At 50.6% G+C, this 71,159-nt stretch overlaps 1 long non-coding RNA gene across 1 annotated transcript; it reads left to right on the top strand.

The window, feature by feature from the left end:
* The first annotated feature begins 22,766 nt into the window (after positions 1-22,766).
* On the top strand, positions 22,767-35,730 carry LOC140691421 (uncharacterized). The gene is made up of 3 exons (XR_012067034.1): positions 22,767-22,957; positions 35,202-35,332; positions 35,560-35,730. It is a non-coding gene; the product is annotated as an uncharacterized lncRNA (long non-coding RNA).
* Positions 35,731-71,159: the final 35,429 nt, after the last annotated feature.

Raw genomic sequence — 71,159 nt, 5'->3', positions numbered from 1 at the left:
TGAAGGCATCCCAATGGAGAGTAAAACTCTGTTTCCTCTTCCTTAAAATGAAGGGGTTGTACCAGAAGGACCTATAAGTGTCCTCCGATCCTAAAATTCCTTGACTCCAAGGTGCTGTTCTTTGAGGTGCTCTGAAAACTCTCCTCCTCGGGTCGACTCAAGTCACACGAGCCGCTCTTTGTCGTGGGCAGCGGACTGTGTGTCTGTCCAGCGCTGTTCGTGATTTGTGTGTTGTAAGGTAGGTGGGACAGCTCTTATTTGTAACCAAAGAAGCCGAGACTCAGGCAGATTAATCCAGTGTCGGAATCACATGGCCAGCGAGGGGAAGACAGGAGATGGGACCTTCGCCTGTGTCGGTGCCCGTCTTCCTGCAGAGTTTTGTGTCGCAGAGATGAGCGTCCAGAGCATCCAGTGAATGATGCGGGGCGGCCATCCTCTGTCTGACGGTGAAGCCACTGCCTTAGCTTGGAAGTCCTGATCACTGAATCTGGATCTGAGCACTGAAGGTGGTGACTCTGGTCCCTGCCCAGTTAAGAGGTTTTTTTTTTTTTTTTTTTTTCCTGGCAGGGGTGTGAAAAGGAGACAGCAAAAAGGACAAAAGATATATTTGAAAATGCGTGGAAGTATGTGGAGTTTTCTTCCATTTAATTCTGTTTTTCCTCTGTAAGTTTGGTACCATTTTTTGTTTGTTTGTTTGCTCCAATCCTACTTAAGACAAGAAGGAAACTCACTTCCACATCTGAAATTCTCTTTTGATGTGCATGGACCAGCACCTGCCTCGCTTTTAACATTCATATGAGCTCAGGACGCCTTTCAAATTGGGTATTTTGTGGCTGTGAAAGTTGTTCGGGAATCCTGGACACACAGGATTCAGTTAGGGCATTTGAACTCCTATCCAACACGAGGAAATGGGCTGCTTCCCTTTGCAGGGCTTCTGGCACTCAGAGAAATGGTAGGAAATTAGCTTTTCTTCTCAGACATGGGTTGCTGTCTCCTCACTCATGTTGATGAGTCGTGTGGTCCCCGAAACTGAAAATGAGTCACTTAGTGGGTGGTTGCCATGAAACCCCCAGCTCTACTTATTTTATGGTGAACATGCCGTCTCTGCCGGACATGGCTCTTTGTAGTGCACCCCGGGGAGGGATAGGTAGCTCTGCCAATGCTCTGAATTGGTGACGTTCAGGCACAAACATCTCTTGAACTGTCTGGACATTAGATTCTAATGGATGGGGCTACAATGTGTGCAGCCACGTGCTCAGAATTAGGACACAGAGGGGACAGTTGGATTAATCATTCTGGATCCTGGGCAAACCAGCGGGTAGGTCTGCTTTTACTGTGCCTGCCTTTCTTTTCAAACACGCTAGTGAAAGGTTTTCATGTCAGATTTCCACTGTATACCTGTGAAAATGAACTCTGGGGTGTGTGCGTGTGTGTGTGCCTGAGACAGTTCTGGGGGAGCAGAGTGGGGCTGGTGAAGCAGTTAGCGGTGTGGTTAGGCAGACAGGTGACAGGTTTTAGAGTCAGATAACTTCTGGGCAGGAACACTTCAATTTATTAACTATAAAGTGGAGTAAGAAACTTGCCTGTTTCATAAGGCCTTATAAGAATTACGTAGGGTACTTAGTGCGTAGGAAGTGCTTAGTATCGTGCTCGGCACAGAGCACACACCCAAGTTTACATAATTTGTTCTTGGATTTCAAAATACAAAAGAGCGTTGAAGGGGCAGGGTGCAGCTCAGTGGTAGAGCACATGCTCAGCACGCACAAGGTCCTGGGTTCCGTCCCCAGTGCCTCCATTTAAAGTAAGTAAGTAAACAAGCCTAATTACCTACCCCCCCAAAACCCCAAAACCAAAACAAAAGAGCTTTGAAACCCTCCAGGAACAGCCTTCTTCTTTAAATCTACCTTCTGAAAAAGGCATTCACTACCTCAGTCACCAATTAAGGCGCGTGTGTGAGTGTGAGCGTGGGTGTGAGTATGTGTGTTTCAGCAGATCCAAGTTTTAAAACCTGTTTGGTCTCATTAGACTTCACTTAAATTAATGGCTTCATTCATTGAACTGATGCGTGGTATTAACAGAATAATTTCTTTTCAAACTTTTATATGTACGAATACACTATTGAATGTGTTGTTACAGTGCATGCTAAAATAATGACTAATCCACAAGGGGCCAATTTAGCAGAAACCCTTAATCATGCAGCTGGGCCCCCGCTGGAAACATGTAATTATAAGTCCGTGATTGCAGATCACGGAGCGCCGGAGAACACAGGCCAAAGCCAGCAGCCCCCAGGCTCTTCTCAGGGCGGGCTTTAAGGAACCGAAGTTGTCCGGGACGTGATCTTGCTTATTTTGTCCTTGCTCCTCCGCTTGACTCACATCCCGGCCAGCAATTCATCACGGCCCGAGTGCTCAGCAAATGAATATCCACTTTCTCCCTGATGCCTGGAACGGACGTTCAACGCAGGTGTCTCAGGAGGACATCTGTTGGGGGGCAGGTTACCACAAAAATCGCACAGCCTGTCTTTTTCACAAGGTCATGACTGTAGGACTCATTTCTCTATATTTGTGTGACAACTAAAAGACAGGAAGTGTGAAGTCGGTTGAATAGCAGAATACTAAGCACCCGTAGTCAAACGGAAGTGTTTTGCTTCTGGTATATACAGAACCTCTAATAAACATCGAGCACACTTAGGACAAACACAGGGGCAAAACTTGCTCCAAGATTAAAGTGCTAATTGGTGCCTTTGTAGGTGGTCAGAGGAGACCATCACGTGGGGGCTCTGGACTCGAGGTCTGGCCCTGCCGGCAGCTGGGTGATTAGAAGGTCAACTTCTTGGGAGCCTCGGTCCCCTCATTTTAGCAAGAGTTTGGCCACTGGAGAATCCCCACAGCTCTTCAATGATGGCTTGCCTGTGGCACCTGCAGGTGGTTCTGACTGCATGTGGATGTGACACTTCACTTGTGGTGCCTCCTTCCTTCCCTCCCTTTCCTCTGTTCACGTTCTTCCAACACATCGGCTGAGCAAACACTGCGTCCCAGCAGTCCTCGTGCTGGATCTAAATGGTGAACAGAACAGGTGTTTTCTTTGCTCTCGTAGGATTTACAGAACAGACATTTGAAGCAGTCATAGAAATAAAATGACTTCATGTTTATCAGGGCAACGACAGAGAAGTTCGCGGTGTGTGGGAGTTGTGACACCGGCTACAACTTCACCGGTTCCGTGATGGTTCCTGCGGGACGGTGTGGAGCTCCACTGTGGGAGGGGAGCCAGTTACCTGAGGGAGGGGCTGAGACGCAGGTGTTCTTAGAGGGAACAGCACATTTTGCGGGACCACCTGAGGCAGGGAAAGTAGGGGCAGGGGGAAACTCAAAGGGTCCGGAAAGGAGAGAATGGGGAGGAGAGTAGGAGACGCAGGTGGAGCTGAGCTCTGAAGTCTTTATTCTAAGAGTGGGGACAGCAGTTGATTGACCTGTGAGATGTCTGTGGTAAAATGCAGTATTTCAAATACACAGAAAGTTATAGAAAGATATAAACAATGAGCCATGCCCTGACCACTCAGCTTTGTTAAATCTGGACGTTTTGCCACAGTTTCGTCTTTTTAGGGCAATGCATGCTGTGGGGCACATGACGCCTCTGTGTCTGTCTTTCTGATTTCCCTGTGTCTTTCCAGAGACCACACCACCCTGGGGCATTTGTATCCACCGTTCACATTCAGGCTTCGATACTCCCATTATAACTTTGTGTGTCCATCAAGAGAACATAATGTAGTTTTGTAAGGTTTAAAACTTTATATAACGAACATTGTACTCTATGATTTTGCAACTTGCTTTTTTTTCACAAAAATTTAAGTTTTTGAGACTTATACATTTTGGCATATCAGCTTATTTATCTTTAACTTCCATATAGTATTTTGGTGTGTGATTATACCTTTAATAATTTACCACCATTTATTTATACATCTTCCCATTCATGGACATTTAGGAATTTTTCCAGTGTTTTGCTGATAGAGGCAATGCTGCTAAGAACATTCCTGTCCGTGGCTCATTGTGTAAAGCAGGCAGAGTTTTCCAGAAAACTGAGTTGGACAATGTGTATTGATCTCCAGCAAGTTAGTCTCCATTGTCTCCTTGTCGATCTCATTGCCATATATATGCAGTGTAGTTTAACAAGTCTTGGTGCTTACGTGGCAGGTCCTTGTTCTAGCTCTTTCAGTGCGTTTCCCATATGAATTACAAGAGCAGCTTGTCAGCGGTTTGCCTTTCCCTCCTCGGCCCACGCATCTCGCGTGCTGCGTGCCCTTATCTCACTGGTTTTCTGTGACACTGACTCGGATGCTTTGTAGGTTGTACGCATAGTAAATAACTTCCCCGGGTAGTGATTTGTCTCCTTTGTTGACTTGGACTCTTGTTTGTGACATTTCTTGGTATACAGTAAGTTTTAACTTCTAATTAAGTTAGAATATTCCATATTTTCATTTATGGTTTGTACTTTTTATTGTCTGGTTTAAGAAATAACTCCTCAAGATGATGTAAATTATTTTCCTATATTAATTTCTAAATTTTAAAAAATCTGACTGTTCACAGTTAGAGCTTTCATCAAGCTGAAATTAATTTTTTTGTCTGGATGTAGTTTCACTCTATTTCCCTTGTGAATATTCAGTTGTTCTGAGTGTTGCAGCCTTTCCTCCCCCGGTTTATAGCATCACTTTTGTGTATCCATGTATCTAGTTTCCATACACGTGGCTTTCTTTCTGCACTCTCTGCCCTTTCTCGTTTGTCTGCTTGTGGTTCTAACTGCCACAACTTTGTAAGATGCATGGTTTCTCACATGATAAGTCCTTGTTCTAGTTCTTTAAATGTTTTCCATATGAATTGAAAAATCAGGTTGTCAACGAAACACCCTCTTGGACTTTTAATCAGAATTGCTTTGACTTTACAGATTGATTTTTGAAGAACTGGCATTTTTACTCTATTGAGTTCTTCCATCGATAAATAGGGCTGCTCTCTCAGCAAACTCCTTGTATGTTCATTATTCTCATAAAGTTCTTATACCTTCTCTTAAATTAATACCACGTGCTTATACTTTTGTAAGAAACTTAAAGTGTGGCTTGTCTTTATTTGTTTACAAGGCGATGAACCCTGATTGCACTGAGATGAAAGCTCTGTCTTGGATGGAGACTCAGATCTCAGTTCCCGCCTCTTACCTTTACTGAGGTGTCAGCCTCAAGTCCTTGTGACTCAAGAGTCAGCCAAGGTTTGGGGAGAGTCTATGCAGAGAGTTTGGAGGTTGCCTCTTGGGCACTCTCCTTTCTGGGAGTCCTCCTTAATTTTCCAAGGACTGCAGTTTCCTGAATTGTCCTCTGGTTCTTCACTCCAGAAATGCTGCTGGTTTTCTCAGAATTTTAGTAGCCTCATGTGGGAGAGAATTCCCTTGGGATGCCTGAAAAGGGGACACTTTTCCGGGGCTATGGCCCTTCCTCCAAGTGTCAGCTCTCCCCCACGGTGGGCCTGCTTTGCTACACCTGCCAGTGCCCTCAGGTGCTGCTTTTCTTTCCTTTACCCTTCCTTACTCATTTCTTTGTCTGGTTTTTGTTTGTTAAATGCATATAGTTGTTATATGTGGGAGGCTCATTCTGACAGGTGCTTACTTGGCTATTACCAGAAATGGAGCCAATTTAAAAATTACAAACTGTTTGAACTTAAAAGAAGGGCAGCAACTTGCTAATACAAAGTCAATATAGCTTTCTTATATGACAGCAATGACTCCTTAAATATAACAGAAAATATAATTTTTAAATTCTCATTTCTTAACCAGTCTTACAAGTGATTTGCCTATTCCATTGTCTTTTTTTTATTGTTAGGAATGTATATTTATTTTTAATTAAGAAAACTCTACCATTGCTATACTGCTGGGTGGATTTATCAGCATATACTTATTCAACCAATTCCCTGCTGATGGATATTAAGGTTGTTTCCCTGTTCACTGTTTATTTCTTGAAAATTTTTTATTGAAGCATAATCAATATACAATATGATACGTTAAAGGTTAGTCACTACAGTGATTCACAGCTTTTAAAGGTTAGACTCCATTTACAGTTATTATAAAATATTGGCTGTATTCCCTAAGTCGTACATCCTTGTAGCTTAGTTTATACCTGTTATTTTGTACCTCTTAGCCCCTCCCCTGTACTCACCCTCCCCTCTCTCCACTGGTAACCACTAGTTTGTTTTCTATATCTGTTAGTCTGCTTCCTTTTTGTTGTATTCATTCGTTTGTTGTATGTTTTTAGATCCCACACATAAGTGATGTCATACAGCGCTTGTCTTTCCCTGTCTGACCCATTTCACCTAGCACAATGCCTTACAGGTCCATCCTTGTTACTGCAAAGGGCAGGATTTCACTCAAGAATATGTGTTCTCAGTTCTTCGGGTGCAGAATTATATAGAATTCTACTCCTTTCTATCCCTCTTTATTTTTTCTTAATTTATTTTTTCTTGGTATTAAAGTTGCTACAATAGACTTGTTTTTAAAAAAAATACATTTGCATGGCATATTATTTATCCCTTTATTTTTAACCTTCCAGAGTCTTTTGTTTTAGATGAACTCTTGCAGGTAGCGTATGGCAGGAGTTACCTTTTAAGTAAATCAGATGATCTCTGTCTTTTAACAGATGAGTGAATCCTTTTACATTTATTGTAATTATGAATTTTATAAACCTATTTTGAATTTTCTTTATACCACGCTCTTTATCAGCTTTTTCTTCCTTTTCCACTCTCTATTGGATTGATAGAGTTTTCTAGATTCCCCCTTTTAACCTTAACTGATTTGGAAGCTACACATTTGCATTTCCATTTTTAAGTCAGTTATTCTTAACTTTTAAATCAACATCCTTAGCTGTAAATTTTTCAAACAGAGTATTTCTGTCCCACCCTTGAATATGACATGGACCTTAGCTCACATCAACCATCCATCTTATCTTTGTTTCTAGTGTTTTGGTTTTTTTTTTGAAGTTGCCATTTTTCAGTTAATGGTTAAAATAAATCTACCAAAACATTTTATCTTTTCTTTGATCATCTTTACTTTTAAAATCCTATATATATTCTCTGGGTTCACTTTTCTTTTGCCTGAGTTAATTGTTTAGTATTTTGTGTGTGTGTGTGAGAGGGTCTGTGAATTTTCCTATAGCTGAACACATATTTTCCCCTTGGATCTTGAATTATAGTTTATCTGTACATGAAATTTGAGGTTGAGAGTTACTAACTTTTCTCATCAAGTGGAAGATAAAACTCCATTGTCTCCTGTCATCTATTGTTGCTGATAAGAAGTTCCACCGTCTTTCTCACTGTGGTTCCTTTGTAGACAATCTGCTTCTCTCTGGTAGCTATAAACCTTTTCTTGTTACTTGTCCCGTCCTGCAGTTTCACTATGATACGTCTTGGAATGACTTCAGCATTATTATTCTGATTGTTAACTGGCATATACTTTCCATCTGAAGATTCATCAGATGTGTCTGAAATATACAGTTTTAATTTTGAATTGTGCATCTCCTTCCTTGTCTGAGGACTCCTCTTGCGATGAGGCCCCCATCCCTTCTCTTTACTGCACTCGGGCACGTTCCTTGCGATGCAAGGCTTCTCTCCATGTGTCAGGTCTGGGCGTCTGTCATCTACTGAGTTCTTAAATGCAATACTTTTATCATTATTTTTAAAAAATTTATTTAAAATTAGTTAAAATTTATTTATTTAAATTATAAAAATATTTATTTAAAATGTATTTGGGGGAGGGTATAGCTTAGTGGCAGAGTGTTTGCTTAGCATGCATGAGGTCCTGAATTCAATTCTCAGTACCTCCAGTAAACAAACAAACAAATAAATAAAACCTAATTATCTCCTCCCCCTAAACAAGCAAAAATAAATAAATAAACAAAAAATGAGAAAACCAAAAGTACTCAGAAAAAAAATTTAAGGTTATTAAAAACAAATCTTTTTATTTTAAATTTTCTCAGTCTTTTAAAATGGAAGCTATTCATTTATCTCGCTGGGCAACCAAACATACCTATTTTAAAATTTTGTCAGACGGTTCCACAAGCTTAATTTCCTTGGGGGCACATGCATGTTTTGCATGTTGATTTTCTTGGCTGTCTTTCTCGGTGTTAGATTTCTCCCTCTGTTTTGGAATTTTGCTTTGCTGGCTTATTTTGAGCGGGAGGCTTTTGCTTTTGTTTTTCTTTTTCTGTTTCCTTTTGTGCTCACTTCTCTTCGGCCGCTGGCTTTGTGGCCGCCTCTGCCCAGCTGCTCGGGGCTCCCTGAGCCTCTGTCCCGCCGTGGACTGGGGGTGCTGGGACCTGCCTCCAGACTTGATGGGAGACTGCGCTTCTGTCTCCTTCCTGGGCTGGAAGCCTGTTGAAAACCTGCCCCCCAGGGAGGGTTAGCTAAAGCTTTTGGTTTCCTGTATGAGTGGGTGCTGGGAGTGGGAGCAGGTGACGGACACTAGCCGGGATCCCCACTCCTGAGTCGGGTAATTTTATCCTCTTGGCTCCACGGGAATCAAAATGCAGACCGCCTCTTTCCAGAATGGGCTCAGAGCCCAGTGCCTTCTGTCTGTCTTCTGTTTCTGGTTCACGGAGAGATTTGTCTTGATTTTTGAGCCTCATTAACACCTTTAGTTTCTGCTTTTCTATTTTATCTATTTTTGCTCCGCATTTGGTTGGAGGGGGGAGTGCTTATCAATGGGTCTTAATTAGGGAACGACACAGATAGAATTATGTTATAAACAGCTGTCTTCTTCTTGTGAAACCCAGTTTGAGGGCATGGCTGGCAGGCAGGCAGGTCGTAAGTCTCTTTCATAGTCCAGGTGAGGTGACCTTGAGTTGGACCAGGCAGACAGCAGGGGAAAGAAAAAGAAGCTTGCTGACTGACTTGCGTGAGCTGCTAGGACCTTAAGGAGTTTTTCATCAAATAAGGTGGAAGAGGGTCTCTGTCCAGATGTGCAGGAAAAGAGACCCCCTGGGGGCCCTTCTCCCATCTCACTCTTTCTAGAGCCAGAAGGCCTCCTGTTTGGAAAATCTGTACTGGACAATTTCTCATTCTTTCAGCATGATACACGATTCCCTATTCAGACGTTCTCCTAAGGAAACTTACGGGGTGTAGCCTCCGTCTGCACCCAGGGCTTCGCAGCAGCTAGGGCTGCCCACACGGCGAGGAGGGAAACGCGGAGGCAGGCGGGTCCAGGTAAGTTCAACTGTGGCAGCGAAGGACCCTGGATGCTTTGTATCCACCTGTAGACCCCGAGACAGGGTGAGCTAAGACACAGAAAAATCAGCACAAAAACCTGGCATTACCATGGCCCCTCTCCTTTACTACAAAATCCCAAATCTTTACCGGTTGTAAATGGACCAAGAAACAACCCTTTCCCCGGGGAGTAACTTATACTTACAAAGCCCCGCCACATGCTCCCGTCTCCTGGGACCCTCGGAGGGGCCCCAGGGGACACCAGGGCACCTGCTCTCACCTCAGCTTTGAAAGAAAACTTAGTTTAGGGAGCTGACCAAAGTCACGGGACCAGTGTGTGTCTCGGGAGCAGTGCCCCGCAAAGTGTCCCTCCCCCCAGGTCTTCCAGGTCGCTCCCTGGCTTTGAACTGGCTTTGCTGAGTTAAACTGGGGAGCATCTTAGAGTAAAAAAGATCTAATTACTTTTCTCATGAAATCTGGGTAACTGGCTTAATAGCAAATACAGTACAATACAATACAATACAATAAAAGCAAATAACCACACCGTTTAGGCGTGGGTCAGCGCATCTGCCCCGACGCTGCCCTGGAACGTGTGTCTCTCCTGACCGCGGGGAGGGGTCTGGGAGAAGCTGTCGAGGGACAACCCTGACTGCACCTGTACCCTCTCTGGGCATCGTGAGAGGGGCTGTGAGCCCCTGAGAATCTGTGTCTCAGTCCGATCACTCTGGTGTGAGGATTTATTAGGCCGCATCCGTTGTTTGAAACCTTCCAACCCCAGTGAATCTGGACACTCTGCTAAGCACGATTACTGTCACAGCGGGTTAGGAGTTCAGGGAGAAAATGAAATAACAGGAACGTTGTCTGTCTGCAAACATGCCTGCGATGAGAGTGTATTTTATAAGGTGAGGAGAGAGCACTGGGCTGGGGGAAGGGTTTCTGCCCCAGGTGCCGTGGACCAGGGGCCCACATCCTCCCGTGCAGCCTGGACCGTCGGACCTGTCTGATTGCTGGGTGCACCCCGAGGGGGACCGTCTTCAGCTGCGTACCCTGCGCAGTCATTACCCAGGAGAGGAGAGAATGCCTCCTCCCAAAGATAGGGAAACACCATCCGACGGGAAGGGTTAACGAGCAGGAACAGGTGTGCGAGCAGATGCCGCCGAGGCTAACGAGGCAGCCTGCCTGCTGCTTGGCGCTTGTTACAGCCCATCCCTAAAGCCACTAGAACAAAGCAAGAAATTCTACCGCTCAGGTGGTTTTTCTACAAAAACAAGTTTTCTTCTTCACTAAGCATTTTCTTTTCGTCCCCACGTAGGTGGGACCCATTTATTAGTGGTGTTCCCCGGGAATCAGACCCACCAGCAGCAGCTCCACGGAGGGTGGAGCTGCTCACTCGGAGCCTCGGCCTTGTCAGCCCAGGGTCTGTGGCAGCTGGCGTCACTGGAAATGATTTACAATCTCACGCCTCCAGCCAGTGATTTACAAGGAAAATCTTGAATAAGTGGTGGAAACATTTTATGAGTCTTGTCCCTTTCAGCAAGACACCACACGGCAGTTCCCACCTCTCCTGCCTGTGTTCTGGCTGTTGTTAGCGCTGGGATTCCCTCCCGTCAGCACGGGGTGGCACTGCCCAGTTTCCTGCCATCACGTGTAGGACACAAAGCTAAACTGAAGCTAAACACCTTGAAACGGCACCCCCCACCTTGGGGGCCCACCCACGAACACCGTCAGACGGGATGTGGAGTGTGGAGAACTCTGCTGTTGCATCCTTCTGATTAATCCGCCGGAGGAAGCCCGAGCTGTGTACGAGGCGCTCAGGTCTGACGGAATCACGGGCCGTCAGAAGCAGTCTTCCCTCAAGGAACTTGTACTCAGAGGGGCTAGGAGGCCCGGTCCCGTGAGGAGTCACAGGTATTTCTGCATCCTCCTACTGTCGTAAGAACGTGGGGTCAGGGCCGGACGGGCTGCTCTTTGCTGGAGCCCCTGGCGCTCCCTCTGGGCTCTGGCTCTAACTTGGCAGACTCAGAGATGCATTTGGCAGTTATCTGCCCTGGGAATTACCAGCTCCTGAATCCTGGGTTCAAGCTACCCAAATTCACACCAAAAACGGGGTTGACATTTGATGCTGGATATTCATTTATGGTGAGAAGCTTACATGCAGAGGAGACTGGGATGCCGTTTACAGAGCCTCCCACGAGGCGCTCTTGTGGTCATCTGTGGTGTCCTCGGGGGGGGGCCTGTCTCCTTGGTCCCCAGAACCCCCTGGCTAGCTGCGGGGGTGCGGCCGCACACAGTGGACTCCTGACAGGACGGGGCAGGGAGGGCTCTCAGGGGCTGGATGTGAGATTCGGAGAACGTCCTTGACCACAAAGGCAGCTGTCCACGGCAGCAGCTGGGCGAGCTCCTCGCTGTCCACCATGGGGAAGCAGGAGGGAGAACTTCGCTCTGAAACTCCTTTACCTGCCCACCTTTCTCCCAACCTACCTGTGAGCCTGGGAGCTTTCCCACACTTAGAAGCTGTGAGATGCAAATGCTGGCTGAGGTGACACATGGACATGAGCCTCGAGATACCAGGCAGGTCTGAATGAGTCACAGTGGGCTTGCTTTTTAAACTGATGCCCGGAGGGAGGTGGGAGGCAGGTAGCTCTGGGAATCTGAACCGGGGTGGCGGGGGGAGGGGGAGGGTCATCAGGAGGGGAGGCAGAAGAGAAGCCTCACCTCTCAAGTGATGGTGGCTGTGAACACCAACTGGCTTGCTGTGTTCCAAGCACATGCCGAGGACTTAGCTCTGCTCAGTCCTCCCAGCAGTGCCACGAAGCAGGGATTGTTCACTCCCATTGCTGGAATGAGGAGGCTGGGGCTTCAGAAGCAACGCGGTGAAACCCCTCAGATTTCCAAGAGCATTTTGGCAGGCCGGTTGTGGGTCTTTGCAGCACAGCATCAACACTCACTATACTTTTTTCTTATCACTCATGTTCTGTGATATAGAGAAAGTGTCATCCCCAAAGCGTAATCATTGCGATTTCCCTTTGTACTCAAACAGCCAAGAGTTGGCCACAGTCAGGGCTAAGGGCTTTAAGAGCATTGCTGATAGTAAACGAGATGGGGCGCAGAAGCCAGGTAGGCATCCTGGAAGGCTGCCTGGAAGGGGAGAGGTGTGAGCTGGGTCTTGGTGGGAGGAGAGAGGACGGGGACATACATATGTGGGGGATGGGGAGGAGAAATGGGTTACAAGACAGGGGATGAACGAACTTACAAAGAAGTTGGTGGTGGCTTGGATGGGGCAAGGATGAAGGAAGGGGGGCTCCCGTGACAGAGGGTCTGGTGTTGGTTGACTGGAGAAGGGTGACGTGGCCTTCTTTCCTGACCGCAGTCCACCGCAGCTCCAGATCTGTCCTTCATCATCGCCGCCCATCTCTCTCCCACCGTTCACCCGCCTCGTCCGTTACTGGCTCTCCTTTCTCCGCAGCACCATGGTACCATGTGGTACATATTTTGCTAGTTGCCTCATCTTCCCCCACTAAACTGTAAGGTCCCAGGGCGGGGATAATTGTCATTTTGGTTTTTTCCTGTATCCTTAGAACTTAGAGCAAAAAAGGACTAAATGTTCTCTTTCACTCTTATTTATATGTGTATATATATGTGTGCATATATATATATTCAGAGCATTTAGTTCTGCTTTATCAATATAAAGCAAAAATATAAATAAATATTTTTTAATTGTCAGAAACAGGTGTCAGTTTCACTCAGGGGGTCATTCGATGGCTTACTGGGCTGGTTCTCAGTATTTCCCAATCAGTATTTGGAAAAGAATGAGGGGACCGGCTTTGGGCCCAGAGAAGAGAAAGGCCTGACGAGTCCGTGTAGGTCTTGCTCGTGTGGGGCTCCCTGGGAAGAAGGCAGCTTCACAAAGGTTCCTGGCACGGATGCTTGGGGGCCAGGAATCCTCCGGAGCCTTGCACGTGGCAGCTGAGGGGCTGGTCCTGAATCTTACAGCTGGTGCCTTGTTGCGGACGGCAGTGCGGTGCCAGCGAAGTGAGTCATCCCTCCGAGTCTTGATAGAACATGGAGAATAAATACTCCCAGGAACATGAACCTGCCAGTCCCTAGGAGAACATAAAACTGAGATCTTCGATAAGAAGAAGTTAAGAAGGTAGTGTGTCTTCTTAAGTCTCCCTGCATTGAATTAAAGCCACAGGGAAAAGCTTTCTGTACAAACACGCCTGACAATTACATGGACCCTTAGAGACTTTCGTGATTTATTTTTTCTCTCTCTTCTTTTCTGACAAATATATTTGTAATTATAAACTTCCTCTTGAGCACTGCATTTGTTCTACTACGTACAGATTGAGAAGCACTTTTTCTTGTTTGCTTCTTAGTATTTTAAAATTTTGTATAATTTCTTCTTCAGATCAGATGTATTTAATGATGTTTTTGTCTCCAGACATACGGACTATTTTTAGCTAACATTTTTGTCACTTATTTTCACTTTTGTTTCATTGTGATAAGCAAGCAGACCTCAAGATACTGGTTTTTCCAATGATTTATTGAAGACTATTATGTGGTCTGTACCTGTTCAGCTTCTGTAAATATTACATGTATGCCTGAACAAAACTATATTTTTATATTAGATGGTGTAAGTCTCTACATATACCTAATGTTTCTCTTCATGCTGTTATAGCTTCTGTGGTTGCTAATTTTCGACAGTTTGATTTATCGCTTTCTGAGAGGAGGGTGTTAAATCCCTGATAAGCTATATGGTCAGATGCATATACGTTCATGATTACTAAAATATCTTGATCTGCTTTTTTCCCTTCACAGAGTACACATCACCCTCCCCACCTGTGTGTGTCCCCACACACTCGGCACGGTTTATCTGGGTGTTTAGACAAGTGATGATTTCTACTCATCCTTTTGGTCTTCGCCTGGCTGGCTGGTGGGGTAATCCATACTTACTGCTCGTGCAAACATGTGGAGACCAAGCACCAAGCATTTGCCCCCTGGCCCCACCCCTGCTGTCACCGCCAGTTGTGTGAGTTAAGGCGTTGGCTCTCTCAGTCTCTTTTTCCTTTTCTTTCTTTCTTGCTTTCTTGTTTTCTTTTTTAGAACAGTTTTATTTATTTATTTAACTTTTTTTTATTGAGTTATAGTTATTTTACAATGTTGTGTCAATTTCCAGTGTAGAGCACATTTTTTAGTTATACATGAACATACATACGTTCATTGTCACATTTTTTTCTCTGTGAGCTACCACAAGATCTTGTATATATTTCCCTGTGCTACGCAGTACAATCTTGTTTATCTATTCTACATTTTGAAATCCCAGTCTGTCCCTTCCCACCCCCTACCCCCTTGGCAACCACCAGTTTGAATTCTATGTCTATGAGTCTGTTTCTGTTTTGTATTTATGTTTTTTTTTTTTTTTTAGATTCCACATATGAGCGATCTCATATGGTATTTTTCTTTCTCTTTCTGGCTTACTTCACTTAGAATGACATTCTCCAGGAATATCCATGTTGCTGCAAATGGCGTTATGTTGTCAGTTTTTATGGCTGAGTAGTATTCCATTGTATAAATATACCACATCTTCTTTATCCAGTCATCTGTTGATGGACATTTAGGTTGTTTCCATGCCTTGGCTGTTGTAAATAGTGCGGCTATGAACATTGGGGTGCAAGTGTCATTTTGAAGTAGGGTTCCTTCTGGATACATGCCCAGGAGTGGGATTCCTGGGTCATATGGTCAGTGTATTCCTAGTCTTTTGAGGAATTGCCATACTGTTTTCCACAGTGGCTGCACCAAACTGCATTCCCACCAGCAGTGTTTTTCTATTTAAGGCTCAGACAAAGGTGCTTGTCTGTTATGCTCTTTGGTTCCGTTCTTTCCCTCATTATGTCCAGGGATGCTTTTGCCCCAAACTGACTTAAACAAAGGAAACGAATGGTGTCAGATAACTGGGAGTCTAAGGCAGTGCTGGCTGCAGGCGCGGCATCGCTGGTGACTGAGCCAGACGTGATGGATACTTTTCACCAGAGGTGAGCCCTTACTTGACCATCAAAGCCAGTTCTGACGCTTCTGGAAGACAAAACAAAAGGAGTCTCAAGCCAAGGCACTTTCAAATACTAGTCACTGTTATGTCAAAGTGAATACAAAGATCATTACTAGTCTATACATTAATTTCAATTGGACATTTTACCACAATCACTTGAGAAATGAGAGTAATTGATCTGTATTTCATCTGCACAGCGGCCAAGAGCTGGTGTGGTTCCCACGGGTCCGGCACCAGCTCCCCCTCCCCCAGCACCCGCACCGCGGGTGTGCAGTCTGCCCCCTCCCCATTATTGTCGAATCACCCACTCGCCTTCTTTGATCTTGCTTGTCACATAGAAATAACTCTATTTAGAGACTGTCAGTCCCTATAAAATTTATTGTAAAACTGGATGGTAGCACACAGCTAAAGTCTCATTCTGATTCAGTCTAAGATTTAGAAAATGAAGCAGAAATAAAAGATTCCAAAAGTATGAAATATTTGAATTGAATAAGGCCCTCTCCTCTGACCCCATCCCCCAGCCCCCGGGCCCCCAGCCTTCCACTAAATACCAGCCAGCGTCCAAGCCGGCCTTGTCAGGCAGCCACACGGTTCCAGGAGGGCTGCATCATGCATTTACATAATTGCACAAATTAGAGATACCTCCAATGAGAGGGTTCCTGGTGATCTCTCTCTGCCCTTCCATCTGCTGGTTGCAGAATTACCAGCGCTCCCACGGCGCCACAGCGTCTCCTCTCCCGGGCGGGGGCGGCCCTGCCCGGCTGGGTCTGCAAAGGGTCGTCGGGGACCCTCCCGCGCTGCCGCGCAGGTGGCCCGGGGCCAGTGCGCACCCTCCCTGCGCCTCCGCCGTCGCCTCCACCTCCAGTGTCTGCAAAGCGGAGCCGAGACCAGGTGGCGTCTCCAGACTGCGTTTATTAGGCAGCTTGTCCTCCCCACCTTTGCTCACAAAGGGCCCCTTAAGAAATTCCGGGAGGGACTTGCTGGAATTGCCTTCTGTAGACTGAAAATAGTTAATTTTTGAAGGTCTTTAGGGCAGGGATAACTAACTGAAACACCAGATTCTGTGCTGGTTCAAGAAGGACTTTGTTTCTCGGGGCAGAGCTGCGGGCTGGTTCCCTGGGCGGGTAACTGGGTGAGAGGCCGCCCACTGGGTCCCTGCCGCTCTACTGCCTTCATTTGTCAACTTGCAAAGCAACGTCTAGCCCACCTGCTTCATGTGGTCGGTGCTAGAACCAAGTAGAATCCTTTTATGTGAGTCATAAAAGAGGTTTCTATCAACACAACAGTCTGACACACTATGAGAGTGAGCGTGCATCTCGGAGGCCCCGGGACCCTGGGGTTCAGTGCCGGCTCCGCCACCTGCTTCGTGAGCAGGTGCAGATCAGCTCATCCGTCTGATCCAATTTCACTGTTTTGTGAAATGGGGGTGACAGTCAAGCTCCCTCACCTGCCTCATCTCGATGCTGCCAGGGTAGCCGGGCTAACTCGTAAAACTGTAAAGCTGGGAAGCTACCTATAAACACAAGCGAGATGCCAGGAAGCGCACTGTGTGCAAGGTGCATTCTTCATCCTTGCAGTGACTCTGTGAGGGAAATACTGCTGTTTCCCCATTTTCCGGGTGAGGAAACAGGCTGATAGAAGAGGTGCAGAGATTCAGACCCACCTCTCCCAGACTCCTGACTCCTGTTTGTTTGCTGTCCACACAGCCATGCCCTATTTTGCCGTGTTGATGGTTTCTGTAAATGCCAGTTGTGTAATGACAACATGCCATTTTCTCAGAGGTGAGGGTCCTTGTGGTTGACCTGGTGACACCCCCTTAATGGAGCAACTGTAGGAAGCGATGCCAAGTAACAGCTCCTCCGGAGACCACGAGGAGGAGAGAGCAGACTTCGATAAGCGACCCATTCATTGCCGCGTTGCCTGAGTGCAGTCAGGGCCCTTCACCGCCAGACAGGGTCGAAGTAAGACCCTTGGGAAATGGAGTGACCGTGTAACAGAGCCCTACGTCAGGGCAGTAAATGGTCTCCTTCCTGGGGCCCGTGGAGGAAGAGGAAACCAAGGCAAATGGGTGAGGCACGCGGCTGAATTTACAGGTGGAACGCGGACACTCATGACTCATTTAGGTGCTGATTCATTTTGGCCTCAGCGCCTTCCCCTTCTTGGTAGTAGGTGAGAAATCTGTCACTTCCTCTCCTGTCTGACAGCTTTTGCGGGGAAGCAGGGGGTGACTTTCCATGTAGAACAGACGTAATGATTCTGGATAGAGAACAGTAAGGACCAGAAAGCAGAGGGTTGAAGATAAGAATGAAGTGACTGAAGAAAGGAGCCCAGGGGAAAGGGTCTGAAGAAGAGCACGGTGTGCACACTGATGTGTGGAACCCTGTGCTGTACACCTGAAACTAACACCACGTTGTAGATCAACCACACCTCAACAACAACCGGAAAGGAAGACGTCGCGGGCTGGGCAATGAAGCGGCTCGCCCGGTTTACTCAGTCAAGTAGCAAAACTAGTTCTCTCAGCTTCAGTTACTTCACAGCAACTTCACGTCCATTCCACGCTTCTTATGCTGCCAGCATCCACATCAAGTTTCCTGTCGTAGTTTACTTCCTGCGAAAATACCTTTAGCCAGAGGGTGTAGACAAAAATAGGCGAATTAATTGGATGTAAAATTCAGGGCAGGTTTAGGTGAAATGAGAATTAATCTACAGCTAACGGTTGTTACTAACTGAAATTCATGACCATTTTAAACCATCTTTTCCTCCTTAATATTTTTTAGAGTAGAAACGGGCGGGGAAAGGTCTGGCCAGTGCTTACTTCTACAGAGTTAAAATCGATACAACTATAAATGCTACTGTAATTAAAAACTAAAATGACCTCAGTGTTTTTCATGGAAATGAAAAGACCTCATGAATAAAGAATTACTATTATGGGAAAAAAAAGGCAGATGGGGGAAAGGATTTTCATTTAGTAAAAGTGTTGTGTGCTCCAGGGACAAAATGACCCCCTCAACCATTTAGCGGTGCCATCTCTCAGCAGTATGGGTTCTGGAAGCTTCCGGCTAGAATTCCCATTCTCTTGGGAATATGATGCGGGGAAGGGGACAGTGAAGGGACGTAAATTGCTCACTGGGGCCAGATGGAGAGAAACGACTTTTGGACAAGAGAAGAACAGAAATCTCTTCCACCAGGAAGAGTTGTCGGGTCAGATCGAGGCCGGGAAGTGGCGGTGAGCAGCTGGGAGGCACTCGATAAGACACCCGCCCCCCCCCAGGACAGACAGCAACCTGTGTGCATTACAGAGGCATGCAATTAACTGACTCCAGGTACTTCATACCTGCCTCAGCCACCAGAGGAAAGTTTGATCAGAGTGGCCTGGGGAAGGTGGGACGGTGGTGACCGGTCGTGGCCCTAAGACGTTGCCACAGATACGCTGTTGAATGCAGGCAACTCTGTCGTCTGAAGCTTTAGGTCACGCCTGTCACTCTCGCTGCAGACCGCCAAGCAGTGCCTTTGGTGGTTCCTCGAATGGGGTACACCCACTCTGGGTAGAAAATGGAAGAAATGGCCAGCTAAACTCACTTGGAGACCTACCTCTATGTTCTGCAGCGGCCTCTTTGCTTCCTTACACTTTCTAGAATTTGGTAGCCGTGTCCAGCAGAGGAAACACACCATCAGCCTGAACAACGATCTCCCTTAGCCTCTGCTGGGGTTTGTCGTTGATTCATGAGCTCAAGCCTCGGGAAATCCTTTCTCAGGCTATCAGGTCACTGCAGGTTTGTCTTGCCACAAAGTGAGGGTGGCAGAGCTATCCAATTATCTGGTTTTCACAGGGATTCCCAGCTGGTAGCTCTCGTTTCCTCACCTGGGCTCATTTTGCACCTGGTGTGCTTGTGGCCGCCCTGTTTTCTGAAGCCGGAATCGATTGTTCCGATGAGCCCACGAGCAGGTGTTGCTGTGACGGCCCCATGAACAGACGTCTGCTGCCTCCTGTTTTGCAGCTGCGCGGTCCCACCTTGTCCCCCATACCTGGTACTCTCAGAACCCTTCCTCAATGCCCCGATCAGCAGCTCCCCTCAAGCAGCAGAGCGAGGGGAACCCGAAGCACCTCTTCATCGGGAAGAAGGGTCCTTAAACGGCAGGGACATGGATGAGGGAGAAGAGGACGCACGCCCGGGACGTCAGGAACTTAAGACTGTGGGGTGGCCACTCGGAGGAGGCACGCTCAGAGCCACGGTCTAATGGACCAATGCAGGAAACAGCTACTTCCAGTCCTGCCTTTCCCGTTTCCTCTGCGTGACTGTTTCCTCTCTCTCTCCCTTCACTTCCCGCTTGTTAAATGCATGTGAGGTTCGCAAGCTCTCCGAGGAGAGTGCGTGCTGTTTTCTCATCTGCGTCCTGCAAACAAGGGTCTGGTTTTGCACTCGTGTGAGCACTTTCCTTTCGGCACGAGCTGAGCATCTGTAATCCGCTCAGTCGTTTGTGGGTTTGTCCACGTGTCTCCGGTACTGGGCACATACTTTGTTCCAGTCCCAGTGCTTTCAAAAGAATGAAAACAATGACAGCTAAGATTTAATATTTTTTACTGTGGGGCTTCTACTAAGTGTTTAATAGGCCGAACCCCTTCACTGAGCAGTCCCGACGGCTTATCCCTGCCTGTTTTCCGGATGGATGTTGGAGTTAAGGAATGTAAGTGACTGCTCCATGGTCAGCAGAGCCCGGGTTGGCATACAGCACCTCGATGTCAGATGAGCTGTTCTCAGACCCATAAATCTGAGGATCTGCATTTCTGATGCGTTCCCAGAAGGCATTAATGGGCCCCAGCTTTGAGAACCGCAGCTCTAGGCTCCACCCCCCAGGGGCCCTCTCTGCACCGCCCCCTCCGTGGTCCTGTTGCTTTAGGAAAGGTGAAATGTGTGTTTGCAATTAATCTGCAAGTCTCGCACACTGTACCCATCAGTGGAAGGGCCCGCTGTCTCAGCCAGGAGATCCCAGCCTTGCCGCTCTCCTCTGCTGGATCTGCGTCTGTGATGGTGTCTCGGGTTCTGCTCTTCCCTGAGGGTGGTGGAAGGGGGCTATTTTGGGTTGAGATGCTGGTTGTTCTTGGTGGCTGGCTAAGGAAGAGATTTACTGTGTCTCAGTACATCCCTGTGTGCTGCTCGTGGAGGGATTACAGACATTCTAGGCAATGGAATCACCTCCAAGCTGCTTCTGCTCAATATACTGGGTCAGAGTCTCGCTCTTCTGGAACATCATTCTGAGTCTGAAAAGCGGGCAGTAAAACCAGCAGCTGCCCAGAGACTATTTATTTAATCCCTCGTGTAAACACGGTGATGCTGACAGCACGTCACACGGCTGGTCAACAGGACCGAGCTCCAGCAGGGGCCTTGTCCTCATGTGAGCCTTCTGGCCCTTTCCTGTGTCTGCAAACAGTGGTGAAGAGGAAACAGAAGGCAAGTCTGAGTGAGGACACGCTGCCGACTTGCGAAACATGGAGAAAAGAACTGGCACTGCAGTTCTCAGGCCAAACGCGGCCGCTGGGGCGAGGAGGGACACGCCCTCGAGCGGTGCTGGCTCTGTTCTCTGGCACCGAGGGCGCCCACTTTTTGTGGCCTTGGATGCGTCCTGCCTCTAAGGGAGCTGTTGACAGTTCTGCACAGTGGGACAGTTTTATGAGTCAGCCCACTCATTTTTATGAGGGTCTCCGGGGTAAAGCAGTTACACAATCTTACAGCAGCGCACTGACTCTCAGTGAATTGCAAACGATATGAGCTGGCCATCCAGGCCTGTGGGGCAGGCGGTGCCCAGCAGTCGTGATGGAAGTTCAGTTTTGGGGCGACCTGGCTGGTTATGATAAGACAGGGGACTTGAACAGTGGATATGCAGGGAGAGAGAGAAGGTGACTGGGAAATGCATAACCCATGGGGCTCCTCTCAGAAGCCGTAGTTGGAGGGACAGAAATCTCGTTATGTAGAAAAAAGACCAAAACTCACTTGCTCAGACGTCTCTCAAGTGACTTCAGATTTGCTGGTGGAAGGAAATGACACCACCGTCCACTAAATACCTGGTCAGCACTCTGCCACCGACACAAGAAGGCTTCAGGCCTTATCGTGGCTTTCTGTGATAACCCAGCTTTTCTCCAGCAAGGCGTGGAGAGTGAGGCCTCCTGTGCTTCTGTTTATAAGCGAGTGTGCTAAGTGGTGGCTTCCTGAGGAGGCAGGGTTAATTACGAACGAGACTGGGTCTTAGAGTGACCAGCAGGCTACGGAGCTGGTGACCGCCCCAGTCAGAGGCGGGCTCGAGGAAGTGAAATGGGACTTATTTACATTTAGAGTGTTGCCCGGTTCTTAATCACCTCAAAGCGTTTAAAAATTAACTTTCCTAACAGCTGCTCAGGACGAGTAATGAACCCTGGCCGGGTGTTGGCTGCCGGCTCCTTCGTCCTCTGGTGCTGCCCGTTCATGATTTCAGCCTGCGGTCTTTGCCTGTGTCCTTTTGCTAAACCCTGGAAATTTTCTCTCTGTTTATTTGTTAAGTCTCCTGAAAAAGCGATTTTCTACAATTTCACCAGCGTTGCCAGCACTTGCCGGTAGAGCCGGCTGGATGTGCACCGTCAGAGTCAGCGATCACTCTGCTGAACTTTCCTCTGCGTGCACTGTTCCAGTTAGACCGGTCGGTTATCAAAGGGTTACTATGGGTTACACATGCTGGACAAGAGGGGCGACCCCAGACCCCAAGCACTTCTCCCACGGCCACGTGGTCACTTAAATGGGCCAGGTCACAACTGAACACCTTGCTAATCAGCCAGTAGGAATGACCAGAGCAGCTGGGATGACAGATGCAGGTATCGCTGGCGTTTTTTTTTAAATCACATTTTATTTTAACACAATCTACAATTCGACTTAAAATTCTTACAATTTAGAACCGCAGTCTCCAACAGAGGAAAGAAAATATCATTTGCGGGTGGGGTGTGAGTGATAATTATGTCCCCTGCCTTCCACAAAGAGCTGTTGTAAAAATTCCTACGGTTTTTGTCAGCTGTAAGGTTAACAAGCTGTTTTGACATGCCATAACTTAATTCCATTATTTAATATTTTAATGATGCGTTTACCCACCATTTGTTTTAATTTCAAAAACGGAAACTCTATAGAACATCATTCCTTTAAAATCACTACATTTTTCTTTGTGGGCAATAATCGGAAATGCAAAAACCTTATTTTAAAGAAAACTACTGTTTTCTAGAAGAAATTAGCGAGAAAAAAGGACGTAACTGAGGCACGATCAGAGTGACTTTTTGGCTACAGGTCAAGGAATGAAATGTTTGCATGTGAAGGATCTGTGGGCTTTGTATTTAGGAAGCTGACGTGGTTTGCATTTGGGCAGAAGCAGGTCCCTCCTTCTTGCTAATTACAGCGGCTGAGGGGCTGGGGGAGGCTCTCCGAGTGTCAGCTTCACCTCAGGAGCAGGTTTGCCTGACAGGGTGGAAGGAGGGACGCCGGGGCTCTCGGGGGCCACTCCTGAAAATGAGCAGAAGCCAGGGGCTCCGGGTCCGCGTCTGTCTGGAAGCAGGATGCGGACGCCCTCACCTGCTGTCCGCCCTGTGCCGAGTCTGCGGGAGGAAGATTGGCGGCTACAGCTCTTGGGCTTTCCCGTGACAAGACATTCATCTCTCGAGGCTATCCTGGTGAGCCAAGCCATACATAAATCCATGCTAATTAAACGTGCTTCTCTTGGGGGGAGCTGCCTTCATTACAGGACTTACTTCAGGGGAGCAGAGATACGTGTGTCTCTGTATTTCAGCACGCGGCACCAGAGTCTGCTGGGAGGAGGCGGATGCACGCCCCCGCCTTCTCCCTCTCATCTTATGTCTTGCTATCTGGAGATTCACACAAAACAGATCCCTTGGGATGGAACACACTTTCAAACCAGGGAAGTTAAATCCTTCTCAGAGGCACGCATCCTGCCATGTTGAGAACTGTGACGTTCTGCAAGTCTAAATGGAATGGTGCCATCGCTAATTGAAGCACCTGGCCCCATTAGGGCTTAACGAGGGCTTCTGATGATGGACGTAAGGAGCCACTGCAGCCACAACCAAGAAGCGTAATTATTATTGTTAATTATAGTCCAAGGAAGGAAAGCAAACCTCCAAGTTTGTGGTCAAAATATTATCCTCCTTTTGCTTGTTTTTATTTCTTTCTTTATTTTTAAACTGAAGTGCAGTTACCATGTGTCAGTTTCTGGTGTACAGCACAGTGTCCCAGTCATGCATTTAAAATCGTACATTTGTTTTCATGTTCTTTTTCATTAAAGGTTATTACAAGATATTGAACACAGTTCCCTGTGCTATACAGAAGAAAAATTTTTTAATCTGTTTTTATATATAGTGGTTTAACATTTGCAAATCTCAAACTCCTAAGTTTATTCCTTCCCACCCCCTTTCCCCTAGTAACCATAAGATTATTTACTATGTCTGTAAGTCTGTTTCTGTTTTGTAGATGAGTTCATTAGTGTCTTCTTTTTTCTTTTCTTTAGATTCCACACAGGAGTGACACCACATGGTATTTTTCTTTCTCTGTCTAACTTACTTCACTTAGAATGACAATCTCCAGGTCCACCCATGCTGCTGCAAATGGTGTTTTTTTTTCCTTCTTACGGCTGAGTAGTATTCCACTGTATAAATATACCACAGCTTCTTTATCCCCGTCATCTGTCGATGGACACCTAGGTTATTTCCATGTCTTGGCTATTGTGAACAGTGCTGCTGTGAGCATTGGGGTGCATGCATCTTTTTGAATTAAGGTTCCCTCTGGATATATGCCCTGGAGTGGGATTGCTGGGTCAGAAGGTAAGTCTACTTTTAGTTTTTCTGAGGAAGCTCCACATGCCTTCCATAACGGCTGCACCGAACTGCACCCCCACCAGCAGTGCAGGAGGCTCCCTCTTCCCCACACCCCCGCCCCGTTTGTCATTTGTGGGCTTGCAAATGGTGGCCGTTCTGATTGGTTTGCTTGTTTTTAGAAATGAAAATTACTGTCAGATCTTATACCAAAAGTTCAAACCCCGATCTGACTTGTTAACCGGACTCTGCTTCAGAAACAGAGGAGGTAAGAGGAAACCCTGGAGGCACAGAACATTCTGGGGAAGAGTTTTCCTCCCGACCCCCCACCCCGCTGCCCAGAGCCACACTGAGGCTGGAGAGGGGCTCTGAGGAGGACATAGCAGGGATGTGCAGGAGGTCAGGGAACTTTTCTTCCCATTTTCAGTACATGACGAGCTGTCGGCCCTTTGAGAAACACTGTCACCCCCTAATCTGAGGATTTCATCATTGTAGGATCCTAGGTACCTGACAAGGCAGAGAAATGGACCAAGGGCAGCACATTCAGACAATTCCTACACGTAATCACATTCATAAGGCTTTTGAGTTACCCACAAGCAGAATTTGACTTTGTTGTGGGGAAGATTTTACTCCTTAAATATGTGTCATTGTTAACGTCTCTGTTTCAAAGGGAATGTGAATTATACCCGGTGACTTTACACTTAGGTGAAGAAAAAAATTATTGCATTGTCCATTTAAAGCGTGTAGGTCTTCGTACGTTGAGGTGCGTTCCCTATGAGCCACTTTGTTGAGAGTTACTTACCATAAAGGGGTGTTGACTTTTGTCACATGTTTTTTCTGTGTCCGTGGGGTGCTCACGCGGTTTCACCCTTCAGTCTGGTGACTGGTGCGTCAGCTCGCTTAATCTGCAGACGGTGAGCCATCCTTGCACCCCGGGGGTAATCCCACTCGATCATGGTGTGGGAGTCTTTCAGTGTCGTGCTGAATTCGGCTTGCTAATACTTTGCTGAGGATTTTTGCTTCTATGTTCATCAGGGATCTTGGCCTGTAATTTTCTTTCTTGAAGTGCCCTTCTCTGATTTTGGTGATGTTGGCCTTGTAAAAGGAGTTTGTGAGTGTCCCCTCCTATTTGTTGGCAGCGTTTGAGAAAGATTGGTATTAATTGTTTAAATGTTTGGCAGTGAAGCCATCTGGTCCTAAACTTTCGTTTCTTGGGAGGATTTTGATGACTGATTTGGTCTCCTTCTGGTAATGGGTCTGTTCGGATTTTCTCTGTCTCTGTGACTCGGCATTTATAGGTTGCATGTTCCTAGGATTTATCCATTTCTCCTAGGTTGTACAATTTGAACAAAGACATGGGACCTCTGGGAGGGGGTCACGAGGGCAGAACATGGGGAAAGGCATTAGTGTCGTGATACAAGAGTCTCCGGCAAGCTCTGTAGCCCCTTCTGCCGTGAGAGGATATAGTGAAATGTCTGCAACCCCAAAGAGGGCTTTACCCTACTCTGCTGGTGCCCTGGCCGTGGGCTTCCAGGCTCCAGAACCATGAGAAGTGAGTTTCTATTGCTTGTAAGCTGCTCAGACTGCAGCACGCTGCTACAGCCGCCCAGATGGACAGAGATAGCCATCTTGGTGGTAAGTGAATACCATCCTTGGGACCAGACTTTGGGGAGCTTCAAAATTTGAAGCTTCAGCTGGTGCAACAGGAATATTATGAGGTGGAGGGAAACAGAGAGCAGAATTCCAGGGAGTGGATTCCAAGCTATATCCTGCCAGGTTAGGCAGACGGGGAATATTTTTTCATCAGGTTAGAGATTATCGCAGTGGAGCAGAGTGAGGAAGAGCATCATTTAAAAGGAAACATGGTGCTTACCCTGGAGAATCTTAGAGTCTAATGAAGAGATGAGGCAGGCAGACCTGAAATGACTTAAGAACAGACCAAACAATGTGTCAGTAAATACAAAATATATGTGACAAGAATCTATGAATTATTCTGATTTTTCCTGTGAAAAGGACTGATTTCCACTCTGGCACAGGGCTCCGGATCCTGCACCCCTGTGGCTCTAAAAGGACTTTGAGTTTGTGTCTTTTTACATTTGATCTTAGCCAAAAGGCCAAGAAGTGATGAGTTTGTGTCTTTTTAAAACTTTTATTTATTTTCTTTGTTGGGGGGAAATTAGGTTTATTTATTTATTTATTTATTTATTTATTTAAGTGGCGGTACTGGGGATTGAAACTAGGACCTCGTGGCTGCTAAGCACGTGCTCCACCGCTGAGATACGCCCTCCCCCAAAGGGAGGTTGAGCTGGATATGAGAACCAGGCAGCCTTGGGTTCAGTCTTGTCCCTACCACTTGCTAACTGGATGAATTGGGGAGAAATTTCTTAGACTTTCCAAGCCTCATTTTTTTTTTTGAAGCCTCATTTTTTTTTTAAACTCTGAAGTGGAGCTAAGGACAACAGTTTGTCCCTCGTAGGTTGCTGTAAGCAGTTACAAACTCCACGACTGCACGCAAACCTGCCCCTTCTCAACGGCTAACTGTGGAGTGCCGATTCTGGACGGAGTAGATCAGAGCGTCCAAGCAGACTCAGGCTTGAACATCCAGCAGTTGGCACAAAAGGGGGCTCCGGGGTCAGCTGGGGCAGCTTTGCTCTCAGGAAGCAGCTGCCGCTTCCTGCAGGGACTGGCATGAGCCATTTGCAGCCTCAGTGGGAGAGGTGCTCAGCGGAGAGGCTGTCAAGGGAAGGGGACTCTGTCAGGGCCTGGAAGCAGCAGCACAAGCGGGCCGGAACTGGTTAGTTGAGATCACTGACCTTAGGCTGGGAAACCAAGCTGGTCAGCTTACGTCTTGCAGAAACCCGGGCCCAGTTTGCCTCTGGCCTCACGTTCTGCTGAGAAGTTTGCCCTTGAGAGTAGGAAACACCATGTGTCCTGATGTGGGACAACTTTCAACTCCTGACTCAGTGGCCAGGGAGGAGTAACCTCCCTGGTCAAGGCCAGAATTCCATCTCAGCTCCAGGAAGGTCTGTCCTGGGGCTCATCCTCAGACAGCGGTGCCTGGTCCCCCCGCCACCGGGAGATGCTTTAGCCCGCCCTCTTCCCTGAGGCTAAGGGCGGGGAGGGCCTGCCAGTTCTCCCAGAGCCTGGCTCTCTTCCTCAGCGATCTGTTTGTGAGGTCCGGCCTGATTCACACTCTTCTTACCCCCACCCCCACCCCCTCGGCTGAGTCTTAAGGTTTATTTCATGACTATGATCAATACAGGCTCACAGACGTAGAGAACAAACTTATGGTTACCAGCAGGTAAAGGGGGTGGGAAGGGATAAATAGGGAATTTGAAACTTGAACCTCTTGGGGAGTGATGGAAATGTTAGCCGTCTTGTTGTGGCGGTGGCTTCAGGGGTGTGTACATCTACCAAAATTCATCAAATCGCACATCTGAAATATGTGCCGTTCACTGTACAGGAACCAGATCGCAATGAAGTTGTTAAAAAAGAGAAGCGTCAGCACAGCTGAAGGCACTAGTGCTGCCGACTGAGGGGAGAGATTCGAGGGCAGCACGCCTCGCTTTGGATGCAGGGACCCAGACCTACAGGAAGCCTGTTCTCAGCCAAGAGCTGTGACGCACATTCCCCTTCCGGGGTGGGGCGGGGTGGCGGACTGAGCGGGACCCGCCTAGCGGGCCGGGGTGGGTATGTGAACCGCTCAGACCAGGATGCTGCTTTAGGGTCTGCCCCAAATAGAGTAGTAAGCTTATTGAGGAACAGAGCTTCCTGACAGCTCACCCCACAGCAGGCGGCGTGGGGGCTGCGGGGGGAGACGCCGCCCGCGACACCACGCGCTGAGCTTGGGGCGAGGGGGCAGACCTCCTCCAGTTTGCTCCTTCTCTTGCCCTCCCTGGTTAGATGCCAAGTCAGCTTGGCAGGAACAGTGTTTCCCTTCATTTGCTGGAGCACTGGGCACACGAGCCTACTGGACCCGTGTTAAATGGTGATACCACCTGGGGGTGGGGGCGTGTAGGAGAAACCAGTGGGAAGTAGGGGGTCTGAAAACACAAGCTGCAGCTTTGCCTCCCGTGACAGGTGTGAATGGGCATTACGCATCAGCAGTAAAACAGGTGCAGAGTGTAGCGAAATCAGGCTGTGAGCGCAGGAAACGGCGTTTAGAGACGTGGGAGCGAGGGGTGGCCGCCGAGCAGCTTGACGGTGGGAAGGGCCCCGGGCAGCTGCGGGCTGCGGTACACCCCCCAGGGCCATCGTGCACCCTCCGGGCCCACACCTTAGCTGGTTCCCCGCGTGGCCGCAGGTGGAGGATGGGCCTGCCCGCCGCCGGGTGCTGCCTTCTCACCACTGCCCCTTGTGCGATGGAGCCTTCTGTTAACTGAAACAGGATTTAAAAAAGTAACAGTTTTTAAAAGAGATCATTCTGATTAGGTGTGAAAGCAGACTTGTTAGCATCCAAGAAAGCGGTCATTTGAAAACGCGTTTGCGGGCCCTTGGTGTCACCAGCACAGCGGACTGGGTCACTTGCCTCTGGGACTTTGAAAGTGCGCACGCTGAGTGCCTCAGGTAACCAGGAGCCGGGGAGTTTCTCCAAGGGCCTGTGTGCTGCGTGCTCCCCGGACCCGGGCCGGGGCTGAGCTCACCGGCCCACGTGCCTCGGACCTTGGCATCGCTCTGCGTCAAGCGGGAGGCTCAGCACGGCCAGTCCAGCCCGAGGTGTGGCCAAGGCCGCGGGGCTGCGGACCCTGCCGGGCCGCCTCTTATCCTCCCTTGCACAGTTCCGGGCCCACCCGTGGGTGCCTGGCCTGCGAGGGGCTCTTGAGGGAGTGAAGGGCAGCCCCAGGCAGTGCCCGCAACAGGGCAGGTTCCCCTGTTTTGGGGAGGACTGCGGGGCGGGACCACAGTAGGGCTGTGGTGTGGGGTCAGCCGAGCTCCCAGGGAATCGCCTCCCCGCGCTGGTGCCCCACCTCTGCGCCAGTGATCTTCCACCCAGCCTCCTCCAGCCCTGGTTCCGGCTGCCCCGCTGCTGCTGGGCCTGCAGGAGAGCCTCGCTCCCTACACTGGGAGCGAGAGCTCTTAAGACTGTTCTGAACCCCCTTGCACAGTTATCTGATCTTCGCGGCCATGCGGACTGGTGGACTGGGTCTGTTCTGAAGATGCCAAGATAGGAGGAAGAGAGAAAGCTTGCTTGGTGTGCACGAGCCACAGCGGGAACCCAGGTCTTCGCGCCCGCCCCCAGGGCCCGCGACCCGAGGCCCGGGCTGCGCAGCGTAGGGCCAGGTCCGGCTCTGCGCCCAGGCTGCCCGGTGGGTGCCCGGCCGCACCGCTGACCCGCTGCGTGTTCACCTTGTGCCTGTGTGTGTGTGTGTGTGTGTGTGTGTGTGGGCTGGGGCTGGCGCCCAGGTCTTGGGGCGTCTCACACACGCTGGCTACTGCAAGTAAAGTGCCTGTAGTGCTGCGAGCCGGGTCTGGTGCTTAGTGTGTGCGGATGCAGCGCTCTGTGTTTCACGGACATCGATTCATCGTGTCACATGACAAGCCCAGAGGACAAGTTATTATTCCCATTTTAGAGAAGAAGAAACCGGCTGAGAGAGAGGGGTTTCCCAGTGGTGGAGAGGCCTGGCCCTGCTGTTAGCCACAGCACCAGACCCCCTGTCGACGGGGCTTGGCTCAGAATGCACTGGCTGTGAGGTGTTAGGGCCCCGCCACCCAGATGCCCTACAGCTCACTTCCCTGTGGCCAGAACAGCAACCACAGCCAAGACCTGAGCTGAGCAGGGTTGTGTTGACATGCAAAGTCACCCCCGACCCCACTCCACGGCCTCCCCTGACCTGCTCCTAGCCTTGGTGCGGGTGAGGCGGGGGCTGGTTCTGAGACTTGTTTGGTGAGGGAGGCAGGGGAGACCCTGGGGACACTGGAGGGGCGGAGGGACTCTGTTGCCATGGCGATGTGGCAGAACGAGGTGGAAACTTTATAAAAGGGGAGGAGGCTCATCTATCTTAGGGTTTTTCCCAGCTTCTGAAATGACCCGTCTTGTAGGACTGCATTGGCGTTCCTTTTCTGAGCACTCTTCCCATGAATTGCTTCAGTGCTGGGACCGGGTGAAAATCGCGGACTGATAGGGCTTCCCTGACAGTCGGGGGCTGCAGAAGATGGAGAGGTCACTCGATGAGCAGCGGAACCCGGCGCGAGCACCAGCACGCTGCCTCCCGCGTCACGACGGGAGTCATGGCCTGCTGCAGGGACGCTGGCAGGAAGCAGCCCCTCCGTCTGAGTCTCCCCCTTGGCCCCCGCGTGGGGGCGGCTGGGTCTCTCCCTTGCTGGTTTTGGCACCCAACTGAGCCATGCTGGTGGCGGGCTGGCCCATCCCCTGTCCTGAAACCAGGCTCAGAGGCTGGTGTGCCCTGCAGGTGGGCAAAGAGGGTTAATTAGGCACTGTCTGCGCAGGGCTTTGAAGATAAAAGCCCCGCGTAACTGTCATTGCACAGCGTCTCTTCCACAAACCAGGAATGCTGCTGCTTCGGGGACACTTGAACACGTCTTTGCAGGCGTGGCTCACTGTGGGATAAAACTTGCCAGACGTCGGGGAACAAGTGACACCGTGTAGAGCACAGAGGATCAAACAGTCAGAACAAACCGCAGGCACGAGAAGCCCTCGGGTCACCAGGGAGCTGCTGCCGGGGGCTGGGGGTGGAAGGAGCCCCCCCTCCGGGGGGGCCCAGGGAACGTGGGTCAGTGAGGGGACGTCATGGCTCTGGAGGCCAGAGGTGCTAAAACAGAAACAGGCAGCAGAGGCAAGAAATGACGTTTTGAAAGAGCTGGGGGGCGGGGCATGTCGTAGGAGGGGTTTTGGGGACTGATTCTCCTTACTCGGTTGGAACATTATTTCGAGAGTCCCCCACTGGTGTCCCTGCCCCTTGTGTGAATCCACTGTCCATCCTCTTGCCTGGAAGATGAGGTCTGGTCCTTTAAACCCTTCCCATGACCCTCGAGACCCTCTCCCATCTGCCTCCTGCTGCTTTTCCTAAGCGCCTCTCTCGCACACGCCCTCGGGGGGGTCTCTCCCACACGCGCACAGGAGCCCACCTTGCTCGGGGCACGGCGCCTGTCCTCCCGGCACCTCCGGCCACGCCAGTCCTGGACGCTTAACCCGGGCCCTTGCCGGCCCTTCCTCTGAGCGTGCAGCCCCACACCACTCCTCTCAGTCAATTCTGTTTGCTTTCCACACCTGGAGCCCTGTCTGTCTTTATGTGAGTCTTTATAGGAATGTTTCCTCAAGTGCTGTCTGCACAGCGAAGTCGGGAGACCAGGGTCGTGTCTTAGAGTCGCAGAGACCACTGTGCCAGCAAGTCATAATCGCACAAGGGGAGGAGCCCCCCCAGTACCCAGCACGGTACCTGACGTGCGTTCGGTCCTTTTCCCGGTTATCTGTGGCCGAGTAACAAATCTCCCAAACTCAGTGGTGTTAAGTGATGAGTCTGGTGTGTGGTTGAGAAAAAGGAAGTGTTGCGAATGAATCTGAGTTTTCTGTCTCAAGGGGCTGGTGACTGATGACGTGGCTGTCAGAGCTGGGCCCCGGGACGGGCAGGACTGTGGGAACACAGAGCGGCACCTGGCGAGCTGTGAGCACCCCCAGGGGACACAGTCCTTCCGAGGCAGGAGGTGTGCAGGTGTTCACTTTGCAGCACCTTCCCCCAGCATTTCATCACGATGGAGGCGTTTTGGCCTGTGTTGTCCCCTCTTGCTTTATCCATCATTCTTGTAAACTTGGTCACTCTGAGTGAGGTCAGACCCTGAGTGGGGTCCCCGCTGGGGAGCTGGTCGGAGATGCCCTCTCTCTGGTCCTGGCTCGGCCCCATCAGGTTGAAGACACCCCCGGGCCGCTCACATGCACCAAGAGGACCTCTGCCCTCTGGCCCTCCGCCTGCCTCTCTGCCCGTGTCTTCAGTGACTGCTGAAATCTCAGGCGATCTTCTCTTCTGTCGAGGGGTCTCCTACTGACTCCCCTTCCTGCTGCTGGTGGTCAGGGCGGCTCGCGGAGGGAGGGGCTCTGTGTGCAGATGCTGCGAGCGATCTCAGTGGCCCCAGGGGCAGGTGGTCCTCCCCCAGGAACAAGTGAATCCTCGTATAATTGTGGCGAAACTGCTGCTAAGAACACCCCTCGATGCACCACGTGTTTTGTGGCCCACAGGACACCTGCCTTTATTTCTCTGCATCTTCAGTAACTCATCTCAGCAGGGTGGGCTGAGACCTGCTAGCTTCAGTTTTCAGGCAAACTTACCCTTGACTCAATTTTTTTTTTTTAAATTTGCTTCTAGGCTCCTCTTGCCTCATGTAAGTGGATGTGTCCCTTCCTACTGAAGAATGACTGCTTTTCTCAGCCCTGGCCCGCAGGCCAGCCGAGTGAGCACAGTTATTCTGTTCTGGCTGTTGGGGGATCAAGTTGTGTGGTGTGTGGGAGTGGAGCTGGGAATATTGATTGTCGTCCCCAGCGGTGACTGGGACCATGTCCCGTCTGCCAGCTTCTCTTCTGCCGGGCCGCCGAGGTGGGGCTGCCCTCCTTCCAGTCGGGCCTGGCAGTGCCCAGGTCCGAGGCGCCGTCTGTCCGTCACACTAGGCCCGGTTGCTCGGGCTAGATCGCTACCCTGTAACACAGCTGGGAGGACGCGGGAGCCTCGCAGCGGGGAAGCTGGCTTCTTCCTTCACACGTGAACGTCGCAGTTCCTCTCTTGGGGAGAAGATGTAGATACAATACATGATCTACTGGTGTGCTTGCAAGATCCCAGCAAAGGTCCTGCCTGCAACCCACGTTCCTTGTAGTGAGTGGAAGATGGTTTCTGTGTCATTTTAGAGTTTAAGGATCTTTGACAGCACATGATGACGGGTCTTCAGCGGAGGTGACGCTTCATTTCCTGGCAGCCCACGCCTGTCACGTGCCCTTTGACATTCTGGTCTTTGAAGAAGTCGAGTTGCCTCAGAAATTAAAATCAAAATTCTGATTTTCTTTGTATCATTCCATTCAAATTCTGTTTCAAATAGTTTCTCTTTCTAGGACCTCTCTAGCTATTGGAATTTAAGGATTACTTGTAAAAAGCGCTGGCTTAGGATCATGAAAGCAAACAGCATTAAAAATAGCTTAAATAATCAAAATGTATAAAAATTTTAAAAATTGCTTACAACTGTAAAACATAGTATAAAACTTTGACCCATCACAGCCCATCACACACACACACACACACAAGCACGCACACAAGCGCACGCACACACGCACGCTCGCGCACACACACACACACTCACACGTGTGGTGCAGTTCTGTGCAGGCGAGTCAGCTGACTGCAGCAAGTGATTCAGCACAAGGCCCGCTCCTCTGTCTGTGTGGACTCAGCTCGTCCTCGGGTGCTTAAGCTGTTAGCTCGCTTGCAAATACCTGCTTCCAGGGGGCTGAGGCCTGTGCAGCTTTGGGCCAAAATTGATTGCTGAAGTTACAGAATTAAAATGCCTCTGGTAAAAAATTCAGTCAAAAGAAAAACATCAAGTCTGTGAAGCCGGCTGCCTGCCAGCCAGGGGGACGGGGGATGGAGGAGCTGCTGCAAATAGGTCAGCAGAATTAGTACTCAATTACCCCGATGCTGAGAGGCATGAAGGGCTACCAGACAGATTTCTGACCTCAGTGAATTTCAAGTTAACCCCTTTACGCTCACTGTCCATAAATTAACAGCAGATCATTTATTTTTCCCTCCCCACCCCGTTTTTAACTGTTCTCTTTATTACTTGTAACCGTGTTTTAAAAAAATAATTTAGCGGGGGGGAAGTAATTTGATTTATTTACTTATTTTTTAATGGAGGTGCTGGGGATTGGAGCCCTCGGTGTCCCACTGAGCGATACCCTCCCCGCCGCCGTCTGGGCCTGTTCTGGCACGGAAGCACACAGACTTGTACTAGTGCTGCTCCGTGCCTGGTGGTAGCGCGAAGGATTATTCCAGTCTCGAACCTTTTCATTTCCCTCTTTGTCCCCCAGCTGCACGGGGCGGCTCCCAGCAGAGGCCAGCCCCTTGGTTTGCGATTCTGACAACCTTGCATGTATCTGTGTGTGCTGAGTTCCCTGGAGGTGCGCATCCGGAACTTCCTGCCACCTTTGGGCACATGCTAGCGCAGTTCTGCTTCCTCCTGCGGGGCTGCTCACGCACGTGGTTGTAGTAAATACTTGCCCGGTCCCCAGCACCCAGGAAAGGGACAGTTTCCGCCCACGCTTGCTGACCTGGCTGTTGTCTGAAGACCGACTTTTGTCAGTGCGGCTCTAGACTGGGGCCTGTACTTGGGAATTCTCTGCTCACGCACCAGGGAGGTCAAGCATTTATTCACGTTAGCCATTCCGTTCCTACTTCAGCCCCTGGAGCATTTACAGCCTTGGTGCAGGTGGGGTGCTCCCTGTGTTTACTGAGTTATGAGGGTTTCTTACAGATTCTGAGTATTAATCTCTTCTTGGTTCTGTTCATTGGCAATGTCCTCGCCGCGTCTGCCACCTAGTCCTCACTGTGTCTACGGTGCATTTGGCAGAGCCGAAACCTGTGGTTCTGGGGTAAGCACACCCTCCCGTTCCCCCGTTACAGGCAGGGCCTTTTCTTTCATACTTGAAAAGCCTCTCCGAACCCCAGGGTCGTGAATTTTCTCTCGCTTCCCCCTCCCTCTCGCCCTGTGGTATTTATGTCTTCACCCTCCTTCTGCGTTGCAGCGTGTCAGCCACAGCGTGGCAGTTTCTGGTTCACTTGTTTTGTGGGGCGGTTTTAAGCCCGTGTGAATGCATCCTCGCTTGCCAGTGAGAGACAGGGCTACGCTTGAGTCTTGTCGTTACTATGAGCTGATGTCCCCAACACTGCTGAACACGAGCTGCGTTTCCTCCCCTTGAGGGTGATGCCACGTCCATGAGAGTCGGTTTTGATAGGAGTCTGAGTCTGTTTTTAAATCCTCCATTTTTTCCTGTTGCTCCACTTTTTAATAATTGGATGAGAAATACAATCTTTCAGTCGTTCCAGGGTGGCCCCTGCCTTAATATCTGGTAGCGTAATTCTAACTACTGGCTCTTGTTTGACAGACTCCAGCTGGAATTTTGGATGGAGCTGCGCTGCTTTATGTGATCCTGGGTAGCTGCTGGCCCTCCGCGTCTGCGCACGTGGAATACTGTCTCCAAACGGCACGGGGGCTCTGCGAAGCTGATTTCGAGAGGTCTGAACTTTCAGAGAAGGAATGAATTTCTGTGCTAAATCAAGCTTCCAAGTTTCTAGTAGAATTCCTATGATGATGGCTCTGGAGGCCTTCCCTCGTGGGTCCTCATCTTTCCCCCATGCATTCGCCCACCGGCCAGGCAACAGTTGAGCACCTTCTGTGTGCACAACACAACGTAGTGTTGTCAGCAAACATTTCTGAGCTTCTCCTTCACTCACACGTTACAGACGAACCAAGAGTTAACGACTGCGTGGACTGTGAGGCTCCGGGGGGCCCGAGTTCCGTGCTGAAGAGCTCTGCTCGTGCACTGCAGTGAGTGACCGGACGCTGTCCTGGCTTAGTGCCGTCAGACGGGAATCCAGACGTCGGCCGGTGTTCTCGGGGTGCCTGGGCTTTGGTCCCCGTGTCCCCACCTAGCAGGTCAGTCAAAGGGTCCGAGTCTCCGTTTCCTTCTTTGTATGATGAAGACGTCAGTCCAGGACATTTCTAGTCTTTCAGCTCTCGGGTGGGCTTCTGAGTTCTTGACAAGCAGGACAGGGAAGGGCACATACACAAGGGTACCTGAGGGTCCCGATGGAGAGGACAGGCCCCAAGAGGTCCTGGGGGAGCAGAGGTGGGGCACTGAGGGGGGAGGGGGGCACTGGGGGGGCCTCTGGAGAGTCTAGGAGGTGGGATAAAGGCAAAGAAATGAGCCACAGGCGTGGAGGGTGACGGGCGAGGTTTTCTGGTTGAAATGTATCTGAGCTGAGGTCGAAGGTAACGGGCCTTAAAATAATTACCGCGTTTTGATAAACGAGTCTTCACAGTCACGTGCGTCCGCTCACACGTGCAGAGGGAGTCGCGTGTTGAGACAGGAGGGAAGGGGGCAAGGAACGGCCAATGAAGATGACGCAGCCACTAGCACCAAGACGGCGGGAGATCCAGCTCCCAGGGGACCGGGGCCTCAGCACATGCTCACTGTGACACCTCAGCTGCTGGATGGCACCCCCACGGGCACCGTGTGGCTCCGGAGCTGGCCGTAAAAGCCAGAGAGTGGGAGAGGGCCCAGTTCCTGGGAATCCCACTCCCTTCCCCACAGTCGTTGCAGTAACCCCCGACCCGTCAGCACATGAAGGTCCCGAGCCCATCAAAACGAGCAGCCCGGCACCTCGCGGCGCCCCCGCCGCCGGAGACAGCCCACACTCTGTCCACAGAGTGTGCATCTCTCTGATAAATCTACCTTTACTCGACTGTGGCTCGCTCTTGAATTCTTTCTTGCATGAAGCCAAGGACCCTCCCAGGGGCTCACCTGGGACCTGGGACCTGGCCCTCCTCCCATGCCCCGTTTCCCTCTGTCACATTACCCGTTACATCTTCAGGCCCCATCCATAGGCACGGGAAGAATTCTTACCTTTGCCTTGCACATGAGGACACAGAGGCACAGGAGTTCAGACTGCCTGCCTATTGGCTTGTCCTGGTTCAGGAAGTGTTTTCTGACTCCACGATGCCTGCAATCCCACCTCTGTGGGTGGACCAGAGTTTTAATTTGATGCGCGGAGCATCTAGGAAGCACCTGGCTTCTGTATCTGGGGTCTCAGAAGGAACCATCTTGAGCCTGGTAGGTTTCTCTGACTGTCTTCAGCAGCTCCCGGCCACTTGAACTATCTCAGCTTATACCTTCAGCCAGATAGACCTGCCAGCCCAGGGCTCTCATGCTCGCCTGACGTCTCCAGAGCAGGGGGTGTGGGGAGGGGGTGTGGGGAGAGGGGGTCCCTTTCCTGGGGGCTGGGCTCCTGGGCTCCCTGGCTCCACGGTGCGGGTTGGGGAGTTCACTTAGCGTGTAACTGACGCACGTTCCAGTTAACGGTGGATATGGGCACCTGTTCTTGAAATAGCATCGTGAGCACAGACGGAGACAAATTGAGAGCCGGGCAGGAGCCCACGCGCTCTCTCGGGAAGCCGGGCTGGGAGGAGGAGACGGGCACACCCTGGAGCCTGGTGCCAGGGCTTGGGGTTGGCCAGACACACAGGGAAGTTGTGCAGTTCCGTGTTGCAGAAGGTTCTATGAAAAAGAGACATTTCAGGATGAGGACAAAAGTTGCAATTTTATGATTCACTTATATGGGATTTTTCTGTTTGCAAAACTAGACTTTTGGCAGTATTGTTAGGTAGTTAGAGAAGCGGGGGCACCAGGCAGGCAGGTGGAGAGGGAGGAAGGTCTGGAAGGTGACAGTGTGCCCACCTGCAGCATAAAGGGGCTTTACTGCCTCTAAGTGAGCGCCAGCAAGAAACCGGGCAGAAGTTGACAGTGGTGACTGTGCGGTAGTGACAAGGACCTACCCAGACAGGACCAGTGCTCACTGTAATATAATCAGCACCTTGGTTTAGCCCTGCCGTGGGTTTTCCTGTGTGCGTTGTTGGTAATCTTAGCATGCACGAGGTCCTGGGTCTAGTCCCAGCACCTCCATTAAAAAAATTAACTTAACAGAAAGGAGCTTGAATTAGGGAAGGAAAAATGGAAAATTTTTATCTTAGAAAAAGCAAATTGAAAGTTTAAGTTCATGGTGTCTAGAGTTCTGATAGGTTCAGTCAGAATCCCTGCCGACTCCGGGGCGTGTGGTCAGACCCTCCTGCCGATGGACACCTAGGCCGCTTCCATGTCTCTGTGTAATTAATGCACTGATGCTGATACATTATCATTCACTGAAGACCACAGTTTACTCAGGTTTCCTTAGTTTTCATCAAACGCCCTTTTCTCCCCTCAGAATCCCACCCAGGACACTGAGTTTTGTTTAATGAAGATTCCCTTAGCTGTGACCGTCTCTTAGACTTTCCTTACTTTTGGTGATCTTGACGGCTCTGAGGAGCGCTGGGCAGATACACAGAAGGACATCCCTCTACGGGAATCTGCGTGACGTCTTCCTCACAATCAGGCCAGGAGGACAGGCTCTGAGGGGGAGACCACGGAGGTCACGCACCGCCACGTCACGTCACATCCGGGGCACGCACCCTCCTGGAGGACGTCGACCTTGACCGCCTGGCTGGAGTAGCTTCGGTCAGATTCCTTCACCTGGAAGCTGCTCTCCCCACACCGGCCCAATGCCGTCTCGGGGGAGGTCCTGAGACGCAGCCCACGTGTCGGGGGCAGGGAGTTCAGCCCCGCCCTCTTTTGGGTGAAGTATCTACGTTGTTTTTCTGCATGAGAGATTTGTCTCTATTTCCCCCATTTATTAATTGAATCACCTGCTTGCCTCTATCAAGGTGGGCTTATGGGTGCTCACTTCACTCTCTGGATTACAACCCAGCACCACTTTATTTTGTCTACATTGTCCCAGTGTGGGCCTGGCGAGCTTTTTCACTTGACTCCTGTGTCCCTTTGACACAACCTCATCATCCTGGCCTTTTTCTTTCTTTTTCTGGGTCTATAAGACGCTCCCTGCTCATCTTGTGTGCTTCTGCCCCAGCCCTCAAACCCGTCATGTCTTCAGGGTGCCCTGGCTTCTTTTACTGGAGAACGGTTTTAGAGTCCAAGCTCTGGAAGCTTGCAGTTTACCTTCAAAGCAGTTGAGATGACACTGGGCAGCAACTCTAACCGAATCAGCATGGTCTGCTAATGTGCTCTTCTGGTTAACTGAGTATTTCTTTTTTAACTGGCATTAAGTCATTCACACCATGGCAGTTTGGAGGAGAAGATTTGTCTTGAATTGCTCTTCAGTTTATTCAAGTGTGAGGTGTGATACTTGTTTGTGAATGACACCCCCTCAGTCATGCTCAGAGGGTGGGTGCGTGTGAACCTGGGTCAGTTACCCTCAAGGTTCAATCTGCTATTTATTTCTAAGCTTTGTTTCTGTGTAAGTAAAACACGCTCTTCTTCTATCCCCCACCCCAGCTGTAGCCCCGCAGTAACGATGAAGGGGAGCCGCACAGAGTTCTGGGGGCTCTGGCTTGTGGACCAGTCCGGTCGCTCGCTATAGCTCTAGGAAAGTCTGTGCACAGACTTGAAGAGAATACACCAGAATGTTAAGAGTGATGTTTGATTTCATGGGACATTTATGACTTTTTTTCTTTCTAATTTTAATTGAGAAAAACTTCCAAAATTTTAAGACCCTCTGTGAAAATATCTGTGAGACCAGGTGGGCTTCCTGCTTGTAATTGTTGATGAATATAGTTATTTTTAAATATTCAACTGAGTTGAGCTCAGTTCTGGGAAAACCCTCTGAGAAAAGGAGAGAAGTCCCCCTTCCCTGTCACCTGTCTGGATGCCCTTCAGCCTCCCTGGGGAACTGAAAGGTGGAGGAGAGCCCTTCCGTGCCAACCCACCAGCTCTGTTTGGGGCCACAGGACTTTCACTATAAACCGTTAGTTTATATCAGGGCTCAGATCCACACCCCAGAAAGGAGTCCTGAGGCGTGTGGTCCCCAGGCTGGGACTCTGAAACACACTTCTTTGCTGCAGAGGGGCACCTCGGAAGGTTCCATTTTGCTAGCATTGTGGAAGTGTATCTGTGGTCTCCCGTTCCGTAAAACACTTGACCACACAATATTTGCATTTTTATCGCAGTGAAATGATTCTGCTAGAAAGACGCGTGTGTATCCCTCTCCGTCTGTGCCTACAGTGGCGATGTGGGGAGGGAGACGTGGGAGGCACTTACTTGGCTAATTCAGTGGAAAATGTGTTTACGTCCCTGATGGCTGAAATAGTTCATATTTATCAAAAATAGAAACCTTACATTATCATTCTGTTCTTCCTGTTCGTGGCGTATATTAACCCATGGAATCAAGCCGAAGTGATTATTTTGAAGATTGAAGTGGATTTTGATCCAGTTTGATGATGACCCTGTGGGACTTAAAATCAAGTCACCTCGACAACAGTTGATTTTACTAAGCTGCTGCTGTACCTCAGCCCAGAGGAGAACGTCCAGCACGGAACACACGCAAGTCTTCATTTCAAACTCGCAGCCATCCCCGCGTTCCCCGGGGGTTCTTGCTCCGTCCACGGTCAGGTGGGGCGCTGCGCTCACTCTCCGGGCTCAGCCACGCTGCAGGCTGGGGCAGGTGTCCAGCGAGGTGGACTGAGGGGCCAGGGGCATCCCGGCCCCCCAGCGTCTTCTTAACTCCCTGTCCCTGGGCTGGCAGTGTTTGGTCCTCGCTCCTTTGCATAGTCAGTTGTTCAGCAGAACCCAGGAGATTGATACACATACATATTTAGTAAGATCTAATGATATAATACCTCATGCCCTTAGCAGGAAAAAACGGAAGCTGCTATGTTATTAAATGTAAGGTGAGAACTAGTGATTGAGATCTGGTGGCAGAGCACACACGCTGTCACGGGCATCCAGCCACATGCACGTGTCACCTGCTTCCTCAGGCTTCCCAGCGCTGGCCAGCCAGAGCCACAGCCTGCACTTCAGTTCGGGCGTTTGTATTGGCCCAGTATTTTTTGCAGCTTTTTTGGGGTAGAACTGACAAGTAAAGTTGTGTGTATATACGTGCCGTGCGACCTGATGTTTTGGAATGCACACCCACTGTGAAGTAATCACCTCGGCCAAGCTAATTAGCATGTCCATCAGCTCCCATAGTCACCATTTCTTTTCTTTCTCCTATTTTTTAATGTCACGAGAGCTGTTGAGATCTACCTTCCTGGCACATTTCGAGTATACAGTACAGCAGCGTTAACGCGAGTCGCCAGGCTGCCCATTAGATCCCCAGAATGATTCGTGCTGTGAAGCTGGAACTTTGTGCTCTTTGGCCAAAATTAGAAACACAATCGTCCAGTAGGCAGCCCGCAGCCGCGTCCTTCCAGCCCCGACAGCCCGGACAACCCACTCGCGGATCAAGCTCTTTGGGTGATGGCGTCACTGCCAGGAGCTCCCAGTTTGCTCGGAGTGAGGCCACTTGTGGGCAGATCGGGGGTCAGAGATGGGGCCTCAGGAGCGGGCCCTGCCCTCGGGGGCCAGGCCAAGCCTCTCCGGGCCTTACTGTTTGTTCAGGACGGGGGCTGGCCGCATGGCCGCTGGCATTTCTTCCGGGGCGTCTGAGGCTCCCCGCTTGTTCAGACGCTCTAAGTGGTGCTGGACAGTCTGAGGGAGGCTCTCGTGGCCCAGCGTGGGGCTGGGGCCTGGCTCTCGTCCCGGGGCCAAGCTGTGTGAGGTGCTGGGTTCTCAGGCCCAAGCCGGCGTCCCCCAGGCTGCTTCAGCTTGGCGCCTTGCGCTCCCTCAGCGAGTCTGACGTGCCTGGTACTGAAGGCCAGCTGGTGACTTGTGAGGGGCTTGGCCCCGGCGGACGGTCTCACTACGCTGAGTTTCACAGAGGAAAGGCTTACGGGAGAAAAAGTTGTGATCACTCGGGCTAGGGCTAACAGGCTAGAAAGGTAACTCTGAGAAATGTGCATTTCCGTGGTTAGAAAGCAGACCAGGGAAAACTACAAAAAAACAAGAAAAAGAATCAAATAATTAGACTTTGAGCTTTAGGATGTGTGATGGGTTGAATTCGAAATGTTTAAATGCAATTAAGATAGAAATACACTATTTAACATTTTAATCCTCTTTCATCCTTTTTTTTTTCCTATAAGGGAAAAAAAATCTAAGTAAAATGGAAAGCAAACAAATTAAAAAGATTTCCAGTAAAGGAAATAGGCAAGAAGCAGTCACAGAAATGTCCATCACAGGCTTAACTTTCAGGTTTATGAAAACATCCCCGGACACGTTGCCGAACACTGACGATCCTGGACAGCGTCCGGCTCTCCTTGTCGCTGCCCTTCTCTCCTCGAAGCCAGCATCTGGGGGAACATCTTAAACCGGCTCCTTTACTTCCTAAGAATAATAAAACAGACTTCTACATCTGTTTTTTTTCCCGCCACTGAGAAATGTGTGTTCTTACGTTGCATCTGTAGTTTGACTAGGGCTGTGTCTCTAGATGAAAGTTTCTTTTAAAGTGATTATTTGAAAAAAAGTCTATTAATAGGTGTTTGAGCATCTCGGAGGATGTGGGATGAACACCTCGTCCGTCATGGGTGCGATTTTAGACTTGGGTGCTTGACACCGTGTCGGTCAATGCAGATGCAGCTGATCACAGTGATGCAGTCGATCGTTAGCTCAGTCAAGCCTAACCCACAAGCGCCACTTACCACACGGGTGAATAATCGTTTCGAAGGAAGTCTCATCAGAGTTATGACAAAACTGTGGTGCTGTCACTACTTAAGTCTGCCCGTGAGGGAGCCGGCTCCCGTGCTGGGGAGCATTTGAATCCTTCGGAACCACTACCTGCCAGGTAAACAAGAAGCTGTCTCGCTTACGCAGTGGGTCACAGTCTGTCTGTCTGTCTGAAGATCACCTCCCTGGCCAGTTCTTTGGTCCTGTTGGGTTTCAGTCGGACGGTCATGGACGCTCAGATGAACTGTAGGTACCTTTTACATACAAGCAGATGTTACATGCAGCAAACCCCTAGGCCGAGTCAAAACCGTGGCCTGAACACGTTCATGAACGTCGCCGTTACGTTGGGCTGCTGTTGTCTGTGCTGCTGTGCGCTGCGGGGCGGGGTTAAGGGTCCTGCAGCAGTCGCCGCCGACCAGCAGCTGGGAGAGGCTCAAAACTGATAAGGCTTATGCCCTCGGTGACATCGTGCTCAGCAAGTAACTTGTCCCTTTTGGCCAAGGTGAAGAGCTGTTATTAATCAATAGTAGTATTTTTATCAGCAAAATATACTTTAGTTTGAAAACACTTTTTGAGTCTTTTCAAGGTCCCTTTGTAATTCACTAAAGCAGATAGTTGAAAAAGAAAAGATCATAAAGTAATTACTTTGACTGCTCATCATTCTCCCTGAGATAACGGTGGTTGTGATGCTGCGAGTAAGAAACTGAACAAATAAAACAAGTCTTTTGAGAGTCAGTTATGAGCCGAGTCACTTCCAATGCACCTGGGAGGGCATGAAGTGTTGTCCTCGCTCAGAAAGTGAGGAAGCTGGGGCTCAGGGCAGGGAAATTGTTCGTCCCTTTTCTCACCACTAACAAGTGGCCGCCCTGGGGTTTGAAGCCACACTGGCCTGATTCCAAAGCATATGTCTCTGACGTGCCGTCCAGACGGAGCAGGAGAAAAATTTCCTCTGCCATCAGTGCTCTGAGAGAAATGCAACGATTTAAGTCACGTGGAAGCTACTAGGCATCACTTTTCTTCCAGGAATCTCAAGTTCCAGATGAGCACGCTGGTGTGATTGTGGCTAACTGGTGCTCACTAAACAGAGTCACACAGTCAAGAGGGGACGGCGCGGAGCGGAGGGGCCTGGCGGCAGTGGCGACATTCTCGGAAGCCCGTTGAAAGGAAGCTGACGCGGCCTCCTCTCCCTCCCAGCTTCCCGGTGCAGCTCCCGCCTCCGGCGGTGCCGGCTTCCAGGCGTCTCTGCAGCTTCGGTCTCCCCCAGAACAGGAGACCTTACAGAGTGCAGGGAGAAGTCATTTAGTCTTTCTTTACAAACTGTGAAGCTTTCCTTTCAAAGCTTTGTAGGCGCTTAGGAGGCGGGGCCTGGCTGCCTGATTTCAGCGCAGGTGGAAGTTTAGAGAGAAGACAAAATGTTTGTAACGTGCAGGTTAGACCGCACAACAGAAAGTCACGAGGGCACAAGGTGTCCTCTGTGTTTACAGGAACCAGGGGCACCGCAAACACATTCAGTAACACCACCCTTCTAATGCTGCGTCCTTGAACGTTCTGTGTTTCTCACTGAAGGATGGCTGAGTTACTGTATTATATGTTTCAGGTGTACAGCCTAGTGATTCAGGATTTTTGCAGACTGCATTCCATTAGAAGCTATTGCAGGATCGTCACTGTAATCCCCCGTGCTGCGCAGCAGGTCCTTGCTGTTCGTCTACTTTATACGCAGCAGGGTGTGTCTCTGGTCCCACGCCCCGTCTTCTGCTCCCCCCACCTTTGGTAACCACAGTTTGCTCTCTGTAGCTGTGAGTCTGTTTCTGTTTTGAATACACATCAGTTTGAATCTATTATTTTTTAGATTCCTCATACAGTATTTGCCTCTCTCTGTCTGACCTCTTTCACTAAGCGTAATACTCTCCAGGTCCATCCATGTTGCTGCAAATGGCAGAATTTTATTCTTTTTTATGGCTGATTGGTGTTCCATGGTGTGCGTGAGTGTGTGTGTGTTTTATACACATCATCTTTGGAAAATGTTCATTCAGGTTTATTCTGACCATTTTCAATCGGGCTGTTGGGTTTTTTGACTTTTTTATACTGAGTTGTACGAGCGGTCCATCTGTTTCGGATGCTGTCTTGTGGATTGTATCATTTGCAAGTGTCTTCTTCTGTCTCGTAGGTTGTTTTTCCGTTTTGTCAGTGGTCTCCTTCGCTGTGCGAAAGGCTTTAAGTTTAACTAGGTCCTACTTATTTATTTTTATTTTTATTCCTTTTGCTTTAGGAGACAAAGCCAAAAAGCACTGCTGCTGTTTCTGTAGAGTGTTCTGTGTCTGTTCTCTTCCAGCTTTGAGGTGTGCGGTCTTACCTTCAGGCCATCAGTCTGTTTTGTGCATGGTGTTGGAGGATGCTCCAGCTTCCCTCTTGCCCTTGGAGCCGCCCTGTCCCCCCAGCGCCACGTACTGAGGAGACTGTCTTTTCTCCGTTGTATGTTCTTGCCTCCTTTGGAAGATGAATTGACTGCAGCTGCGTGGGTTTACTTGCGGACCTTCTCTCCTGTTCCTTTGGTCTGTGTGTCTGTTTCTGTGCCAGCCCACGCTGTTTTGATTCCTGTAGCTCTGTAGTGTTGTCTGGCGTGTGGGAGGGTGACACCTCCAATTTTCTCTTTTTTTTCTCAAGATTGCTCTGGCAGTTTGGGGTCTTTTGTGATTCCATATGAATTTGAGGGTTATTTGTTTTTGTTCTGTGAAAAATGTCCTGGGTATTTTGACAGGGATCACATTAAGTCTGTAGATTGCTTTGTGTGGTGTGGCCGTTTTAACAGTACTGATTCTTACAATCCAGGAGCATGGGATATTGTCCCATTTCCTTGTCCCATCCTTGAGCACGTTAGCCATCTGTGCTAGCCACTACTGCGTGTGTGTGTGCATGTCTATGCAGGTGTGTATACTTGCACATGTATGTGCTCATGTACATTTGTGTAGGCGTGCGAGTAGGAGTATGTGTCTCTGTGTACGTATGTGTGCATGTGTTTGTGTGTACATGGTACATGCGTTTGTATTGCATAGGTTTTTGTGTTTGCGTGCATGCATGTATGTGTTTTGTGTGAACATGTGTTTGTGTGCATGCATGTGTTGTGTGTGTGAGCATGTGCATGTATGTGTGGTGTGTGTGTGAGCATGTGCATGCATTATGTGTGTTGTGTGTATGTGTGAGCGTGTGCACATATGCATGCAGCTGTGTGCTTGTGTCTACATGTGTACGTGTGCACGCCCTGCTTAGCTTTACTCAGGCTCCCTCTTAATTAAATTCACTGACCTGTTCCTTGACCTCTTCCGGCCAGTCTCCGGGTGGTGATCTGGCTACCCTTCACACTAGGAAGGCCATTACACAGGAAACTAGAGAGCCTGCTGTTTTCCTGCAGATGGTGAGAACTCCACACACAGGTGGACAGAGCACTGGTCTTGGAGTCAGAAGACCCGAGTAGAGCCTTGTTTCTACCATTAACTCAATGAGTCAGCTGATGAGGTTCCTTCCTCAGTTACAGCACAAGAGGACTGGACAGAGCCCGAAGGGCCAGGCCCATGTGAGTGTCTCATAAGCACCTCTGTGAGTGGCGGGGGGAGAAAGAGACCTGGGCTTCAGCAGAGCAGTGATCATGTTGCCTTTACAGTGGCCCCTGGATTTGTACCTGCTGATCCTCAAAGACTCAAGGCAATTCAGAGTCAAACTCTAATTTTACAAAGCCAGACATTTACAAAAATGAACCATCACATCTTTTGCTAAAACTGAGATCCTGTAATCATACCTTAAAAATGCACTAAATGAGTCTACTATGTTCTATGAATTTAAAATTTAAAAATAATGAAAAGCATTGAATGAATAAGTGATAAGTTCTTAATTATTTTTTAATTAAGAAAGACTACCAGCAAAATATGGCGTATTCCAACCACATACGATATGTGGTATATTTATACAGTGGGGTACTACTCAGTGACAAAAGAGAATAAGATAATGCCATTTGCAGCAACGGGGACAGACCTGGAGATCATCATTCTAAGTGAAGTAAATCAGAAGGAGGAAGAAAAATACCAAATGATATCACTCATATGTGGCATCTAAAAAAGAAAAAAAAGAAAGAAAAATAAAGAAAAAGGAGGACGCTAATGAACTCATCTACAAAGCAGAGGCAGACGGGCAGACATAGTAAACAGCCGTAATGTTCCTGGGGAAAGGGGGTGGGAGGGATAAATGTGGGAGTCTGAGATTTGCAAATGTCAGCCACCATACATAACAACATGTGAAAAACAAACTTCTTCTGTAGAGCTCAGGAAACCCTATTCAGTATCTTGTAACAGCCTTTAATGAAAAAGAATATATGTATTAAAAAAGACCATAATAAAATGGTGTTTTGAGCATCACACTTTGGCCATCTCTCCACGACAAGGAGAGAAAAGAACCCAGCAAGGGGCGCGGGCCGGGAGGAGGGTTACGAGGTGGGGAGGCTGGGGTCCCGGGGAGGCCAGGAGGGGCCGGGGCTGGGTGGAGGGAGACACTCCCGTAGCCACCAGCGCTGGGAGCCTCCTGCTCCCTTCAGCCCTGACTGTGGGCGCGCACTGCTCTGGGCCGGTCAGGGGCCCCGCGCCGAGCACAGCAAGGACTTCCCAGGCTGAGAACTGTGGACACGGACGTGCGTTGACTTGGTTTTGGATCACAGTGCTTTATCGAGTGAACGTAGAGGCATCCTTCGGTGGGCAAACAGCCAGCTGTGGCCGGCATGGAAATCCCTTATTCAGGGAAAGTTAACGGAACGAATCATGGGTAAATGTTGAGTGACTTGCAGTCTCATCAGGCCAGGAAGCTCAGGACTTGCTTTCTTCTGAACCCCCCAAAGCCCCCTTCCCCCAGAAGAGACGGGCTGGGGCGCCACCAGCAGCCCCTCTGCTGCCGCCCGGCAGGTGAGCTCAGGAGCGGGCGTGCAGGGGACGGAAGGCGCCCGCAGTGGGCGCAGGGGCCCCGTGCTCTGCCTGCTGTCCCCCCCAGTTTTCAGATGACACTTCTTTCACTCCACGGGGACTCTGACCTTCTCCCCAGCTAGTCTTTGCGAGCTACAGGTGGGTAATTTGCGTCTAGTGTCGGTCCTACTGATGCAGACGTCAGGTGGACACACACCCCCTTCTTGGGTTACCCTAATTTATCGCCCTGACGCGCATGTCCTGCCTGGGGCTGGGCTGTGAGAAACAAAGTGCTTCGTGTTTCCTTCTGTTGCCAAACATTTCTCTGTGTCATGTTACTTTGAGTCTTTAATTTTTTTTCTCAAAACTCTGTGAGCTGAATTCTTTGTGTACGTTGATTTCCATTTTGTTCTGAAAGACCTGTTAGAACTTGTCTTCATTTTGCAGACAGAGTCTTCATTTCGAAAAACGTGTTAATTTTTTTCAGAATTTGCCAAATATTTAGGGCCGTTTTCTCCCATAAGCTGGAGGGAACGTTTTTTTCCTACTGTGTTTTAGGAAAACACTGTACTGTCAGAGGAAAAACCTAACTGAACAGCCCATTGTAGTTGCCAGCAGACGCCCAGCTGCCCATCCATCAGGGGAGGAAACAGAGAGACCGATGCTTGGGGATGGCGTGTCCCCCCTCCGTGTCCCTGGGCCTCTGGGCTGCTGCTGTCCCCTTCATGGGGCTCCTGCGAGTTCCTCCCCGCTTCTCCTGCGGCTGCAATGCTGGGCCTGTGGCTCTGCCTGGCTCTGGGTGCAGGATCGTGTTCGAGGGCTTGAGCGGCTCCTGGGGTTCCGCCTTACCCCGCGGGGGTGCCTCCAGAGGCTGCTCCTCCCTGCGCTGCTCCGCGCTCAGCCCCAGAGGGGCGCCGGCTGAGTGCTCCCGCCGCCGCTAAAGTCTCCGGCACCTCGGCCCGGCCAGCTGTGGCAGCCGCTTGCTCCGCTGTCCCCGCTCAGACGTCGGACTCGGGCACGTTGGGGGACGGCAGGGGAGGGCCTAGAACCCACGGGGAGCACGTGTGGTCATGCTTTCCCCGGAACTCACGGGCCCTGGGCGGCCGGTCGGATGGCTAACTGCAAGTCTGACTGATGTCCTGACCGGCGCGGAATGCGCCCGGTTTCCAGCCGGAGCGTTGTGCTCGGTGTGAGCGCCCGCAGCGCCCGCTCTCCTGCCTTCACTGTCTGCCTGCCTCTGTCCCCGCCCCTCGGTGACCTCGCTGTCACCGGATCGCCCACGGTGATGCGAGGCCCCCTCCTGCCCGGGGCGGAGCGCCGCTGTCCCCGCCGGGGGTGCATCCTCACGGCCTGGTTTAAACTTCCTCACTGATTGCAGTTAAGTGCTCCCCAGTCTTCTAGGGATTGAGAAGCTGTGATTGTCATAGAAAAATCTTACTAAGCCCTGTGTTTAACAGCAAAGCAAAGCATCAGCAGCAGTCTTGTTTCTCCTCGACTTGCTCATGACTCTCCTCCAGCCAACTCATGGACAAGACGTGAGCCAGAAACAGCCGGTACAAACACCTCGCCTGCAAAAGTGTGCCCTCCAATTCTCCGTGGCATGTGCTCACCGAGAGCTCACATGGCTGGTCACCTCACGTGCCTCCTTTAGCGGCTGACCTGTTTCTGCAGCTCTGGTCGGGGTTGGGTGTGCCTGCGTCCCAGGATGTGCCCCGGGCAGCGCTGTGCCTCATGTTCGCTGGGACGGAGTGCTGCTGCAGACACACAGGCGTTCTAAGCATGAGGCGGCGACTCTTTAACAGAGGCTGGGATGCCACTCCAGACTCAAGGGTCCCCCCGGGAAGACATAAATGCCGAAAGTACTGAGCGCCTCTAGCAACGCCGGTGGTCTGTCCATGACGGCACAGGGGGTGAAACGGTGACCTGCACTTGAAATGCTCTGTTCGGGGTCAGGGCGTTCGTTCCCCGCCAGCGTTTCCTTGTGCTCGCGAGCGTCGGTTTGCTTGTTGCCGGGCCCTGGGCTGAGCCCTGGAGTGCTCAGCGCCCACATGGTGCTGTCTGGTGACACCCCAGTGACACACAGACTTGACGCACCAGCAGGAAGACCACGCTAACCGTGCTCACGAGAGGTTTACGACCAAGGGGGTCAGACGGACACACACATGGGACCAGGACCCCGTGTGCCGTGTGCCACTTAGCGTGTGTGCCTACACTCATCTCCAGGGCCAGCTGACGGGTGTGTGGCCTGCCCTGTCAGTGTCCTGTGCGGAGGTGGGGCCAGGCTTGGTTTAACACTCCGCTGTTACTGTCTTATTTACTTATATGTGTCTTCATTTATTACCAAAGAACAGCCAGTTACAGCGGGTCAGTTCCCGGTGTCCAGCGGTGTCCAGCCATGTGTATACATGCACGCATTCATTTTTATACTCTTTTTCATTAAAGGTTATTACAAGACATTGAATAGTTTCCTGTGCTCTACAGACAAAAATTGTTTTTTCTACTTTTTGATATATAGGAGTTAACATTTGCCAGTCTCGACCCCCCCAATTTATCCCTGCCGATCCCCTTTCCCCCCCGTAACCATGAGATTGTTTACTATGTCTGCCAGTCTGTTTCTGTTTTGGAGATGAGTTCATTAGTGTCGTCTTCTTTCTTTTCCTTTTTTTTAGATTCCATATATGAATGATATCATAGGGTTTTTTCCTTTCCCTTTCTGGGTGCTTCGCTTAGGGTTACTGTCTTGAAAGTCTTCATAATTTTTGAACAAAAAGCCTTGTATCTTCATCTTACCCAGGATCCCACAAATCATGAGCCAGCCCAGCTTGCAGTCACACACTCGTGTCTCCTTGAGGGCCTGCTCCCTGCCACGCACAGGCGTCGCTGGGAGCAGGTGGCAGGGTCCCCTGCCCTCCGGGAGGCTGCGTTCCAGTTTCCAGGACAACGCAGAGCAGGTTGCCTCTACGGCATGAGGGTAAAATGAGGGCAGCAGAATCCGGGGGAAGGCTGCAGCCGGCGTGTTAGATGTCCTTTCCGTGTGTGCGGGCATTCGCGCAGCTTTCCTGTGAAGACTACAGGGTTTCACAGAGTGCAGAACCCGTCTGGCGCCGTGTCCATAGCCTGAAGAGTTGCAGCTTTGGCAGGGTAAGAGAAAAATGAAAGGAAAAATGGTTATTTAATCCGATCTACTCAAGTCAGGTGGTAGAAATTATGAAAGAAATACATTAGAGTCCAAGGCATCGAATGAAATGCCATTAAAAGGGTCTCTAGAATCACACAGACATCAGGAGGTCATGTGAGGGTGATGAACCCAAACCGACCCAACCAGCAGACCTCCCAAATCCCTGCAGGCAGGGAAGGAAGCTCCGTCCCCAGCTGGGGGGGGGGCAGGGTCAGATCAGAGGGAAGAACTGAGCATGTGGAATTCTATGTAGAGTAAGTAGTGGACTGGGAGGTCCACCTCTCTGTAGGGCACAGACTTGTGTCATAGTGACCGACAGAGATTCAGCCTGTGCCATCATCCTCTTGGTCAAGGTTCTACTCCTACCTCTCAGCCCAATGTCTCTGGTTAATATTTATTCTTGGTCCATCAAGCTGGAAACCTCCAGTTACCTGGGACAAAATAAATGTCTCCATCTTGGTCCATCCAGGCTGCTGTAACAAAAGACCACAGATTGGGTGGCTGATAGACAACAGAAATTTATTTCTCATGTTGTGGAGGCTGGACATCCAGGACTGGGGTGCCAGCAGGTCAGGCTCTGGCCCGGCCCTCACTGGCTCTCACTGTGTCCTCACATGGTGGACAGGACCAGGGAGCTTTCTCAGGCCCCTAAGGTAAGGGCGCCAATCCCATCCCGGGGGCTCCACCCTCGTGACCTAATCACCCAAATGCCCCACCTCCTGGTGCCTCACATGGAGTGTTAGTTCTCGACATACGAGTTCGGGAGGACACAGACATTCAGACCACAGCAGCACCTTCAGTGGCTGGTGTCTTTTATCCTTGGCAATGATGAGAAGAACCGTAGAAACGACGAAGTAAGTCTGGCCCACAATATCCCACACAGGAATCATGTGTATTTGGGCAGTTTAAATAATGGCTGAATCAGGGTTTGGAACAAATAAGCCTCGTGCTCAAATTCAAGATATAGTTGATATAACTGTGCTTGTAAATTGAAAGTTCTGGGAAGTTTACTATGTGTGTGAACAGTCTTAAGATGCTGTGAAAGTTTAAGATTTGTTAAATGTATGCTGGAAAAGCTTCCTGGGCACAACTTCCACATAAGGTCCTGAGGGTGCCCACTGTGTCTGTGATGGGCAGTTTCATCTCATTTCGGGCTTTCGTGTTAGGACCAAGGGCATGTTCTCCAGCCTTTCTCAGCAATGGAGGCATTGCTTTGACCCTCACGTTCCTGCCCCTGCCTGTTCTGTAAGTGGTTCGGAATACGGAGATGGTAGCCCCCGAAAACAGACAGCCGCCCCCATGAGGAGACCGCAGACGCAGACAGGGTGATGACGTGTGCCCTGTCTGCCCCGGCTCATCTGCCTATTTGCTCTTCCAGCACACGCTCGGGCCGTCCAGCGTGTCGTCTGCTGAGAGCTGCTTTTGTGTTTTCTCCACGGTGTTAGGGTTATACAACAAAAGCGTTAGGGACTCAGATGTCTGTGGGCCTGTTGATGCTGAGGAAAATTCCATGGAAGCCGAGTAATCAAGGGCAAAAGAGACAGTGCCCGAGTATCCCCCCTCAGAGATCGGGTGCAGGATCCAGTGGGAACAGATCACACTGACTCCACCGCACATCTGTGTGCAATAACCGGTCCTTTCTGGCATGCAGGTTTTGCTCAGCGTAGCACAAAGATGCCACAATATGAATCTAAGGGTGGTAGGGAGTGATGGGTGGGTGGAGAAAAAGTAGGTAGGAATATTTAAATAAATATTTTTTATAAGTTTTCTTTTATTAGTTTAGTTTACTTGGGGAGGGGGTCGGAGGTAATAAAGGTTCATTTATTTAATTTTTTTTTAAATGGAGATGCTGGGGATGGAACCCAGGACCATGTGCATGCTAAGCATGTGCTCTGCCTCTGAACTACACCCTCCCCTCCTGGAATATTTTTTATTTATTTAAAATAAAAAAACCTTTTTCTTGGGGGGAGTAATTTGGCTCATTTGTTTAGTTATTTTTTGATGAAGGTGCTGGGGATTGAACTCAGGACCTCGTGCATGCTAAGCGCGTGCTCTGCCGCTGAGCTACACCCTCCCCCGCCCATTAGGAATATTTATAACATATTTAGATAAGTGGATCTTACCAGAGAGCGGTTCAACACTTCAGTGATAAAAAAGTGATTAAAAAAGTCTTCCGTATGTCTGTCCCCTGCCGTTTGCTTATCCCTTGCAAGGACCCTGAAAATCATGATGAATAAACCCAGACTCGGGTATTGATTTGTGCAGCCCCTTTTCTCTTCAAAGCCACGGTGCCGGTCCTGCCAGGCTGCTCACCGGCATCAGCGCAGCTCTTCTGATGGAGCGTCCCGACCAGGTCTGGAGTCTTAACTTTATTTTATCGAAGTGACGCCTGATACTTGACAGGAAAGCCACACCTGAAGGCTCGCATCAGCGGGCTTATTTACAGCAGAGACAGCAACGTGTCAAATAGTCACCTTCCAGATGAACGGAGCCAGTGACGAGGGGCAGTCGTCTGCTTTCCTCTGCCTGGGGAAGCCTTAGCCCTGCTGGGTCTTGTCTGGGAAGACCCCCGCTCGGGCTCCCCGCTGCTGGGAGGGCTGGTCTGGCCCAGGACGGGATTCAGCTCAGAGATGTGGGAGTGGACCCAGCAGACCCCGGGCGGGTCCGTGGGACCCCATCCCGAGTCCAGAGTCAGATGCCACATGTTGCTGAAGAATAGCTCCTTTAAAAAAAACCAGCGGCATGTCATGTAATCAAAACCGCAGGCTTTGTGGTTCTGCTCAGAATGGTGTGCGACTTGTCACGCTGAGCTTGCCAAGTCAGAGCGCGCGGGAACATCGCGTGTCTAATCCCCCACGTCCGCCTCCGCGGCAGGGCCAGCGCTCGGGCGATATTGGCTTTCGCCAGCTGTTTGGAGACCGAGACGCGGGACAGGTGGGCAGGCTTGCAGACGCAACAGCTCGCTTTCTGATCGCCAGGAAATGCACCGGCCAGCTCCCGACGGGGATGGCCGAGGAGCCGGATGGCTTTTCACACGGCCAGGGAAGGATGGCCACCCCGATAGGGAAGACGGGAGTGCCGGGGGGCCCTGGTTTCAGCCACTGTGGGTGCCGGGGGCGGACTGTCCATCCCTGTGTCCCCCAGACCAGGGAGCACGTGTAGGTCGGCTGACCCGCAGTGAGCAACGCTCTTCCCTCCAAGCTGTCGTTGGTTGTTATGGGTCTGAAATGCCAGCACTAAGAATTCGGTACTGGATTTGCAAATGTTAACCACTATATGTAAAAATCAATGAAAAAGTTTCTGTAGAGCACAGGGAACTCTATTAAGCAAATATCTTTTAATAATCTTCAATAAAAAGAATATGAAAACAAATATATGTGCATATATATATGCATGACTGGGACAGGATGCTGTACACGGGAAACTGACCTTTCTTCAACCGAAAAAAAATCGAACAAGGTACTTGGACCTGGGAGTCTTTTGTAGAATTTTCAGGAGCTTCTGTTAAAACAGCTCATGACTATCTGAGAGTAAAACGCTCATCAGGTGAGACGTCCTATTTCAAAATCTCGGCTGATAAGACACTGGAAGAAAAACTCAATCTCGTTCAAAGCCTAGCCCACGGCTGAACCTTCTTTACGGCCATTCCAAGTATTTGCTGACCTCACTGAAGCAAACAGAACATAAAAGTTTTCTCATTGAGATCAAGCAAGATTTCCTTCCACTTCGTTAAAAACACTGTGCATTTTGCTGAACAATGTTAGTCCACGTGCAGTGCCTTCCACTAGAACACAGCAGGGGCTCCCGGTGACTGGGATACTGGATATGAGATCTCTGGTCCCCCATGCTGGGGGAACGGAGAGCAACTTGGGAACTGCAGGACAGGAATTGATGGATGGGAAGGACGCAACCAAATGTCACAAAACTTGATTTCTGCTATTATTTTCTCCTTGGATTCGCGTCCATTATAGGTTATTACAAGATACTGAATGTGGTTCCCTCTGCTGTATAGTAGGTCCTTGTTTATCTGTTTTATACACAGTAGTGTGTGTCTGTTAATCCCCAACTCCTAATTTATCCCTTTGGTAACCACAGTTTGTTTTCTGTGTCCATGAGTCTGTTTCTGGTTTGTAAATAGGATTTGGGTCCTTTTTTTCAGATTCCACATACAAGTGATATGATATTTGTCTTTCCCTGTGTGACTTACTTCAGTATGTCATAAGTAAGTATGACATACTTACTTAGTGTGATCATCGCTAGGTCCATCCATGTTGTTGCAAATGGCAGTATTTCGTTTAGGGGTGAGTAATATTCCATTGTGCATATGTACATCTTCTTTATCCAGTCAACCCCCCTGATTCTAAGGACAATGTTATGTTGACAGAGCAGTTACCCGTGAACTGGAATCGACTAATTTCAGGTGCACTCAGTCAGCCTAGGAGAGGAGGATGGGGAGGGCTGACTCAAGTCTTTCCTCTTTATTCTGCAAACTGGATAAAGTCAGACCTTCCCTGTCTCATCGCATGTCACTGGAAGCCTCCAGGTTCCCTGTCACCATATCCCGTGTGTTTGTTTAATCTAAATAAAAATATCACCCCAAACCCTAACTCTTGGCAGGTGACCACACCTGCTGTGTTCCCGGGAAAAGAGGGTCAGCCCCTGACTGCGCCTCTTCCACCCTGTCCTCCTCTTCTGCTGAGGAAAAGGGGTCACCTTCCCAGACCCTCCTCCTGCTCCGCTCCCTCCCTTCTTCCTCTCCGTCTCCTCCACCTGCTCCACCCTCTCCTCCTCCTTCGTCTAAACCTGGGCTCCTTCTCCCCACTGCTCTGGTTGTCCCCTGCCTTCTATTATTATTATTATTATTATTATTATTATTATTATTATTATTAATTACTTTTGCACCTTCAACACAGCCTTCTTTTCTGGCTCCTCCCCTTAGTCTCAAATGTGTTCTACTCTTCTCTGTCCTAAAATGCTCCCCTCCAAGGCAGCGCCCTCATGGTGTCCGTCCAACTCCACCTTCCCAGCTGTTCAGCCCCCCTTTGGCCCCCGGCCCCATCTCTGCCACATCACCGTGCTGTTGCTGGTCTCGTGAGATCACCTGGCAATGCCCCTCTTCCAGGTCACCGTCTGGTCTCCCCGTGGACTCAGACACTGTCGCTCACCCCCTCCCTTCATTTTCCGGGTATCCTTTCTCTTGTTTTTGGTTCTGATTGTTCTGACAGTCCATCTTCGTTTCTGTGTGAGTTGGCTGCCGTGACTGAGGACGGAGACTGGGTGGCTTACTCAACAGAAATTAATTTTCTTGTAGATCTGGAGACTGAAGTTCTAAGGGCCACGGTGTCAGAGGGTCGGCTCTTTCAGAGGCCTCTCTGCTTGGCTTGCAGATGGCCATCTGCCTCCAGTGTCCACGCCTGGTCTTCCTGTGTGTGTCTGCGTCCTGCTCTTCTCTCCTGATGGGGACACAGCCATATTGCATTGAGGCCGCAATATCTGACCGCATTTTACCTTGGTTACCTCCTTCAAGCCCCTGTCTCCAAATACAGTCCATTGTGAGGCACGGGGGGCAGGTAAGGGTTCACAGTTCAGCTCTGAGGAGTTGTCTGAGGCTCATCCTTACACTCTGTCTGCATCAGTGTTCCTCAGAATACGGTCCCAGAAATCACTTGTACTTATGGTTACAAACATTTCTCCCTGAGCCTCAGCCCAGCCCCCTGGATCAGAATCTCTAGGGAGTGGCCCAACGAGTTTGTCTCTTCAGAGGCTGCTTAAATTAGCTTTATTCACCTTGATGTGAGGGCTGTGGTTCCGCGGGGTCCCTGGTCAGCTCACCTGCCGTCTTTCGATCCTGTCTCTTGTGACGTCTTCCAGTTCAGGGTGCCTTATTATGTTTAAGCTTCAGATACACTTTCCCATCTCTCACACGGGCAGGTCCACCTTGCCGTCTTGTTGATATCTTAGATCCCACCCTTCTCAGGTGAAACGCTTATCACCCTCCCCCAGGCCGAGACGCCAAGTCCTGGGACTCAGCTAATGGCCATCCTGTCCCCTCAGACACCAGCGAGCAGCTGTACAGTCACCCTCTGTTTCTCCTCAGTTTCTGCGCCTCCTCCCGTGACACTCAGCTGACTCCGTGGAACGCTCTCCCCAGTCTCCATTCCGGGATCAGACCCACATCACACCTCCCTTCCTTGGTCGTCGCCCAGCTGCGCTCACCTCCCTACGGCACCTGCAGTCACTTTCCCAATCTCCAGACGCAGTCACATTTCACCCCTTACGTGGGCTTCCCCATTAGATGAAGACATGCTTCCCCATGAGGCCGGCCATCAGGGGGACGGTGTAGATTTGACAACTCAGACTCCTAGGCTCCCCGACTCTCCTGATTCATCAGTCTGGGCTGAGAGCCCGGTGACTCCAAGGGTCTGCAAGCCAGGGCACACCTCGCAGCTGGATTCCGGCCTGTGGGACGGGAAACAGGCTTCCCAGCTTAGCTGCTGCCCCCCAGGACTTAACCTGCTCTTCTGCCTCACCCTCGGTCCTCGGGTCCACAGGTAGTGGACCCAGGCCTTTCTCAGCAGGACTGAGAGTCTCACCACAACTTTGCAGCGTCTTTTACCTGAAATTCCTTTCCTTACCACCGTCAGCCAGCAAACTTCATTCATCCTTGAGAATCCACTTTAAACGTCCCCTCTTTGGTCAAGTTTCCCCACATCCTTGGTACCTATCAGCTCGTCATTCATAATTCTGGAGCACAATTGTTATATTATGGTGCAGTTTACCTGATCACAAACACATCTCTCCAAAACATCAGAAACTTCTCAAGGGTCTAGCAACACATGGCAGACGCCTGATAAACATTTACTGGATGAATGGTCTGGGCCAGAATTAACAGAATAAGGCAGACGCCACAAGAGCTTCTGGCCATGACTGGAGCATCCTTACATTTGGAACAGGATGCCAGCCAGGGCCGAGGGGCCCAGCTGTCCTCTCAGGACCTGGGGACGGCCACAGCCCAGTAGGCTGAGGCTCAGGAGAGGGTGCAGGACCCAGCGGAGCAGCCAGCGTCCATCAGAAAGTGGATTAAGCGTCACAGGTGAAAGATGGGGGTGTACGTGGCAGAGGGTCTCCTTATCTGATGCTGTGAGCGGGTTGTGGGGGACTAAAGGCCACCTGGGATGAGCCAGCCCAGCTGACCTGCCAACACCACATGGGCAGAGACCAGCCGCCCCAGCGCACCCTGCTTGTGAGCTCCCAGAACCGTGACCAGACAAGCGGGCGGCTACTCTGGGCCACTGAGTTGGGGGCTGGTTTGTTACGCGGTGGCAGATGACAGATACGCAGCTTGCCGGGCACAGCAGTGGCATTTTGGAATATCAGCTACTGAAATAGCAGCCATCTTTCGATACCTCCGCATGGGGCAGGCTCTGATGTCCTGGGAGGCTCGGGCAGGACTGGCTCGGGGACTGGGTGGCGTGGAGCCCTGGGCTGACAACCAGGCTGCCCTACTGGCAGCTGCGAGATGCCGGGCAAGACAGGCTGACAGGAAAGGGGAGGGAACCACAGGCACTGTGGGGCAGCATGGCCAGTTCTCGGTGACCTTGTGCCGGGACGTGTGCTGCGCAGACACGCATGTCATCACCATCAGGTGCGCAAAGACGCAGCGGGCCTCTGCAGGGCTGCTGAGAACACGCTAAAACGCATACCTTTCAAAGCCGCCTTTTATTCCTGCTTTCCTGGGCACTGCTGTTCTAAGCCGCTTTCTCGTGCCCCCCAAGCCCGAGCCGTGTAGGCATCACTTACAGGCACAGCCCCAGCTCTGGGACTGTGTTCTTCTGAGTCACCATTTCCGAGCTCCGCAGCCGACATGTGGGCTGGTGGCCGAGGGGCACCGTGTTGACAGGACCCGCGAGGCTGTCGGTCCGGCACCCAGGACCCACTCCTTGGCGGAGCGCCCACCACCCTTGACCCCATGGTGGCTTTTGTCTGTCATCACCCCTCCGTGAATTTCAGGATTCAGCTTCTGTTGTAATTTTTTCACTCCTCTCTTTAAAAGATTTCATTCCATTTTCCATGTTTTAATCCCAACAGCCAATGCCAAAAAAAAAAAAAAAGGAAGAAAGAAAGACAGTACAGCTGTGGTGAGTCATTCAAGTGATTTTTCCAGCTGCTTAACTATTATGTCTGGCCCCTCAGCAGCCTCTCAGAGGCTAAGAAAATGTTCTGCTCAGACTTTCTCGGGCTGAGAGTGTGTAGATCGCGGACTTTTCTGACATTAACAAACCCTTCTCAGCACCCCTTGGGACATTAGAGCAGAGCAACGTGGGGAGAAAGCAGGGTAAACACGCTCCAGGGCAGCAACAACAGTCTCGAGCACTGGTGTCAGCAGACGCGGGTGTGAGCCGTGGGTCAGCTGCTGATCCGCTCAGGACACAGCAGATAATTTCCTCTCGGTGTCCTCATAGTAATGCAGGGTGCGATCTGAGATTCAGTGGAGGGACATGAGTTGGAGAGTGTGTCTGGGCAGCAGCGGGACAGTCAGTGACCCGCACACGGCATCTGTGACCAGCTGGGATTGTCCTGTGGGTTCAGAGTGGAGGCGTGGGCTGTGCGGTGTCCCCAGCAGCCCAAGCTTCCGGGGGCTGCGCACAGCCGCCCACCGCCTGGCGTGAGGTGGCCCAGGTGTACTGCTGTCGGAAATTTACAACACAGGGGGATTTATGCCGGTCACAGCTGTCACTCATCACCAGCGGATCTGACAGCCTTCCCTGAGAGGTGAGTTGGATCTGCCACCATCAGCTCCGCAGAGAAGCCGGGTTCCTCCTGCCGCCCGGCAGAGGTGAGCACCCGCCTTCCTGCCCTCCTCGTCCGCACATGCTCACCAAAGAGGGGAGCCCCCTTCGCACTCTCAGTGCCGCCTTCCTCGGGCACGGAGGGGTGTGGGGGCCTTCTCCCTTCGAGGGGTGCCCGGGCCTGTGGCAGAGGAGCCTGGAAGGAGCTGGACGGCAGGGTGCCCGCTGGGGCTGGCCCAGGCTGGAGCCGGGGCCGTGCTGCCTCTGCGGATCTGGCGGCCCCTCCAGACGCCGGCTCCTTTCTGTGAGAAGTATTAAAGGCTTGAATATGAATGACCCCCAAGAGGCTGACCAGCACTGGACACCTCTGACTTTGATACCGGGGAGGACTCACCTGAAGTAGCCAAATTAGGGGGGTGGAAGTCGTAACAAGTGGAAGACAAGAAAGAGAGCTGTGGCAGTGACACAGCGACCGCTGCTGCGCTCACCTCCATCTCTGGGTTGCCACCGTCCTGCTGCAGGATGAGAGTGAGCTCAGGGAAATCCAGGCCAGTGCTGTTCCTAGCAGGAGCATGAATCCCTTCGTCCGAGTGCGTGAGGCAGTGCCCAGATGCAGACGGGATAAATGTGATTGGTGGTAGCACACGTTAGAAAGAAACCACAGGACTGTTTTACTAGGAATTAGCGGGTACTAACAAAAGGGAGAAACATCCCTCGATTGATTTAAAAAAGAATAAACTCATTTTGCTTCTAATTCATCCTCATTCTTCCTAATCATTGTCTTATCGCAGAAGATGACATATTACAGAAATACGCAAGCCCAGGGGTCCCAAGAATTCTTGATCAATCATCAGTATTTGGAAAAGTCCAAGTAGGTCACCTGATCACTCAAATATTTGTCTGGTATTGGGGGTTTTGACCGCAGCAGAGGAGCTAATGCTGACGATCAGCTGGGATGTTACTTAACTCACACTTTATATCAATTTAGGAAAGAGGGTGACGGTCGACCTCAACAGCAGCATCGTCAGAGGAGTATGGCTGCAGCTCAGTCTTCACAGAAGGTGAAGCTCCCCTGGTTTGTGGTGTAAAAGCTTTCCGACCTCGTGGATCGCAGGATGCGAGGCTCCTGAAAACGAGCAGAATGCGTATCCCTCAGGGCTGCTGGCACACGAGCAGGGCAGCATCTCCAGCCCCCGACTGTTCTCGCGGGCAGTGGAGCTGGACTGGCCACGGTCCGCGGAACGGGATGATCTCATCTAGCAAACCGCCTGGAGGCTTCTCCCCGGGGCTGCGCAGCGCCGCGCCTGCCCTGCGGACGCGCTGAAGCAGCGTGGGTTTCTTCTGGGTCTTCAGCTCCCGCATTCGGGACACAGTATGACTTAGAGGTGCTCACGAAAAACTCTTTTATCCAAGAGTCACTTTTCATCTAGTGCAACGCTAAGCACATCCCAGGAGAAGAGCTTTCATTTTCCCGCCTACGTCAAATACAGCGACTGCTGTCACAGAACAATTGGTATATTTGTGTTACTGTGGCCTTAGGTTTCCTATAAAATAAGGTGTACACGGTCATGATCCGTGGAGAGACAATTAGCAGGACATTTGGGCGGTGATGGTTGCTGCGCGCGGATGCACGAGTCCCTTGAGTAACTGTATTAATGGCAGACTTCCATACCTTCAAGGAACTTTTGTATTTCATTGAAAATCTGCAAGTCAATCAATCTTGAAATAATTTAATTGAGATGGTTCTCACAACAGCTTCTTTCCTGAGGATACTTTGAAATACCAGGGTTTTTTGAATCTAGTATTTGACAATTTTGGAGATGAACCTAATACAAATTCACAGAAGCAGATAATGTCTGGTTTTAACCAAGCCCTGGATTAGCTGAGACCTTCCTCCCCGAGGGCCAGCCAGGGGGACCTTCCTCCCCGAGGGCCGGCCGGGGGGAGCCCCTCGACCACTTTCACCAGTCCTCATGTCCAAATGGCGTTCGATGGCCTAGTGACGTGATCTGACACTCTGGAGACAGCCGTGGGCCACGGGGGGACCTTCACTGGCTGGGGACCAGCCCCTCCCGTGCGAGCGAAGGAGCTGTGCCTGCCGGAGCCAAGGACACGAGGCCGCTGCCTCAGCGGGCGCTGACTCTGTTCCTCGTGGTGCGTCTGCGCTGCCCTGTGCCTTGTCTTGACGGGCTGGTCGGTTTTGGTGGCTTTGATGGATTCATCAATTGATGTTGGTTTGGTCCACGTGCTGCTTCCTATGGCTGTTTGTTTGGTGATGTTTTTATTTATTTTTCTGTTTTTAATAAACACTTTATTCTTTTAGCTAGTAAGTAAAATGTACACACCTCTACATATAACTATTAACTTTCTTTATTGTTGAAAGTTTGCCAGGAAAGTAATAAACTGGACGTTGTAAATACAGAACGGATAGGGTCCCACACCTTTCCCTTCACTCAGGCCGGGGTCTCTCGGTGTTGGTGCTGCTGGTGGTGCGGGCTGCGTAATTGCTGTAAAGGGCTGTCTTTGCGCTACAGGACAATTGGCAGCGTGATTATTTAATTCTTGTTGTGACTGAACGGGACAATCTGTGTCCTTGTTAACTGGAGAAGGCCAGTCTTAGACCTGGTTGCTCACCTGCTGTTAAGTCTGCGTTAGAAACGGAGTTTGTGAACCAGTAGGAAACGGCCTTTGTAAAACTATTCCAACTCCAAGCACAAAGTACTGGTATTTCCTCAGGGTGCGTGCATCCTGGAGACTGTAAGGATTAAGACGAAGGATCTGCCTCACTCCTAAATTTCAAAGGTTTATGACGCGTCGGGAGTTTGGGTGTGCTAAGACCCAAACAACGGTGGTGGCCAGATTATTTTGAAAGAAAATACGTAAGTTATCTTTTTGGGCTCATTCCCCAGACTTTAGCTCTTTCTCCACCAAATCATCCAGCTGAAGAGCCTCTCTGCCCTTATGCCTTCCGTTCACTTCTTCTTTGAGTATAGATGTGAACGAGCATCAGTGGTGAGAAAAAAGAAGGTGGACTGCCTCTCACTGGCTTCCACCTTTGTCCTCCTCACCAGAGAGCCGCCCCTCCCGCCGTGAAATCTTTGGAACCATCCTCCAAATGGTAGCAACTGAAACACAAGCAGGTTTAAAACACGCAAGTGAGATGTATGGAGGGTCCCAGAGAGTGATCAAGGGCCTGTGGCTGACCACTAAGGGGGACCCGCCTCCCCCGCTTCCTCCAGAGCCACCAGGCTGCCAGGCTGAGCCCACTCCGGGCTGGGAAGAGCCTCATTCTTCCCAGGCCTTAGGTCTTGAGCTGGGTCATTCTGGACACACGAATGTGCACAAGGGCTGAGAGGGTCCTGCTGTCTGCACACTGGCCTGGGTACCGCGGTCAGGCTCAGGGCGGCCCGTCACTGGGTTGCGGTGGTCCTGTTTGGGCTGATGGGCTCTGGTTTCCACATATGCAAGAGGTTGGGCGGTGTGACTGCGTTGGAGACTGAGTGGCTCTGTGAGACTGGAGCGTGGGGACTTCACACCCCTAGTTTACCTTCCCTTCATAAACTGGGATCCGAACTGCAGCCCAGCTGAATTCTGTCCCCCTGCCTAACCACGCCACACACATGTGACATCACCCCTAGAAAATTAGCTTCCAGGACTAAAAGCACAAAGACCCTTCCCAATGCAAACTGGGGTTCAGATGCGCCCCTCCCACACCCCAAATGAGGGGGGTCGTCAGAGGCGACACTTCGCCCTAAAGAGTGACGTAGTTCAGTGTATTTCTGTCACGCACGCAGTGCACATTCACACGCACGCACACACGCATGCAGAGGCACGTGTGCACAGGCTAAGCAGGCCTTGAATACCGTCTCTCAGCTGTCTGAGCCCACAATTGTTATTAAGCAGGGAGCCCACACCCACCGCCAGTCCTTGTGCCTCTAAAACACGTAAATGGCACTTTTGGGAATCTTTAAAAATTGTTAAGCAGAGAGAAAGCTCGCCGTTCCCAGTGTTTGCTTGCATGGCGAGCTGCAGGCGAATCAGCACCTCTCCTGGGAGCTGCCGTCGGTTAGCTGGAGGGAAGGGGGCATCAATTATACACAACCCGAGAAGCCTCTGCATGGTAATCAGGCCCAGCAGGGGCGTGGGGGCGGCCTCGTTATTCCCGTGTAAACACCAGCGCCCAGACAGACGTGTCAATCAGGAGCGGGCGCCCTCCCTTCCTGGCACCCTCACCGCCGTGGCGTCGGTGTGCAGACGGGGCTGCTCCGCAGAGGGGGTGCCCGGCTCACGATCCACCTGCGCGGCCCGCTCCCCCGGGGTGGCCCCTGTGGGCGTGCTCCAGGCCCGCGGTGCCGCCTTCACGCAGAGGAGCGCAGGCAGGGCCTTATGCACATCTCCCCTTTCTGCCACGTGCCCATGTAGTCACCTCATAACGTGTGAACTTCCAGGCATCTGTCTGTGCTGCTTTCTCTCTAGACGGCACCTTTGGAATGTGGATATGGAAAGAAAATGCCTGAAAAACGCAGCCTCTGTGAAGCACAAGCACTGACCCCCAGAGGGGGCTTCCTCGAGTCGTCCTCACATTCCTGCCTACAGAGCGGGCTGTTCTCTGAGCTCCTTGAAAGTATACACGCTATGATTCCTCTTGGACGTAGGGTCACTGGAGTGACCTGAATGGACAATGCCAAACAGGACAGGCTCCTCGAGCCGGAGGGTCCCGGCCCGGGCATCACTGCAGAGAGGCGACTCCACCATCAGTGAAGCAGGGACACCCGGCTGAGGACGGTGCAGGCAGGCAAGGGCTTCACGTGTCAGATGACAGTTTCAAATCAAGATACAACACATGATGGCATTTCAGTATCCAATTATCCTCATGAATAAAGAAATCTCTTGCACAGAACTATTCCCCCAGTCCCCGCTGGGTTAATTTACCATCTGCAGAAGCCACTCAGCTCTGCTGGCTAAAAAGCAGAGTGTGTGATTTCTTGTGTAATTACAGGACTTCCTCCTTCTCACCATTAACTCAATCTCAGGGCCAGGCCTTCCAGGTGCCTGACAGGGCCTGTCGGTCGTGCCGAGAAGTGGACGTGAGGCACAGCACCGTTATCCTCAGCTCTTAGCCAGTGTTTTAACTCTTTCCCCGTGAAAAGAGCTGCTGTGTCTCCGTGCCTTGGTCTCCCGTCCGTGGGCGAGTTCCTGCGCACTGTTTCCATTGGTGACAGCATAGCCCGGCGCTCCACAGTCAGCAAGACAGCCCTTCTGCTGGAATATTTCAGCACTTAAATTATTTATTACCTTAGCTTTGTGGCACATCACAACCTATTTGAGACAGGTAGAGTGAAGTCCCTTCTGCCAAGGAGCCTCATTAAATGGCCATCAGGGCTGGTCAGACTTAATTGCTTTACACCGGCTGGTTCTCTGTCATGACCCAGACGCCCGGCAAGGCAGCTGGCCCAGTTCTCAGGGCCATTTGCTCCACCCCCACCCTGGACGATGAGAGCAGGTGAAAAGCTCGCCTGCACGTCTTAGCATCTAGTTAAAAGCGAGCAAGCTGGTCCACTGTGGTACGAAGCAGCTCATCGGCAGTTGCACGTGAAAACAGTTGCTTCAAACTTAAAATCACTTGTTTATTTTTGTTAGTTTATTTAAATGATCAGAGACTTGTTCAAATTATTTTTGAAGGAAACATGTTTCTAAAACTGAGCTATGATCACTTACAAATGAATTGTGTTTATGATTTGAACATGCGTAAAGAATAGACTGACAACAATCCTGTGTTCAAATCCCAATGCCAAGTCCTGTGTCTCTGACTAATATCTTAAGGCCATGCTCTTGGTTCTGAGTAAAATAATGAAGCTATCAAGCCAGATGAATTGAGACTTCTACATTTTATGCTGTATTGGTACAGCGTTTAGATTTGCCTTCTTTCTTACGAGAACCGGAACAGCCTGCAGGTAAGGGTGCAGACTCCTGACATGGACCCTTGGAGTGGCTCTGGGACTCCCTGGCCGTGCGGTCAGGTTACCCGACTTCTCTGTACGTCAGTGTCGCCATCTGTAAAGTGGGTGTAACAGCAGCACGTGCCTCAGAGGTTGTGGACGAGGTTAAATGGCTGAGTGCACACCAGCTGCTGTGTGGTTCACGTGCATTGCTTTGGTGATTTGGTGCTAAACGCCATGCTTATACGGCGGAGACATCTACTTGGGTCTCCACATACGGCTGTCACCGGGTCTGTCTGGACTTAGAATGTGCTGACCAGCACCAAGGCAGCAGTTCTGACAGTAATTTATCCAGCCTCAGTGTCTTTAATATTGACGTCTGGAGAGATGGACTGGAGTAAAGTCTGTACTACCACGAAGCACTCGCTGATGAGACCGCCCACTGTTTACAGGAAGCTCGTAGCGGACCCCATAGCGTCCCTCCATCCTTCAGACCTGAGTCGTTCACATCCTCCAGTGCTGCTGGACACGCCCCACGAGGCACAAGTGACAAACTTAAGCAGAACAGTGGTGCCGTCTCAATGGCTTGCTTTCCCTTGTGCTGTAAAGTGAATTATCTGATCATATTCTCTGATAGGAAGACACTCAGCAGAATGGTAATTATAGCAATGTAACACGCCCTCAGACCTGCCCTGAAGGAGGCTGGGCTTTCTCAAGGCTGCGCAGTTTGAGTGAGTTGTTGCGTCACCCTCCTTTTTTCAAATTAAAAAGTTTTGTTTTACTGGGTCCTGCATACGAATAGGAGTAACAGGAATCTCGAGAAGCTGGTATAAGTCGTTGTTAAAACACTGTTCTCATTTTTCTTTAAGCTACCATTCACTCTATAATTTGAGGGGCCGTAATGCCCAGACTGAATTTGGGAGATTCAGCCACCTTTCCCATAAAGGGGGGATCTCTGACCGCCTTATGATTAATGGGCGGTGCGGTAGCAGTGTGCTAAGACGCACATACTTTATTCTAAACATCAAAGGCGGAGGGGAGAGGAATCACTGATATTTTGCATTTTGATGAGCTCAGGACCCCTCCTTTCATGGGTGGGTGGGTATGACAGGAGGGCTGAAGAACTGAGAGTGAAGATGACTGTTTTTGAAAGACATCTTCAAAACTAAGACAGTTATGTTACACAATTTAAGGCTTTTCCCCCCCTCGGCATCTGGAATTTAAATTAGGTGTGAAATTCCACAGGTTGATTCCTCTGTGTACTGCGCCCCACCGCCCCCCAGCCCCTCCATCGTCAGATTTGGCCCCGAGCCTGGTGGGTGACGGGACTGAGGCTGTCTGCTGTGTGGCTGCAGCCAGGGCTTGCTTCGTGTTTGTCCCACCTGGCTGAAGGCTCGACGTCACTGTCTTGAGATTCTCAATGACATTTTGAACAAGGGACTCTGTGTTCGTTTTGCACCAGGCCCCACAATGCATGTGGGGAGAAGATTGCAGTGGACGGGCAGCAGGAGGAGGTGAGAACGGTGAGCCCTTGTGGCACCTGGGTCCCCTGCATGTCCGCGATGTGCAGAGCGCTCAGGGGTTTGTGCTCCACCGACGGACGCTGAGCTGCTGACGCATCACGGGAGGGACGCAGGCGGGGTCCGAGCGAAGAGGCTGTAACGTGTGTGAGGGACGCTGAGACGGAAGGCCGAGCGCTGGGACAGTGGACTCCGTCACGGGAGCTGGGGTGTCACTGTGCCTGGCCAGGGGACACTGCACCACGTACCCCAGTGGTTGCAGATCCCTCTCAGCAAGGGCACCAAAGGCCTGTGGGCCCCAGGGACTCCACCCCGTCTTCTCCCATGACCCTGAGGCCATGTGGGCTGAGAGCAGGGCCTTGACCAGAGACCTTGACAAAGAAGTTAGCTGCCACAGGGAATTATCTGCATACTGAGTCCCTGTGAGTTCGTCGGATCTTCTGAATAGATCTGCCTGCTCCTTGTCCATGCCTGCCTTCAACAGGGAGGCCTAAGCAGAAGGTTAGATCTGTTATAGAAAATAAGAAGAAAAAAAAAAAGAAGGAAGAGAGGGAGGGAGGGAGAGAAGGGGAGGAGGGGGGAGAGAGAGAGAGAGGGAAGGAAAGAAAGAAAGGAAGAAAGGAAGAAAAGAAAGAAAGAAAGAAAGAAAGAAAGAAAGAAAGAAAGAAAGAAAGAAAGAAAGAAAGAAAGAAAGGAAGGAAGGAAGGAAGGAAGGAAGGAAGGAAGGAAGGAAGGAAGGGAAGGGAAGGGAAGGAAGGAAGGAAGGAAGGAAGGAAGGAAGGAAGGACGGACAAACCCCAGTTCTGGGAACTACTTGGGATGCAGGTGGGGAAACTGCAATCTTCACTCACCCCTCCTTTCTAGAGGGACGCTGGCTTCATTGTATTTGTTTGGCTTGTAGTACGGGAAGCTGTGCATGTGGGAGTTTTTTGTTTCTTCCGATTACACCCTGAGTGATGCCCGGCTGCAAACCTGGGGGATGCCTGTGTGGCATCACTGGGGACCACAGTGCTGCATGTTAGACTCTCCTGGGGGCTCTTAAAAGTACAGATGTCCAGGACTCATTCCATGTCAATTAAATCAGGACCTGGGGCAGCCCAGCTTCAGGAGTCTTGACACCTTCCCCAGAGATCCCAACGAGCAACCAAGACTGAGAGCTGGAGTTCAAGCTACAGGTTTTCAAACTCGCTTGATGAGAAGAATTACCCAGGTCCTATTCCAACACACACATTAATTTGCTGGCCTTTCCATAGGAATTTGGATGCAACAAGTCTAGCAAGGCTGGACCTAAGACTGCATGTTTTGAAGAAACAGACAGAAGGGGCTGGAGGAAGAGATCATTTGTCTAGTGTGGATAAGAGAGCTTTTAGGGGGTTGGTGAAAAATTCTGGAGTGTTTTTTGGGTTTGTTTGTTTTGGAGAGGGACCAAGTAACAAAGTGAGGAAAGAATTATAAGGAGTGTGGCGGTAAGTTATGCATTTGGGTTCCCTTTTTACATTCTAAGAGCCACACAGGTAAAGGATTGTAGTTACTTTGCAATTCCTTGTGGAGGTAAGACTGTTTTACTGAGTAAGACATCCCTCCAAAACTGGACCACGCGTTCACCTGGGATTATAAGGAAAAAGGAGGCAGTCATCTTTGGATGAAGGAGAGAGCAACAGAACTGGGAGTTGATGGAACACAGGGAAGCATGAAGCAGCTCCGGGGAGATGGGAAAGGTTTTCACCAGACACGTGGCATCGAGCTGCCCAGTGTGAGGTGATGGCTGAGGCGGGGGAGCGTCCCTTCCTAGGGGCCCACGGGGGTGGCTGGGTGACTTTCCCCAGGTTCACTGAGCCTTGCAGGTGTAGGAGTGGAGGAAGCAGAAGCTAGATTGATTGACGGACGGCATTTTAAGGAGGGTAAGGTGGAGCATGGAGACAAAGGAGTTGGGTGTGTGGGAGAGATGGCAGTCCTTCTGGGATCGTTGTTGCTTTAGTTTTGACACAAAAATGCTCCCCGACGATTAGCCACGACCCTCATCTACGTCCGTCAGCACGCGTTCGTGGCTCATGTGCCTGGGATGGGGGGGGGTGCCCTGCTGGCCCCATCTAGGCTCCTTCGTGTGTCTGGGCTTTGCTGGCTGCCCGCTGACCCTGCACGTCCTCAGCTGGAGTGACACAGCCAAAGCCTAAGGGCAAAGCAAGCCACTCAGCGGAGTGTGGACACGGGGCAGGTGGCGAACGCAGCCATCTTTGCCACTGACCACAGGCACCGTCGGTGGAAATCATTAACAAATCCATTTGCGTCCTTGGAAGTCACAAGAGAATAAATATTTGTGTATATAGCACAAAATATGTGGAAAAATAATTCAGAGCTTTTTTCTTTAAAGTGCTTAATATCGCTGTTGCCCCAGCTACTCAAAACTCATTTATTCACCATAATGACTGAGGAACTAGACCAAGAAACACTAATTTTTCGTTGTTTCTAAGCATTTTCAAGATATAAAATGTGAAGGTGAAAATTAAATCCCGTCTCCATGAAATCACTCCTGGTACTAAGTTTCCTTGAGGACATTCATGTTTTAAGAAACGCATTAAGACATGCAAGAGAACTCTGGACTCCATCTTCACTGGGAAGTGCCTGGAGCGAACTTCTTCCCGACTCAACTAAACTGTTAATTAGTTCAAGGCACAGGGGAGATGTGACCTCAGAATGGTCTGTTAGCACACGTTGATTAAAATCGTGGTCCCTGGCCTGGCCTGGGTTTGCTGCGGGAGCAGAGGAAGGTGAGGGTAATTTTAATGTGTTCTAAGACCAGTGCTGGAGCCTCTGGGCCTGACAAGATCCACGGGTGCCCGGCTTATCAGTTTCTAAAGGGTGCTGTCCCATCCTCGGGCACGTTCTCTTCCAGCATCTTAGACACGAGCCCTGCGGGAGCCACTCTGTGCTCTCCTGACACCTCCCCAGCCCGTTCTGGGACAGACACTGCCTGCGGCGTTGAGGGGCTCCTGCCCCGCTCCGGCCGCGGCCCGGGTGGCGGGGCCGGGCCCGCGCAGGGTCCGCCCTCCGTGGTGCTTTGCAGGCCCGGACGCGGGAGCTGCCCGCCCTGGGGGATTCCCGGCGGTCCAGGGCGCACGCTGCTGCCTGGACTGTTTCTCTGGTCAGACCCCAGCGAAGACTTTTCCAGCGTTAAGCTCCGGGACCATCTGCGAGGAGACAGGATGCGCACAGATTCCTGAGAGAAACGTGAAACACTTCCTCGGGCCCCAGGTGCCCAGCTCACTTTTCTCCCCTGGCCGAGAGGAAGCTGGAAACCCCACTGCAGTCCTGCTCCCAGCGCTCACCTCCCACACCTCCCGTTCCCCACTCTCGGTTCTGGGGGCGCCTCCTAGAAACGCGCGGGGACGGTTCGTGCTCCTCTGCCGGGCGCAGGCCTGTGAGGAGACCCCGCCTCTCCGGGCCCCCGGGGCTCCGGCAGGGGCGCTGCGGCCCCCGCCCCAAGGACTTGCCCAAGATCAGGCCCCCACCCGCCACCCCCGGTCGGATCAGTGAGAAAGACAGAAGCACTGGGTTTATTTTTACCCTCCCTTTGCAAAGGGAAGGAAGACACGTTTTCCCCATGTGTTTTATCAAATAATACACATCTCTATTTTTTAGTTGACATATTCAAAGAAGAGAAGAGAACTGCCTTTTAAACATCCCTGCTTCTAGAGACCTGGAGAAACACACACCACAGCGACTTCAGCTCCCAGGTTCCTCTTGCTAATCGGCCTCGGGCGCTGGCCGGAGCCTCGCGCAGCCCTGGGTGAGGGTCCCCCCAGGCTGGGGAGGGGCTCCGGCTGTAGCCGCAGTCACACATGGCCCGGGGTTCTGCCTCCTCCTGAGCCTGAAGTCAGCCTTTGACAGACTTGCAACACGAAGACAGGAGTAACGCTCCCAGGTGTTCGAGCCTGGAAATAAGCAGAAATAAACCCAAGACGGTGGCCTTGGAGGCTAACACGCTGCCTCTGAGCTGAACTGGACCCCGCTGGGATGAGCGTTTCTCCAGGGCCTGCGCTGGTGACTGGAGGAGACAGCCAAACGCTCTCAGAGCTGCATGTCTTCTTTTCTGACATTTATGCACGAGGGCGTCCAGGCAGGTGTCTCTGCTGCGCAGACCTCCTGTGAGCTCTGGCTGCGCCCGGGCGGGGGCTGCCGCGCCTGCCGCTCGGCCGAGGGTTAGTGCCTTCTGTGGCTCTCGGCCGGGGGGAACCGCATCTTCTCGGTGCGTGGGTGGAGCGCGTGGTCTAGCGGCTGGTGGTGGGGGTGAAGGAGAAAGCAGTCTTAACTGCTGTTTCCTGGGGGAGGGCA

The sequence above is a fragment of the Vicugna pacos genome, chromosome 35, assembly GCF_048564905.1.
Source record: "Vicugna pacos chromosome 35, VicPac4, whole genome shotgun sequence".
Lineage (NCBI taxonomy): Eukaryota > Metazoa > Chordata > Mammalia > Artiodactyla > Camelidae > Vicugna > Vicugna pacos.
Note: the sequence above shows the minus strand (reverse complement) of the source record. Positions and strands in the feature narration are given on the sequence as shown.